Raw genomic sequence first — 70,796 nt, 5'->3', positions numbered from 1 at the left:
CCAAACTCTCCCGGAAGGTCAATCTTGTAAGCATTGTCGCCAATTCGCTGAATAACTTTAAAGGGACCGTCAGCTCTAGGCATGAGCTTGTTCTTTCGACGAAATGGAAATCTCTCCTTCCTCAAGTGAAGCCATACAAGATCACCCGGTTGAAATTGAGTCTTCTTGCGATGTTGATTAGCTTTCTTCTTGTAAGATTCGTTGGCCTTTTGAATGTTGGATCGAATCTGCTCATGGAGCTTCTTCATTGATTCAGCTCTTTTCTTGCCATCAAGGCTCACTTGAGAGTTAGACGGAATTGGAATCAAATCAATGGGTGTGAGAGGATTAATTCCATACACAACTTCAAATGGCAATCGACCAGTAGTATAACTTGGTGATCGATTGTAAGCAAATTCAGCATGCGCAAGCTTTAAATCCCAATCTTTCAATGAACTCTAATGATCAAGAGCTCGGACAATGGCATAGAACTCTTTGTCATAAGTCGAATAATTCCTTTTGGAATCGGATAGCTTCTCGCTAAAATATGCCAATGGTTTTTGTGCTTGCACCAGAACAGCACCAATACCAACTCCACTTGCATCACACTCAACTTCAAATACTTTATCAAAATCAGGAAATGCAAGAATAGGGGACTCACAAAGTTTCTGCTTGATTATGTCAAAAGCGTTTTGAGCAGCCTTTGTCCATTCAAAAGCACCATTCTTCATGCATTCAGTTATAGGAGCTATGACGGTACTAAAGTTTTTGACAAAACGTCAATAGAAAGACACAAGTCCATGAAAACTTCTTACATCAGAAATGGACTTCGGAACCGGCCAAGTCTTCATAGCTTCCACCTTGGTTTGATCAACAGAGATTCCATCTTTGGAAACCACATAACCAAGAAAAACAATGCTTGGAGAGAAAAACTCACATTGCTCCATTTTAGCATATAGTTTTCGTTCTCTCAAGACATTAAAGACCTGTTTTAAATGAGAGATATGCTCCTCCTCGTTCCTGCTATAAACAAGAATATCGTCGAAATAAACAACGACAAATCGACCAATAAAAGAACGAAGAACCTCGTTCATAAGTCTCATGAAGGTACTCGGAGCATTAGATAATCCAAATGGCATAACCAACCACTCATAAAGGCCTCCCTTGGTTTTGAAAGCCGTCTTCCATTCATCTCCTTCTCGCATTCTGATTTGATGATAACCACTCCGCAAATCTATCTTTGAAAACACAGAAGAACCATATAATTCGTCAAGCATATCATCAAGTCTAGGTATAGGGTACCTATACTTAATGGTGATGTTGTTGATGGCCCGACTGTCAACACACATGCGATATGTACCATCCTTCTTAGGCACAAGTAGAGCCGAAATAGAACAAGGACTCATGCTTTCTCGAACGTATCCTTTGAGGATAAGTTCATCGACTTGTCTTTGCAACTCCTTTGTATCCTCCGGATTGCATCGATAAGCTGGCTTGTTTGGTAGCGGAGCACCAAGGATCAAATCAATTTGATGCTCAATACCTCTTATGGGAGGTAATCCAAGTGGCAAATCCTCCGGAAACACATATGCAAATTCTTTCAACAAGCAATGCATTTTTGGATTTATGGGTCGCTCTATCTCACTCTTTTTCTCGACCACAAGCAAAGCAAATACATTCTTTTGTTTGCTAATGGCTCTCTCAACCCGTGTCTCACTCAAGAACAGATTTTCCTTACAAGTGTTTCCCTCCCCAGGTTGATTATTATGTATCGAATAAGGACTCAATGGTAAAAGAGTAATGCCTTTTTGTTCCTTATGAAAAGAGTATGTGTTTTTCCGACCATCATGCATAGTATTTATATCAAATTGCCACGGTCTACCCAATAACAAGTGGCATGCCTCCATAGGAATCACATCACATACAACCTCATCTCGATAGTTCTTCCCAATCGAAAATGATATAAGAACACGTTTGGTTACCTTGAGTTCATTCCCTTGATTGAGCCATTGGAGCTTGTATGGTTGAGAATGTTTCGTTGTTGAAAGCTTCAACTTGTCGACAAGAGTTGTCGAAGCAACATTGGTGTAGCTCCCACCATCGATGATCACCGAACACACTTTTCCGTTAATAGTGCAACGTGTGTGAAATATATTCTCCCTTTGCTCTTTATTAGGAGAAACTTCAACATGCAATGCTCTTCGAATGATCAATAGCTCACCATCATCGGCTTTCTCCACAATTTCTTCTTCCCGATCAGATTCGGAAATATTTTGGTCTTCATTGTCAGCCTCTTGAAGTGCCAAATTGATCTCCTCAATTTCTTGAAGAGTCATAACTCTCCGATTTGGACAATTTGCTTGTAAATGCCCAAAACCATGGCACTTAAAGCATTTCCTTGCATCACCTTCAAACTTCTTTTGGACTTCTTTGGAAGGCTCTGCATTCTTTCCCTTGCCTTTGTCTTTTGTCGACGTACTCTCGCCCTTGCTTGACGAAGCACCCTTAAAATAAGATGTCGCCTTTGTTGAGGTTCTGGAGGAAAACCTCTTGCTCTTCAATTGTTTTTCGACTTTTATGGCTAACTTGCATACATCCTCAAAGGACCAATACAGTTGAAGTTCAACCATATCAGCAATTTCTCGATTCATGCCGCCAAGGAAACGAGCGATGGTTTGCTCGGGAACTTCTGGAACTTCACTCCTCATTTTGAGTTGTTCAAACTCACGAATGTATTCTTCAACGCTCATCCCATGTTGTCTTAGGGAGTTCAGTTTGAGGAAGAGATCTTGCTTATAGTTGTCGGGCAAGAACCTCTTCTTCATCAACTTCTTGAGTTTTTCCCAAGACTTGATTCGGCCTTTTCCTTCCCTTGCTCGTTGATGCTTTAGGTTCTCCCACCATAGAGAAGCATATTTGGTCAGCTTTAGGACAGCAACCTTACATTTCTTCTCATCCGAATAGGATTTGAAGTCAAAAATTCGTTCGGTTTTGTGTAGCCAATCCACAAAGTCGTTGGGATTAAGATTATCGTCAAACTCAGGGACCTCCATTTTAATGTCTCTTTCATCCTCCTTATGCCTCCCTCTCCGTCTTCATCTTCGAATTGGAGATTCAGAATCACTAGAGTGCAGAATCGTTCGGTTGTCTCCAGTGGACTCGGAATCGCCATCAGAATTTTGACGAGATTCAGAATCGTCATGCCAGTTTCGTTCATTGGGACGCCTTGCTGGTTGTCCTTGTCTCGCCGGATTCTTTAGAAGATTGAGGACTCGCTCCATTTGTTGTTGAAGATTTTGGATTGCACAATCTCGCCTTTCGTTGTGCGCTTGCTCCAGAGTCAAACCTCTAGGAACTTGTTCATCCATAAGGAATTTGTAACAAAAGAAAGAAAGGAATCACTCAAATGAGTTGAACCTTGAGCTCTGATACCAATATTTTGATGCATGATGGGGTGAGTGATTCAATAACGGAAATTTTTATGAGGGGATTTTTGTGGTTAAGTGTATGGAGTAGTGTATATGATAAACAAACAAAAATCAATAAGAAAAGATAGAACGATTTCCTCCCAAGGTATAAAGGCCACGCCACCAACCGAGGATGAGGATCGAGATCTACGAAGCTCACCACCAAGGCCTAAAGCTTCCACCAGCCAAGGATAAAGCACTTCGGGATAGGAGGAGCTCACCACCAAGGCCTAAAGATTCCATCAGCCAAGGATAAAGGGCTTCTTGGCTCACCACCAAGGAGTGATCTACGCTCCAAGGATAAAGAAACCGAAAGGAGTTATCCACTCTCCGAAGGAGTTTACTCAAGCAGAGGAAATCTCACCATTTTCATTCATGAAATTCGTATGTCCCTTACATTGGATACTTTCCCCTACTTATAGGAGGATTTTAGCCTTTGGAAATATTAAAAACAAACTTTAATGGCCTAGGAATTAAACGTTCAACTCTTGAACTACATAAAAATAAAAACAGCTAGGAACTTAATAAAAACCATTATTAACACGGGAACTAAATGCCTTTAATCGTCGGCCTTCCACATTCTCGAACCGTTAGCTTTCCGTGTTCTTGAACTTTGGCTTTCCATATTCTTGAACCGCATTCGTGAACCTTTAGCCTTCCCATAATTCGAGCTCCTCCCTTGACCAGAAAATAATCCTCCTGAAACTTCATCAATTGGTCATACAAGACATCTAAAATGGCATTCCATTGATACCTATCGATATACCACAAAGTACAGATAAGTAATTAACATTATTTATTCAAAATGATCCATCGAAGAACATAATGCCCAACTTCTTTATTGGCTTGGATAAGCATCGATGGTTCTGAGTTGGTCGATGGAGCTACATTGGATGCACTCGCATCATCGGTGACTCCGGTGATGCCCAACAAAGGAATAGGTCCAATAAACCCACACACAAACCGTGCTTCTTGAACTCGGAGCCATTTGGCATGCATTGGAAATCCTCAAGTTCGGGATTAGTCATGAAAACTAACCACTCAGAATAACGATAATCATGGGCAAATATTTTCCTATCTCTAAACTTCAGGATAGGGTGGCTAGAGTTAGAAATGCCGCTTACAGTCATCAAGGTACCGAACCCTTAATGTGAGAGATGAACCAAATTTGCAAGAGTTGAGGAGGAGCATTGAAAGCTTTGTTTTTGTTCTCTTTAAGACGAGTAAGGGAAAGAAAAGTTTCTTTTAAGACGGCATTAACAAAGCCCTTTCCCATACATACCTCACGAACTACCCATGCCATAGAAGGGTTAATAGCGTTCCTACAGTATGGGAATAACACGAACCCAAAAAAAGCTAACGGGAAGATCCTATTCTTTTGAAAAGATGGGGCATTTTGCAAAAGGGTAGGTCTTGCGATTAGCTTTCAAAACTTTCCTCACGTCCTCTCCCTTAACTCTAAGAAGATCACATAAGGTCGATGCATGCTCAGTCCCTACAAGTGGGCTAACTAACTCCGACACCAAGGGCTTTCCAATGGCAACACTATATTCTTCCAGGGTTGGAGTGAGTTTGTGATCACCGAGTATGAACATGCAAGTTTCGGGGCACCAAACATGCGCTAACTCTTGCACAACACTAGAATGAGTTTTTATCTCCAATAAGGGAAGTAAACTTCCAACATATGATCGCACCCAATCACCGCCAGTTGGATCTAATCTATCCCACCATGCACGAAACTCGGCTTTCGAGACGGAGATGATGTGAAGGTTGGGTACCCCCATCATATGATCAACCTAATTTGTCATGGACCGACTAAAAGGAGAGCAAATAAGTAAATTGCAAAGGAAAGAATTCAAAGAAAAAAAGACAACTTACCCTACTCATTGAGCAGCGATGTCAAAGCCATAGACATATGCATAAACAATGGTTCGATTTCTACTATAAACGACCAAAATGGAGCCATGGGATCACAGGACTGAACCAACAAGCTCGTGGTTAGGTTGTGTTACCCATGACTTCGGCTTCGTCAAAGAACCGACCCGTGTCGCATGTTCGCAAACCAGGGTGGGAACCTCTAACATTAAGAAAGAAATTTCGGGGTTGAGATGGGCGACTCATACTACATACTTGTAGTCGGAGTGGTATTCACCCAAACACCATCCTAAGTGATCCTATACGGCCTAGGTCCCACGGCAGGTAGTGTGTGCTATGGTGTAGTGCAATGCAAGGGACGCGGGCATGACAATTTACAAGCAATCAACACTTCATACAAAAAAATAAACCATACATTCATACACCTTCCTACAAAATAAAGGTGAGCAAACACTTCCCATTATATACTCCCATTCTGCAAAAATATTTAACACCTTTAATGTTAAGGGCGTACCTGGAATCCTCGCTACCAAACAAAAATATTTTTGAACAAGATTAATTTTGGCCTAAGTTCTCTAAGGTTTAAAACCAAGTCCCTAGTGGAGTCGCCAAGCTATCGCGATCTAACCTCGGGGGGAGGGAACATGTTTAGGGGTATTGCCTAAAGGACGGGCCTAAGGCCCATGATTAGGAGTGGGCTCTCCCAAGCCCATACCCCGGGTGACATTAGGATATTTTTAGGAATTTTACACAAAATGAGTCGCCACTAGCCTATTAGGGGCCGACTAAAAATCAAGTGAGACATGTAAATGTACCTCACTTCATACGCAACCAGAGAATTTAGAATTGGGACTTAATTACACTAACTAATCAATTAGTGCCCTTTCGGTACCTAATCTTGTTCATTTTAACCAAATGATTTTTTGTAGGCACTTTTGATTGATTTTATACCTATCCACTAACATGTGAGATGATCAAGAGGATGCTCAATCATTAAAGTAATAATCATAGCTACCAATATCCTAATTGTAGTAAAATTAAACACGTACGATTAAACAAAATTAAATACGCAAATTAAATATACGATATAACCAAAATACGAGCAAATAACGGCCTAATTACACTAAGGAGGCAAGATATGACAATTCCCAACCAAATCCTACATTTTTTTAATTTTTGAAATTTTTAATTTTTTAAAAACTATTTTTTAAAAACTATTCTTTATTTTTTTAAAATATTTTTTTTTTTTTTGGGCTGAACCGGGTCGGGTTCGATCTAACCCGGCTTGGTTCAACCGGATCGAGCTCGGCCCTGTTGGGCTAGGCCCACACAAAATTAAAAAAAAAAAAAAAAGAATGGGGATTATCAACCCAAAGCTCATTTTCAATTTTTTTTTTACTTCAGCCCATTTGAGGGTCAATTTTTTTACTGCTATTTTCAGCCCAACCTAAACAGCCCAAGAAATAAAAACCAGCCCAAAACGAAGCCCATTTCTCTTTTTCTTTTTTTTCAACCTTTTTGTGCTTTTTTTTTTTTTTTTTTTTTTTTTCTTTTTATTTTCTTCCTTTTCGATCGTCTTCTTTGGGCCTTCTTCTCCCGCAGTCGCGACACGCCAAGGCTCCTGCTGCTCCCTCGCCGGACTAACACCAATTATTCCATGAGTACCAACTGCCCTAAGGAAAGTTGTCGGACCACTGCCGCCCACCGATCGTCCCCCTTGACCGATGCCAACCCTCGCTGGCTGCCTATTCTGGCAACCACCAACCTATTTCTAACAGAACGAGTCATCGATTCAAATACATGCCAATATCTCGCGCAAACCATTCGAAAACACAATGAATACAGGCAAAGCAACAAGGATTCAGCAAGCACGGGGGCAAGAATGAGTGGGTCCGACGTTAAAACGCAAGCTACTCTTCGGTTTTCTTTTAGGAATTTCATCGAACACATAGTTTGCACTACCAAACTCGAAGGATTCCGGCTCAACCGAGCGCCGAACACGCTTCAAGGGTCTTGGGATACAACGTATAAGGAACACAGGAGCAAAGCACAAAGGTGACGTGGACCAGACCTCACACGAACCAATCGACCGCAAGCTCCAGCACGGCGTTTTCCAAAAACGAGACCACGGGTTCAGGGGACCTACCTTATTTGGTGATGGGCTACAGCTGACAACGACGAGCGGACGGACCTCTAGCGACTAGTTGACTAGCCGTTGTCTCTCCCCCTCCCCAAACTTCCTGCCGATGAGCTGGTTCAATCTCTCCCCCTTCGTTCGGTCTCTCTCTCTCTCTCTCTCTCTCTCTCCGATTCTCTTCCCTCTCTCCCCTCTTCCCTTTCCTTTATTCTTTTGCTTTTCTTTGCTCGGCCCGTGCGCATGGCTTCGTTCAACCAACCCCAACCTCTGCCATCTTGCCCGCCTGCGGATTACGCTGCCCCCTACGCGATCTTGCCCCCTGCTTCCCTTTCCTTTATTCTTTTGCTTTTCTTTGCTCGGCTCGTGCGCATGGCTTCGTTCAACCAACCCCAGCCTTTGCCATCTTGCCCACCTGCGGATTACGCTGCCCCCCTACGCGATCTTGCCCCCCTGCAGCCGCCCTAGCAACCTTGCTTTCAGCTTCATAGGTTCCCCGTGCAGACAACGGCCAAGGGAGATGACAAAGACTCAGGCTGGGCCGCGTGAGGGAAAAAGAAAAAGGAAAAGAGAAAGGCTGGGCCGAAGGCCCACGCGAGGGGAAGAGAAGAGGAAGAGGGGCAGGCTAGGCCAAGGCCGGATCTGGTTCGACCCGACCCCTACGGCCTTTTTTTTTTTTTAAATCGATTTTTAATTAGAATTTTTATGTGCTTGAAAATAAAATTAGGTGTCAACAATCACACTATCTCACTAAGTCACTCTTTTAGTATTTCTCTCACAATCACAGACTTTGGAATTATAAATTCTACGCTCCGTCTCTTTCTTGCTCATCGGTCCTTGATCTTCTTAAATACTCCTCAACTTCTAAACTAGCCGTTGGATAGTATCTAAAGGATCATCTTCTAATCTACCCATTGGACAGATTTGTATATAGAAGATTTAGTAGCTATTGAGTGATAGAAGTAGAATCCCAAATTGATTCTTATCACCCATACAAATAGAATCTTGATTTTCATAAGTAGAATTTCTTCGTTTAGAAAGTTCTTGTCTTCAAGATCCAATTGTCAATCAATTAGATTGAGTTAATCAAATCTATCTTGATGTAGAATCCAAACCAGATCACTAGTTGTTATATGTTTGGGGCTTGTGTTATGTTCTGTCAAGTTGTCTTGTTTTGAACATGCTTCGTTTTGAATCTGTTACGTTCTGAATTGGTGTCTCGTTCTGTATGTAGAGTTTGAGTGTGTTCTGTCGGAAGTAAAGTCTGAATGTCTTCTATCTAAAGTAGAGTCTGAGTATCTTCCGTTTGAAATAGACTTTACAATCTAGATGTAATTCTGAACATATTATGTTTCTAAACATATGTAGCAATAAGGTTTGGATATAGTTTGAATAAGTTCAGCTTCAGCATCAGCATCAAGTCTATCTTCTAGTTCTTTCAAGTATAGACTTTAATAATATCCTTTACATGTTCTATCATCTGCATAATCTGTTACTCAACTATTAAATACGTTAGTAGCCTTTGATTTATTTTGTCATCTTCAAAACATCATAAGGGATTTCCCTAACATGTTACAAATCTCCTTTGCCGAAAGCAAATGGATGGTGTTAAACTGGTTCACACACCCATGGCTACAAATACCAGTTTAATCAATCAGGGTTAGCCACTTGAAGATGCCAGTTTGTATAGGAGCACCGTAGGAAATTGAAAAAACTAATAGACGACCATTGGAGTGCGATAAAATGAATTCTACACTTCTTAAAAGAAATTGTTTCACTTGAATTATTCATTAGTTCCCAATCCACCATAGAACTCCACGCATATAGTGATGTGGATTAAGCCGATTGCCCCATTGATAGACATTCAACAGGAGGTTATGCAATTTATATGGGTCAAAATCTGATTTCTTGGTTAGCCAAAAAGTAGCATACCATTGCACGTCCCTCAATCGAATCTAAGTATTGAGCATTGGCAAATGCCACAGCAGAAGTGGTATGGTTACCATCATTGTTACAGGAATTGGGTATCTCTTAATTAAAACCCCCTATCCTTTGGTGCGACAATTTAGGGGCAACATATATTACAGTGAATCCACTTTTTCATGTGAGAACAAAGCATATCGAGGTATACTTTCATTACGTCTACCATTTAGTGTCACAACGCAAACTCGAGGTTCACTTCATATCCACACATGACCAAATCATGGATATCTTCACCAAGCTTCTTAAATGGTGTTGCCATGATATGCTCAAATCGAAGTTGAAGATCATCCAGAAGACCACCTTCAACTTGCAGGGGCTTGTTAAGGATAGGAACGCATGAATTGTTCAAATAGTTAATCATTTTATTATTCAGTTATTATTGTAGTTATTACTATAATAGACTAATTCAAAATATTTGAATTAGTTCATTCATATATCGTGTAATTAGTATTGTAGTTATTACTGTAACGAACTAATTTAAAATTGAAAATATTTTGAATTGATACATGTAATTATTGTAATAACTAGTACATAAACTCTATAAATACAATCGCTCTCCTAGAGTTAAAGGATAAGCAAAGCTCATGCTCAAACTTAGAGGCTGTGCTCAAACTTAGAGTCTATTTTTACGAGTGCTGAATGGCTTACTCCACTTGTCTAAACCTTGTGCCTAATATGAGATGAGTGGATTTGAACAAGGATCTTGGTAAAAATTCTTGACCTAATTATCCTTTGCTGGAACCGACCTTTTTTCGTAATGGATTGGTTTCATTGAAAAAATCGGCGATGCAATCGCCAGTAACTTTGCTTGGGCCAACTCTAGTTAGTATGCAATTGCTACTTAATCGGAATAGTTTGGTGATGCAATTGAATAAGCATTCAGCACCAGGGACGTTGCTTCAATAATTTCTCTATGAGGGCGTGAAGGAAAGATACAAATGACCACAAGCATCGAAATCGCAATACGCATACGAAAGTTGGCGTAAAAGTTCAAAAAATAACCAAGAAAAAAAATAGCTTTATGATTATTGAAAAAAAGGCATAACTGTACCTTTGTGTAAATTGTCCTCGACGTGGGCTTTCTTGTCTTTAAAATTCCCGCATGGTTGTTTCGTTGTTTATGGGGTTAAAAACATCATTTTCAATATAAGTACTGCACAATCATTAGGGAGAATTAACATAACAGTCCTAAACTATTATAATTATATAATTCGGTCTGTTTTATTATTTGTATTTATACCAATTTAGTCTATTCAATCAAATTTGATCAGCTGGTGCTGATGATGATAACGCCGTCCTATGTAATGTGACCGACGCTAACGTGAAATATTTTTAATTTTATTTTAATATTTTTCTGAATTATTTATTTATTCATTTTTTTTCCTCTTTTTTTTCATCTTCATCGTCTAATCCTTGGTGGAACTCAGCAACCAGCTAAAGGTGAGGATTGGTGAGGCCGACGGTGAGAGCGAGGTTTGACCTCACCAAATCTGGCAAGGCTTGCCCTTGCCCAACCACTGTCGTCAGCCACTGACTGAAAAATTAACATAGCGATTGGAAACCCGGAGGCAATCCAGTGACCAAGGAAAGAAAATCACACACTGAGTTGGGGAATTCGGGAGCTCTGAGAGAGCGAGAGCGTGAGTATTTGTACAGATCTAGGACAAATGCTTGAGAATTGAAGTGAGAACGATGGCAATATGATGAGAAGAGAGGGAATCACAGTGTGCGGAAACTGCGGCTTGAGGGCCGACACTAGCGCCAGCTCGTGGTCGTAGCCTCGTTCGTGGGTGTTTCTACCATTGAATAAGGGGAGGACATGGTCTTGCAGATGGGGAGGCGTTTCAGTTGATTGTAGCAGAGAGGACCCGTCTCGGATTTGGTGTAGATGGAGAAGCAATCTGAAGGAGATGACCGAATTTGGGTCTGAGTAAAATGGTCATGATTTTTCTGTGTCGGCGAGGGCATCCCTGTTCTTATCAGTGGCCAGCAGGCTGACCTCGCCGGCGCCTCTGACCGGACCCTCAGTTTGGGCCACTAGGTAGAGGATGTAGATGAAGGGAAGGGAACCAAAAAAAAAAAAAACAGAGAGAGAAAAAAGGGAAAAAAAAAACAAATGAATAGATGATTTGAAAAAAGTTAAAATCTTATAAAATATTATCCATATCAACGCTAATTACGCCATATAAAAAGTCGGCATTCATTGTCAATGCCTACCAACTAAAATTAACCAGATGGATTAAATTAACACATATAAAAAAGTTTAAAGCTCAATTGGCCCAAAAAAAAAAAAAAAAAAAAAGTTTGTAAGTGAATTTATGCAATTGCAATAGGTTTAGAATTGTTTTGTAATTTTCACCGATTGTTTGATTAATGTTTCAAAGCTCATAGTCTTCCTTTAGCCTAAGTCGACGGACGCCATATGTGACCTTCTCAGGTGGCCGCAGCAGCCATGTTCGAGGCAAACTCACCATCTCCACTTTGCAGAACATTGCCACCCACCTTGCGTCTCTCTCATCGACTTCATCGTCATCCATAGATAAGATCTGCAGATCTCAGATTTGAATAACGAGTACAAGCTCCTCATCGTCTGTGGAGACGATACGAGATTTCAGCGAGATAGAGATATGCGGCCTTGGTTTTCATTGCCATCTTCTCGGACACATCAAATTGAAGATCCTCCATGTTTAGTTTTGACTTCCTTTCCTTCCTCATGGCCACAGTGAGCTCGCCCTCCCTTGGGGCTCGACTTTACCCCAGCCCTCTAGTCCGCAACCGCAGCTTCGGTGTTGCCACATTGCTTCTCGGCGCCGTGTCGTCGAAGCGTCTGAGGCTAACGAGAGTGGTGCAGAGATTGCCTTCTTTCTCCTCACTCGCGCCGCATTCATTGAATTGCTCAACGGTTAGCAACCAATCTTCGCCGTTGATCAGAGAAGAAAAACAAGGGGGGTTGACAACAAGATATCAACGAAACGGCTTTAACCTTGCATGGTATGCTTGGTCAGCGTGTGGATCTCTGAGGCGGCTGATCATGCCTCTTTTGATATCGTTCGTCATCGAAACGATGACTAGCGGATGTGGAGTACTTGTATTTTACTCTTTTGCTTTGTTTTTTTTCTTTTTTTCTTTTTACTAACCAGTTTGGTGGATACCAAGAAAAGAAGGTGTGCTTACTTCTTGGGGAGCCTGGCTGACCGGTTAACCTGGCGAGAAGACATTTCCCATGAAAAATTGGCAAGGGCCACGAAAGCCTTATAGGATCCAAATTTTTCCGGTTTGAGTCAGTATTGAGTACATCACACGAATGTCAGGGAAGTTCATCGTCATCATCCTAAGACCATGTGCTTGTTAGATGAAATCCATCAAGATCGAAGATCGTGGCTCGCTGCCATTGGACACGTTATTAGGGTGAGCAATGGTCCAGGTTCTAATCCACGAACTTGGTTTTGAGTGGGCAGATTTGCTGGTTCAAAACTTGGGAACTAACTAGGTTAGCTTTGGTGCTTATATTGTGTCTCGAATACGTTGGTTCTATCCAAGTGTATGACTAACTAGGGGGATTCACACGCAGAACCAATCAAAACTAGTATTGAATTTATGAGCATACGTATATTTTCTAATACAAAATTGCTTTATTAAAAAATCAGCAACTCAAGAAAAAATAAACTCACAAAGACAACGTGATAACTCAAAATAAAAAAAAAAAAAAAAAAGTTGACTACTTAATATGTTTATACATTGTTTAAATAAATAAATAAATAAAAGAGCGGGCTTTTGATTCTATCTGGGAATCAATCTCAAAAAGGCTAGTTTGATTTAATGTAAATTCTAGGGTAGATCAGTTTGGCTCTTGATTTCAATTCTAGAACTTGCATCCGGACCATACTCTCGCCTACTCGTTTGTATTTGCTATAGTTAGGATTTACTCTTGAAATTGCTCATTAATAGGGCATGTAAATTTGAGGCCATTTGATTTTAGTGAAGATCTTCAACCTTCGTTTCCATGAAAAATAATAGAGCAAAGATAAATTTCAATTTAGCATTTTATTTTCTTCTTAACAATATTGTGGCGGTAAAAGATTTATATCCAAAAGTAACTTGTAAGCAGCATAAACCTAAATGAACATTTGGCTTAATAATTATGTCATGTCCAAGTCTCCAAAAAATCTAAAGCATCATTCCGTAAGTTGATATTATATGCTAATTTTAGTGTTGGAGCATTATTCTTTTAAAGCATATTTGATTGACAAATATTTAGACCGCTTGGTTTGTGTTTGAATTGAAAACAATGAAAATACCAAGAAATGTTTTAATCTATTTCTTAACTTAGGTTCCGTTTATTTTGCAAAGAATGAACGATAGAAAATATTATTCTAAAAATAATAGCTTGTATCTCAAAAAAATTAATCAAATTTGAAAAATTTTCTTTTATTAACAACAATTTATGCTTAAATAATTTAATGACAATTTTTTATTATTATTCATTTTTGTCAGATATACAAGTAATCATTTGTAGGAAAAATATTTTTAAAATTATTTATTTTTCATGAAAGGAATGGAATCCTCAGTTTGAAAATTACTTTTAATAAGTATGTTCTTGTAAGATTTTCATTTTTCCAACTCCATCTTAATCTAGTGGGTTATTAGTTGGGATTTCGGCGAAAACGTGAGGCGAGAAAATGAAAAGAGATTGATCGAGAGGAGTAAGCGACTTTAGCGGTCGCTCTCTCCGTTTCGTGCCGGCGGATCTTATGGTCTTCGCGGGAGATGCCGCTTGGAATTGCCGCTGGGGCACGTGCGCATCGGAGCGTGGCCCCCACGCTCGTTACAGTTAGATGCAGATCTCCAGGAAAGAAGTTAGTTGGAAGACGAAAGCCGCCGCTGCCCATCAGCTGCCGAGCCGAGCTCCTTGGCCACCCACCTGAAATTTCCCGGTCCCTCTGTCCGTGCGCGGTGAGCCGAGCCGAGCCGCTTCAGCTCATTTGAAAATGGCTACTATATAAGCCCCGCTTTTTCCAACGATCTCTGTCTCTCTCTCTCTCTCTCTCTTTCTCTCTGCGCACATTAACGGCAACAAACGCAACGCAAATGAATACACTCGCTCATTCACCCACTCCAATCCACCACAATGCGAATCTCAAGCGACTTTCTCGACCATCTCCAGTTCGACTTCGGCCGCCGTCTCTCCTCCCTGCCACGCTCAAGCCTCCATCTAGCCTCACACTCGCCCCTTCCAATCCGCGCATCGCACTGCCGACGCATCCTCGGCGCCCCTTCGTGACTCCGTGCCTCAGCAGCTCGAGCCAAGAGCTCCTCCACGATGAGCCTGATGTCGATGCCGGGAGCGACGGCAACGGTGCGCTGGTCACACCGAGTGAAGAAGATAAGCTCCAAGCGGCAGGGGTTGGCACTGAGGAGGAGGATCTCGCGACGAAGAGCCTGTGGAGACAAATCAAGGAGATCATTATGTTCTCGGGGCCTGCAACGGGGCTGTGGATCTGCGCTCCGTTGATGAGTCTCATCTCGACGGCCGTGATTGGCCAGGGAAGCTCGACGGAGCTCGCTGCTTTAGGTTAGTTTGATTGACTGTTGAAGTTCCTCTGAATTGAGCTCGATTCAACTAGAGCTCCATCGGTTTCAGGGAAAAAGGCAAGAAGCTTGCTTATGAGTCTAATCATCAGTGCAATTTTCGAATTAACAGGTCCGGGGACGGTGTTCTGCGACAACATGAATCTTCTGTTCATGTTCCTGTCGATTGCTACTTCGAATATGGTTGCCACGTCGCTTGCGAATGGGGTAAGCATTCCGAGCTTTTTCGATGAATAATTTCTTGTTACGCTGTAGTTTAAGCGCAGTCGGTGACATTTTAGAATTGAGAGTAGAATGATATGGTAGACTTTAGGATGACCAACATGCCTGCTTAACAACATTATTTCTCGTAAAAGTTCAATGCCAAATTTACATCCTGCTGCTGCGATGTACGATTGCTTCCAAGTACCTTTGGCGCATCTCTTTGCAATAAATGTAATCATATGTTTGAGGTGTCCATCTGGTACTGAATTTGCTCCTCCGAGTTAACTAAATAAATTTGTCGCAGAACAAAAAAGATGTTCAGCACCAAATCTCCGTCTTGTTGTTCATTGGATTGACATGTGGGACGCTGATGCTTTTGTTCACCCAATTCCTCGGATCACAAGCACTCACTGGTAATAAGCTGGTGCAGCATTTTTCTCTTCTTCCTTGTTAAAAATGTATAGCAAACTTTGGCATATCATGCATAAGAACTAAGGAACAATTAGCCACTTTCTTTACGTGTAAATTTGTTGCTAAGACAAGAAATTCAGTCTTCGGGAAACTGGGTAAGGCAGTGAACTGACGAGCCCAAACTTGTATACTTTCAGCTTTTGCAGGGGCAAAGAATGCGAACATTGTACCTGCAGCAACCAAATATGTTCAGGTTCATTCAATTTCACTCGTCTTTCCTTTTTGTTAACCAATTGTGATCACTTGCTAGCTCTCTTCTTGTTTGCTTCCATATTACAATATTTTTCAACAATAGTTCAATCTATCCACTCGTGTCTGTATGATCTCCATTGAGGAGAAATGGACAGATTGAGACCATGACAGATGATCCTTCTGAGGACACAAACTAGGTTCATATGTTTCTCTAAATCTATACAAGCTAGATTGATCTGGATGTTGAGTTTTTTGGCTTATTGGTGCATAGTTTAGATCTCATGCTTCCTGTATCTAATCATCTCAAGTTTGTAAATTTTTTCATGAATTCATAAATTACCGCAATGATGATCTTTTGATAGATCCGAGGACTATGAGAGATTGAGCCCATGACAGATGATCCTTCTGAGGACACAAACTAGGTTCATATGTTTCACTAAATCTATACAAGATAGATTGATCTAGATTTTGAAGTTTTGGCTTATTGGTGCACAGTTTAGATCTCATGCTCCCTGTATCTAATCATCTCAAGTTTGTAAACTTTTTCATGAATTCATAAATAACGGCAATGATGATCTTTTGATAGATCCGAGGACTAGCATGGCCTGCTGTCCTATATGGATTGGTCGCTCAAAGCTCGAGGTGGGTACTTCTTATATATGTCCTTGTTTAGTACTATGCAGTGTGCTACATAAGGCACATCGATAAAGCACTTTGTGCTGATTGCTGAGCATATTCACGTATCCATGTTCAAATGTGCTATTCATTGCTAGCAACTGTTGGAAGACTCCTGCATTAGTTGTTCTCCAAGGATCTTTAACATTGTACAATATGTAGCAAGGGTCTGCAACTCTAGCCTCATTTCATATGGAAAGTTTTCGAACATCATAAGGTTACATCTGGGTGATTGTGATATCATACAGAATGAGATACTTTAGCACAATGATTACCGCCCTTAGAACTCTCAGGTTTCTTTAGTTAAAATAAAGCTATTCCTTAGCATCTAGATCTGTGTTTTTTCTTTTGATTCTGTCATCTTCAGGCCGAAGTTGCATGTCTTTAACTGTTCTGAGCTATGTGATAACCATCTAATTTTGAGTTCTGAGACTGGCTGAAACCTCTTGAGTTAAGAATACAGTTCAGATGCTTGTAATTTTGGCTGGCGTATGCAGACAGGAATATTTTGTAGTTGTTGGATATCATTTGTGTCCACGCTTGTAAATGTAGTGTTACCTGATTCTTGTGATGACCGACAAGGATGTGCCGTGCTAGTGATGGTTTGTGATCAAATTGACAAAATCACTCAAAATATTTTTCTCATTGTTATACTTCTAATGGCTTCCTAAATTTTCATTTCAGCCTTGGCATGAAGGATTCCGTGGGCCCCTTGAAGGCTCTGTTAGTGGCCAGTACAATAAATGGAATAGGTCACTTAGTCCTGTGCAAATTGTTGGGTTATGGTATTGTAGGTGCTGCTTGGGCAACAATGGCTTCACAGGTATCCCCAAAGAGCATTTTCTTTTTTCTTTTTGGTGCAAGTCAGGGAATATCACCCAGAAATTTGTGAATGCACAAACAGAACTTCCCCTTTTAGCTTGAATATCATTCAATCCATGGTGATCTTAGTTCTTGATTTTCACTGACTAGTAAATACATGACCATCCAGATTGTCGCAGCATATATGATGATCGAAGCTCTGAACAATAAAGGTTTTAATAGCTTTGCTGTCTCCGTTCCATCACCCAGTGAATTTCTACACATATTTGGGATTGCCGCTCCAGTTTTTGTAACCATGTTTTCAAAGGTCAGCTCCCTTTTACCCGACACATTGTCGTCTATCCCACTCAATTATGAGAGGCTGACACATTGGAGGTGTCTTGACGTTTCAGGTGGCTTTCTACTCACTCATTACGTACTTTGCCACAGCCATGGGCACACACACGGTTGCGGCTCACCAGGTTAATTTTTTTTAGTGCGTTGAATAAACTGCATTGATCGGCTTGCATTCCAATTTTCATGTGGCATTGATGAACTCCGTGTGTATACTGTCAGGTCATGATACAAATGTACAGCATGTGTGTAGTGTGGGGCGAGCCTCTCTCTCAAACTGCACAGTCGTTTATGCCTGAGTTGTTGTATGGAAGAACCCGAAGCTTAGAGAAGGTATTTTCACTTCTGCCTTTATAGATTCTGACATGTCCACATACTGCCTTTCCTCGCACTTCTTGCTTAAGTTGATTTGGGCTGCCCTGAAAAAGATATCTGTGCTAAAGTGACTTAAAAAAAATTCTCAGGCCCGAATGCTGCTGAAGTCTCTTATGATTATCGGAGCAATTCTAGGACTAGTAATATCTGGTATTGGAGCTTCTGTTCCTGGTTTGCTCCCCAATATTTTCACTGCGGATCCTAATGTTATACAGCAGGTTAGTGCTTTTTTGTTCCCTTTTTTTATCATATGAATGGCATAAACTCCTTTTTCTTTCTCATTTGACGGGAAACTATGGTCAATGACTCAATATGCTGATTTTGCTTCTTTAATGCACTCGTTCTACCAAATTTTGGCATCAATCATTTGCCTTGTCTACTTGGCATTTGTTTTCAGCACCGCAGGCACTGTGATAATGTGCTCAAGGTGAAATTTAAGCATCTCAGTAATTCCTTGTGCTTGCTCTTGCAGATGCACAAAGTCTTGCTTCCATTCTTCATTGCCTTATCTGCGACACCTTGCACTCATAGCCTCGAAGGAACCTTGTTGGTAAGTCATGTTACTTTCCAACCTTCTCCACTTCCTCAGTACATTTTAATTAGGTGACAAACGATCTCAAGCGCTCTGGCATGCTATATATGCACATGATTGGCATTAATACCGGAGTACCAGATGCTAATCGCCTGCTTCGCTCTTCAGTGTCATTTAATTCACATTACATGAGAACAAGAAGATAGAGAGATCTAACATCAGAACCCCTCTATTTTACAGGCTGGGCGAGATTTCAAATTTATTAGCCTGTCGATGAGCGGTTGCTTCTCTCTTGGCACCCTTCTGCTTCTGGTAGGGATCTGTTCCTCGAGTTTCTATAGCTTTGCTTTAGGAGTTACAGATTTTTTCTCCAAGATCTTTATGAACTAAAGAATTTCCTTCATTCTCTTCAATATCAGCTTGTAAGCAGCAGAGGATACGGTTTGCCGGGCTGCTGGGGTGCACTCGTCGCGTTTCAATGGGTAATTTTTAGCAATTGCAGATCTTTAAGAACGTCCCACCATTCTCTTCTTACGCACCATTGCTCAAGACTTGTTTTTGATTTTCAATATTCAGGCTCGATTCTTCCTCGCTCTCCAGCGTCTCCTCTCCCCTACAGGGATACTTTATTCTGAGAGCTCAACTCACTTTCAAATAGGGAAGTTGAAAGCTGCTTAATTTCCAACTGTCCACGTGAATCTAGCTACAAATTAGTGAAACTCGAAGGGAGAGCTGTGACGAAGGGTTCTTGCGTTTGCTTCAAGACCCCGAATTAACAGCTTCCTGGGAGGAATTTGTACTCTCCAGACTCCAAATGGATAAGGAGGCTCTCATTCTTTAATGCCGGATGGCCAATAGAAGACTATAAGTGAGCACCGCTTTTGGACCTGTGCTTTTCTCCTGCTAGGGTAGTACAGTATGTTTGATCCATTGGTTTTGTACGTCAATTTATTATGCCCAAGTGTATTCTCGTCTGCAGGGTACTCATAGGGAACAAAAAAATATACTAATTGTTCTTCAAGAGTTCTGGCAGTTTGCTCTGGAAAGAAAACCTTGAACCCAATATGCAGTCCGAAGAAACTTCCGATGTAGTGTCAAGCGTAGGATATGGACATCAACCGAAAGAACCTTGAAGTATATTTATCGATAGGGTTAATAGTTAAAACCCAAACCGGAACACTTATGAATTGCCATGTATCATCCAACTCAGTCATTCAAAGGTAAAATTTGATGAAAATTAACATAGGGTAAATTTGTCATAAATGTATCGGTTTAAGATTTTTTGTAGTTAAAAATTAATTTGAAATACATTTGTCACAAGAAATCCAATTTGGGGTTTTTCTTGATATTAGCCCTTACGGATATTAGTTAGTCATTAGTAGATATAGTAGAGTAAAAATGTGGCTTTTGAGTATTTTCTCTCTTCCCCTCTCCCGAAAATTCTAGATTATTTATATGAAGTCAAAGTCACCAAGAAGAGGGAGCCAAATCAAAATCCTAAATTTATCTTTCTTATTGCCGTCGGTATTAAATACAAAATGAGTAATGACCTTTAGAGTCCTTGAACTTTCCTCATCATTCATTATCTCTAAAACTTTACTATTTGGTTGAATGTCATTCATGAATTTTCTATTTTTTTCTAATGTGATGCGTGTTGATGGTTTAACTTTAATGAATTATGTTGATGTGGTCGTTAATATTACTGAGTGGTCAATTATCTTATTCAATTTAGCCCTTGCCTATATTGTATTTGTTCATTTCATCCTTAAACTATTATAATTTTGTTCTCTCTCTAAAAGCCTCTACTCAGGCATGGTGAGGATTATTAGATTTTCCACATCATAAATTTCAATAACCTTTATCTAGAACTAGTAATTTTCTTCATAGCGCAAAGATAAGGTATGCATTAAATGTGTTAATGTGTTTGTAATAAGCATAACCGTAATGAATGATAAACAATGATAAACATATCAAGTATGAATTGACCCTTTTACCTATTTATGACAAACTTATACACATTTATTCAAGCAATTTAAAATTTTCCTTGTGTTACAATGACATGTCTATTTTTATTTAGATAATTTGAGAATATTCTAAATAAGAGCATAAGTCATTTTATCCAAATATGACTCAGATTGGATATTATTTCGAATAAGAATGTAAAGTACCAAAATCAATTTTAAAAAAGTGTCTTGAGTTCGTCGGCCAACAAGCATGTGACTTTTTCAATGGCAAAAGTAGGGCCTTTTTGTTAAAAAAATTAAATAAATAAACAAAATTTATAAAATTGAAAACTTCAATGTTGATTCGTTCCCTTCTCTCAACCCATTTTCGCTCGTTTCTGTGCTATTTCACAATCTCCGTCGTTGCCCTCTTGAATTGTCTCTGCGTCTCTCTGTCTCCGTCTGCTTAACTTGCCATTCACAAGATCTCAGTGTATCCGCAAAAATTTCTACCTGAAATGTCCTGCATCTAGGGTTTTGGATTAGTCCTTGCCTGCCGCTTTCAAGTTTCAGTTTTCGCCGGTTTCCCATTTCCGTTGGCCTCCGAGAGGAGCTCCGATTTCATCTTTTGCATAGAGTGACCCTCAAAATCGGTTGAGTTTTGCTGGATTGTGTGTTTTGAGTGCTCCGATTTGGAAGTAACAAGGCTACGCGCTCGAGCTATTCTTCAATCTCCAAACCCTCAAGGCCTATCGCCGCCAAATTAGCACTCAACTTTACGCCCGCACATCACCTTGCCCTTTTTTAAAACTTATTTGGATTTTTATACGAAACAATGTCCATTCCGATCCTTTTTAAGAAAATGAGCTTCCTTTAAATTTTTATTTGAATTTCTCTTGCATAAATTTAAAACTGTACGAACAGGTAAATATCTTTATATATGAAAATTCGTATCTTAAATATTTCGTATCGTGAAATCCAATTAATTAACGTGTTATGTTTGGATTTTAGTCTTGTGAGATAATTAAGAAACATTTTATGTTGGGATTATATCTAGACTTGAGACGGTACAATAGAGAGAGAATAAAAGAACAGTGCAAGGACTAAATCAAAAGTATGGGGACGAAACGGGCGACTCCTCACCTCGATGCCATCTGTATCCATTTCCAAATGTGAATGGTTGAGTAATTCGTCCGAAAAACAAGTATAAGAGTAACCAGATGTAATTGCAGAACCAGCGAATTCTGGCCAAAATCATTGCATAGCTTCACATTGATAATAATTTCGTACTAGTACTCTCCATCTGGGAGAAAAGAAGACGCAAAATAGGAAATGATTGAAGGCAATGGCGCTATGTGCACATTGGCATCTCAGATTAGCAGCAGTTTCATAACTCGAAGCTGATCAGAATACTACAACGGCAAACAGCATGATATAATCTCGTTTACTTCCCCGTAATCCCAATTAATGACCGCACTGTTGAATGTTTGGTCTTGCATCAAAACAGGCGCTCCCACAATCCAGATGGCACTCCAAGATGCATGTTGTGTGAAACTTCATTTCCCTATCAGAGAACCTGCCATCACAGAATTAAGTGATGGAGCAAAGGACGATGCGATTGCTTAGATGTTCAAGAGGGATAATTAGACCTAACGATGAGCTGGATATTAAACCCGGCTGCTGCTGCGACGACCACGTCCCACAAGTCTTGACGGTTGGCCTTTCTTCTGCATTTGACCATGAAATGTTCAGGAAGGTCCTCAAATTGCTCCCACTAATTGCAATAGGGATAATGTTTTCAAGTGAACTGAGAGAATCCTAAGATTTTCATTTTTACCGAGAGCAACGGATTGGGGTAAGCTCCTTTTCTAACAAACACCCTGCGAGCCTGCTTCTTCTTCTCCTCCGCCTTCATTTTGGTAATGCTGGGCCTGTATATGATTATGGTCCGACCAATCTGACCAACAACAACTGATCCGGTGACCAACTCCAGCTGCTTCACAACTTCATCTAGCTCACCAGGACAAGTCCTGTGTATTTTGATCTAGCAAGAAGATATGAAACAAATTACCCCCGCTCATCTGAAAACTATCAAATTTTATACCTGAGCTAAAACACTGACAAGTTCAACTTCTACTTATCCATTTACAGATGAAATGCACACAACAACATGGAACTACGGAAAGATTCTTTTACAAAGCGAAATCTAACCATTGGCCGTCACAGACATAGGGATTGTTATAATATAAAGATCCTATTGACCAATCAAACCCAAAAAAAAAAAAAGTATTGAGAAGTAGCCAGTAACTAAACATCAGGGACATGTCCAAAGTGCACATCCAGAACTGAAGAAAATTGGAGGGGGGGGGAGAGAAAGGGGGTGGGGGTGGGTGGGGGCGGCCATCTCAAAGAAATTAGTCAAAGCGAAAGAAGAGTTCCAATCCCCTTAAAAATAGAATCCAACTATGAAGAGAATATTGTCAAATCTTTTGATCCCACTAAGAAGGATCCCCTTACACTAAAAACCAAACCAAACTAATAGCTACAAACATGAAAGGTTTCACCAAGAACTCTCGCAGTAAAGAGCACGGTTTTCCTATACAAACAAAAGATAGAGAATGAGCACTCAATGAAATGAAATTTCACAAAGGTAGACTTGTACAAGAATCCTCAATCAGAAAAACAGTATTTCAAGATAAAAAAGTAGGTGTATCATGAGTGATGATGTCCAACCAGAGTCGAGAATAGAAACATGTAACTCGTCTCATCAGTAACAATTCTTCACCAAAACCCCCAGTCCAAGAACCCAACCACTCCAAGTTTAAGACCAAGAAACCACGGAGATGTATAAAATGACACTCCAAGAATGCTATCATTCTCAGGTATATAAATAAAACCCACTTGATAACAAAGATTAAACTAAACTAGCTAAAACAACTGTCTAGTTTTTGCAGATGAAACCCTTCCCTAGAACTAAAGACACCGAAACCCATCAACCATTGAAGATCTTACCCAACAATTACCCCCTTGAAAACCCGCGAAATGAGAGTGTCATGGTTATTGACCCCAATTTAGTGACAAGAAGAAGAAGAAGATTGCACATTTCCATGTTCATCATACCATATGCTCTTCCAGACCACTCTGAAGTCTACATACAACAAATCTCCAAGCAAAACAAGTAAATTAAAGCACAAAACACTCCTCATCTTCATCCAACACCAAACTAATCCCATCTCAAAAATTCACATCCTCACTCCACACTCCACACTCCACATTCAATCGCTCACAAATAAAAAAGAATTGAACCGTCCCAATAACAAGGGAAGAAAGGAAAAACCGGTACCTTGAGAAGCTCGTTGGCTTCAAGCGTCTCGATAAACGACGCCGCCACATTATCGGTAACCCCCGACTTGCCCACCAACTGACACTTGAGCTTCTTCCCCAGGCTGTGCGCGTACGACGCAAGCTCTTTCTTCTCCTTCACACTCAGATCAGGCACTTTCCCGGCCGTCCTTGGCTGTCGATTGGCCGGTTCTGGCACTTCTTCTTTCTCTTCTTCTTCTAGGATCTCGATGCCCTCGCCTCCGTCGTGGGCGTCGTCTTCGCCGAGGATCTGCCCCTGAGGAACAGCATCGATCGAGGCCTCCGAATGCAGAGAAGGTGTTTGGGTGGATGCCGCAATGGACGCTGACGAGGAGAGAAGACGAGAGGAGGCGAGGCCAGAAGGAACGGAAGAGAAGGAGGGTGGGTTGGAAAGTAGGGCTCGGAATCGGACAGCGGATTTCGAGGGCGACGGAGGTAGCGAAAGTGCGTTCAGCTTGGCTGTGGAGGCTGGGGCAAACTGTGGATTAAGAAATAGACACAGGAGAGGAGAAGGAATCGGCGGTGACGGCGGTTGCGACCAGCGAAGTTGGTGGAGGAGATGACTCGACAGAGAAGAAGATGAAGATAGAGTTGTTGCCGCCATTTTTGCACCGTCTTTCCCGAGCGAGCTATTTGCTTCGCTAGAGATGGTTAAGGTTTAAGGTTACACCTTGGATTGGGGAAAGCTGTAAAGAATTAATTTAACTACATGAAAGCGCAGTTCAAACCGGGTGTTTGGTCTAGTGGTATGATTCTCGCTTCGGGTGCGAGAGGTCGCGAGTTCGATTCTCGCAACACCCCGATATAATTTTCGTTCCCTTTCCTTATACCTTTTTCTACCTAAGAAAAAGTTAACTCGGCGACTGCCTCAACTGAAAGATCAACAAAAAATCAAAAAAAGAAATCAAAAAGACAGAGAGACTTCCAATGTAACCCCCAAAAAAAGGAGAGAAGAAAGTGACTTAAATGTTCTGAAAAAATCTTTAAGATCATATTAATTGTCGTCATCTAGAATCTTTACGATTCTCAATAGTAATGCCGTTGAATTAGATCAATAATAAATGAGAAACTATAAAACCATTTAAGTGTGTTCTGTATATATGAGTAATTGATGATTTCATGATTCGACTTTTTATTGTTTAATACTTCTTTTAAAAACTTGGGTTTATTTTCACTTTAACTAATCCTCATAAATACATACGAGTTGCCTTGTTTGCATCTGTCAAATAATATCTTACTCGCGAAATGATAGTATGATCATAAAGGTGATTCTAAATGATGACAATTTTTTTTTCTTCTCGGCCATTGTCGAAACCATTCAACATAGTTAAAATGCGAAATGGAAAGATCAACTAAAAATAAAAAGAAGAAATCAAAAAGATAGAGAGACTTCCGCTTGAACGAAAAAAAGAGAGAAGAAAGTGGCGTAAATGTTCTAAAGAAATTTTTAAACACCAAACATATTGTCGTAATAAAACAATAATTGCATTAATTCTCTTCACATTGTAATTAAGTGTTCAGCTTATTCGATTCAACATTCTTACCTATGCGTATAATTTAGCAAACTTTACTTTTGCACTTAAAATTGTTTATTGTCTTTCCATTTCAATATCACGTCAACTTCAAATAAAAAGTTATTCCAGAATTTGGTGGATATTTTATAAAAAAATTCTGGTGCAAGACTGTCGCGCATGTTTTTTACATTATCATAATTAATGTTCATAAGCATTTGTTTGGGAATCATTATTAAAATATTTACATGTTAATTTATGCATTTATCCAATAATTTAAAAATTTTAAATAGTTGATAGTACTCTCACAAAATCTCAAATGAGCATAAACTCCTAAGTTTGCAATAGCCCCATGAGAATCCCTATATCCCTTATAAAAACACCTGATATCCTAAAAAATCTCCAGCTTTAACTCTAGTCCCAATCTATCCTTAACTTTCTATTTTTCTTTTTTTGTCTTGTAAAGACTATCATCTTTTACTTGAGTCCCGTATTTGCCCCTGTAAACCTTTCTTCTAAAATCGCCCTTAGTGATCCTATATGGGCAAATTTGAGACTCGAGTGAAATGTTTATGATTATTTACAAGACAAAGAAAGGTTCAAGGCAAAATTGAGATTTGACACAATATGGATTTTTTTAGGGTATTAGACCCCCTTGACCCCTTAAGGGAAAAGCACTAACCTTAAAATTTATGTTGTGGCTTCTATGCATATTTTAACAAAATCTGTTTCATAAAATTCTGGTTGGAAATTATTTTCTCTCTTTTAGCATTTCAATTTAAAATTCTAAAACCTTTCGAAATTTAAAAGTAAGAACATGAAGTTCGTCTTTAATTTATGGTTCATTTATTATTTTAATTTTTTTTAGGAAAATGACCACATTTTTCAGCATTTCTCGAATAGATACTTCTTTCTTCACACAATGAAATTGTAAGTTCTATCAAATTTTCTTTAGTGCACACACCATGCAATATTCATTGCTTTTCCGGAAAGTACACTACTACCCCGTACCTCTTTCTACATAAATCCTTTTTGGGCCTGCACCATTCCTTGCATTTCGCGAATAAACACCTCTTTTTACACATGGTTCTCTTCATGGATGTTAAAAACCAGATTTTCCAAAATAATAAAAATCTCAAATAATTTCATATAAAACATTTTAAAAACCATGAAAAAGTGTATTTCACAACAATTTCACGTAGAAACTTTGCAATTTATATCGCTTTTTTTTAATTATAAAATCGCAATTTATGTTGCATAAAATATTATTACTAACATAAAATTGCAATTTTGCATCATCCCATTAATCTTGCCTTCAATTTGGCCAAAAAAAAAAGATGGACACATGCCCTGAAGGGAACACAAGGGCACAATGTCCGTGCTAATTCAGCATTCGTAGTTGATTTGTTTCTATGTGCCTGCTATAAATCCACAAACTGTGTAGTGTATCATAGAAATAGTTTTTCCTATTCTAGGTAATGATCTGTCTATTTGTTAATTAATATCCCATTCGTTTTCAGAAAATATAGCATTTTTAGAAAATATTTTCTAGGAAGCCATTCTATAAGAAAAAAATACTATTTTCTAATGTTCGATTAAAACCTAAAAATGAAGTGAAAAATATTTTCAGCCATTTAGTATCTAATTTAATTTTGTTTTGTGCACTCATTTTGATCATTTTAAAATATATTTTTATGTTATTTTTATTTTATTTTTAAAAATGCAATTTTCTATTTTCTTTTTAAAAATTAGAATTTTTCTATTATTTTTATTTTTCTTTTATTTTTCGTCTTTCTTTTTCTTTCTTCTTGCCGGCCGCTAGCCATGGCGACGGCCGGCAAGCTTGGCAAGAGGGGGTCTAGGGGTCAAGCCTCGTCATCCTCTAACGATGCTCGAGCGTTGTGATTTGGGAGGCCTCATCGCCTTTTGGCAATGCTCAACAATCTATGAGGCCAAAGCTTAGCCATCCTTTGGTGATGGTCTAGCTCGTCGATGGCCGATCACCGGTCTTCGCCTTGGCTGGTGATCACCAAAGAAGAAGAAAAAAGAAAAGGAAATAAAATTAGAATTTAAAAAAGAATAAAAATAAAAATAATTAAAATGAGTGGTGAAAGAAAGAGTAGTGGGAAAATGTTTTCCCCTTTCGGAAAAGTGAAAAATATTTTCCTTATTTTTGAAGGAGTTTTCTTAATTGGCAGAAAATATTTTTCTCAACTAATTTATTTTCTGTGAAGCAAACACTGAAAAATATGGAAAATATTTTTGGGAAAGTTATTTTTCGTGAAACAATGAAGTTTATACAGTTGGTTTGCTAATATTATTTTTAATATTTCAAGTGAATGATGCGCCAAAAGTAAGTATCTCCATTTTCAAAGGTTTTAAAAGAGTTTAGTACCGCAGTCAAATGTCAATACAGTATCTCTATGTCAATACAAAAAGTTTAATCGCAACAAATAACATTTACATACGAGGTCTTATAAATTTCTACGGAAAAAGCAAGAGAGCGTACTATGGATTATTATCATCATGTTGCTAGTGCGTAAAAAGGAAAATAGGAAAGTAAAAAAGATAGTTATGTTTCATATTATTTGAATAAAATTTACTTTTCCCTATTTATATGTGCATTATCAAAATTATCAAAATAATATATGAGGAAGAAAATCATGTACATACGGAGCTCTCTTCTTATAGCAAAATTATGTACATATTGCCTTGGATCCTAGAGTCTGGTTATAGGATAACCTCACCAAGATAGGGGTTGTAGCCAACTAACATGGGATCATTTGCACCTGTCCACTAATGTGGTGAGTTGCTAAACTACATTCCTTATTTTAACGTGCCGGTGCCCACACATCCGGTCTCCCTCATTAGTACAGTTTATTTATCAAGCCCTATTACAAGCTATACACTCTACTTGTTTAACATCGGAGGGAAGCAGAAATCCACAAGAGTCCTTTGACAAAGCAGTTTAGGTCCAAGAGCTCTCCTTTTATTGCACCAACAGAAAAAAATTTCATTACAGAAAACAAATTAGCTTTTCCTAATATTAGATATAATTAATACGTGGAAGATGGCGAAAGAAAAAAGTGCTGCGTTCAAAATTTTACTAATGCGATTAATTTGATTTGAAAACTATAATTGCATTTTCTGGTGCTTCCAAAATATGATATCTTGTGTAACAAATAAAAAACTTCATAAAGTATTTCATCACTTCGAAAACAAAATGTCAAATTAAAAATTTGGTAAGCTATGGATAGCTGTTTGTGCACTGATTTTTTTTTCCATTATTGGAATATAAAAGGAATATGTTATTTGAAATACATATTCTGTATTACAAAAAATTATTTTGAAAATCTGATGTCCTTAGATAAAAGAAAATTAACGTAGAAACAGAAAAAAGAAACAAAAAGTTAGAACTAGAATTAGATTTTTTAGTATGCCACTATTTCCACTCCTTATAAGACTAAATCACCTCATTTTTATCAAAAAGACAACATCGCCCTCAATCCTTCAATTTCAATTTAAAGTAGTTGCTTAGTTTATATAATTTCCTTCTCTTTTTAGTTTTTCTATTTCTAGTTAGCATCAAGTTACCATAATTAAGAATATCACACACACACACACACACACACACACACATGCTAATTGCGGGTATCTATGTATGTTAAAAAGGCTCCATGTTGTCTTTTCTATTACTGGATTGTACTTCTATAAAATTTATCTTTGTCGAAAATAGAAATATTCAAGAAAACCTAGTTCTTTCTTCCATTGGCGAGCAACAAATTTATAAATTAATAATTATTTCGCCGAAATTGTTTTCGTAATGAAATATCTTTCCTCGAAAGTCATTCTTTGATTTTATTAAAGGGGACAAGAGTTCTATACAACTTCGGACATAGGATATCTCATTAATGAGGAATTAAACTTCTTTGATCCATATAACGCCGTACAATCTTAAGTTGAGTCAAATTTAATCAATGACATGACCCAAAAGTTACAAGACCAGTCTCAAATTATGCTAAAATTTAATCAGTGACACAGGTAGAGGACAGCAAGATATAACGCCAAAATTTAATCGACGATAATATACCGGGATAATAAGATATAATGTCGGAATTTAATCAACGACAATGCACCAAGATAAAGAAATACATTGAAATTTAATCGACGACGGATCTTTTCTAGCAGCTACCAATGTTTTTGTCATTCCTTTATCCCCGAAGACCACTTTGCCTATACTTCATATGATCATCCTGGTCATGCTTTGAGGATTGTGCAGTTATCGATGGCCGTTCCACGATTGGGTCTTCAAATAGTAATTACTCTTTTTCTAGAGTGTGTGTATTTAATGCGAACTATCTTGATGCTTTGAGTAATATTTAAAATGTTTCTAATGGAAAGCTATCGTCAAGGTCCATGCAAGCGACTCACAAACCGTTCGTCATTGTATTTCAACGACTGAACAAGTAGCATTCCTTTATGTCTTCATCAATCATTGGACTTTTGCTTCTACATCCATGGATGGTCAACATCCAGTAGATATCACCCACGCGTTTTGCACGTAACTGTATCTTACTTCTACCTAAATAATATATATTTCTCATCCTTGTGGCAAGTACGTGCCAATCGAATCAATTATGAAGTAGAATCTAATGATGACACGGTTAACATGTCTATGAACTTTTACTTTTGTTGTGCATGTCACCATTGAACCATTTCTTATCATTAGTCTTTTGGATGAAACAAAAAACCAAGTCTCTTTAAAGATTTATCAAAATAAAATCACAATTATATTCCTAACATGAAAATTTAAATATAATGAATCAAAGCTTTGCATAAAATCCAAAAAGTCATTTGTTCTTTAATATTGAAAAATGAGTTGACTTTTTTTTATCAAACTTTGATGGAAAAAGACCCAAAAGTCAACCATTGGTTTTTTTTTTTTTTTTGCATAAAAAGCTTAGAATAGTGTTAATTCACTTTTGCACTTTCAATTTCTTTTGATAAAAATTGAATTCAAAATTGATTAACTTCTAGGGCTTTGTCATAGGGATATTTTAATGTTCTTTTTTTATAGAGAGGGAGAAAAACACTCCAAGTGCCAAAACTTGACATGGGTAGATACATAAGTGTCAAAACTTCCAAAATGTATATTTAAGTGCCACTTTTTTCTTGAAAATTGGACAGTTAAGTACTAACTCTAACAAGCCTTGTTGGAAATTAGATGTGGCGTTATTTTATTAATAAGACTGGTTTACATGGCTTGTCAAAATGTCCACTTAGCAATTCTTGTCCCAAAATGACGTCAATTTGCACCAAGACTTAATTTTTTAATATAAATATTAATTAAATTAAGTTTTAAAAAAAGGCAGCAAATTAGTAAGGGCTTTGTTGTCGCCCCACCATTGTCAAAAGGCAACGGTGGGGCGAGGGTCGACTAAGCCCCAGCCAATGGCCACCTTGGTTGATCATAAACGAGGGCCTGCATGCCTTTGCCAAATTTAGGGCAAGTGGTCATGGTCATCCCCTAGATCGGGCTAAGGGCCATTGTTGGCTGGGGTGAGGTCACCGCCCAAACTCCTCCTCCCCCCCACTGTTAGTGGTGACCCTTGGTCCATCTAGGCAAGGGCTACAACCCCTTGCTCGATCTAGGGAGGTTAGTGACCCCTCGACCCAAATCTGGGCAAGGGCTTATAGGCTCTCGCCTATGGTTGGCTAAGGTCACTAGCTACTAGCTAGGACTCATCAACCTCGGCCAACCCTTGCCCCATTGTTGCCAATCCTTTGTAGTGATGGTGGCAATGGCGAAGGTGAGGATCATGGAGCCCTTGCTAATTTGCTTTTTTTTTTTTTTTATAATAAATTAATATTTATTTTAAAAATAAAATTTAGATCAAAACGACATCGTTTTGGGCTTATCTAGTTGTAGCACCATGTGGATAATTATTTTTTAAATAAATTCCACAAAATATCTTTCAAAATTTTCGCCGAAAAAAGCCATAGCATCTATTTGACTGGAAATTAATGTCGTTAACACATAACTATTCTTTTTTCTCCAATTTTGGCACTAAAATATACATTTTGGAAGTTTTGGCACTTATGTGCCCACCTGTGCTAAGTTTGGACATTTGGGGTTTTCTTCACCCTTTGTAGAGACAATACTAGGTCGCTCTTGGCACTTGGGGTTTTCTTCACCATTTGTAGAGACAATACTAGGTCACTATTAGTGTACTTTTCAATTCAATTTTACTTGACTATGCTCTTTTAATACATTGCTTCTTCTTTTTTCCCCTTTTGAAATGGTTAGGATGAATTTTAGGATCATTGCTCGGCAAAAGACTACCCTAGCATTGTGGCTAGCAAATAGTAAAGTTTAGGTATCTAAAGGGTGTTAGTTAGATGACTAGTGTGATCAAGTCCCCAATATTTAATCTCTAGTTGCTAGAAAGTGAGGTATTCTCGAACACCTCACATGATTTCTAATTGACCTTATTAGACTAGTAGTGACTCACTATATAGAATTTTTATGATCGATTCAAATATAAATTGCAAATCCGTGTTACACGAGGTATGGTTTGGGAGAGATTTTATGATCAAGGGTCCTCTTGTAGTGTTATCAAGTGAGGGTTCATATGAGACCTTAACTTGTATGTACCATTCGGATTGTCTAATGAACATATACTTCTAAATTTATCCCCATGGGTGGCCCATTTGAGGGTAGGTTTCAACACATACCTCCAAGTCATTATGAACACCTCGTCCTCTTTGACTTGTTGTCCTCCGGTCAAGATCCTCATCATTATATGTAGTCTTTGCTGAACTCACATCAACACAGTCTTCCATCTCATATGTATAAGGTAGTTGTTCTTTCCCAATAATCTGCTCTTCAATAACAATCTCCTACACCTGATAATGATTATGCCGATCTCTTTTTCTGTTTCTTTAAAGTATATATGGCAATTTCAACTCTACTAAGCCGTCATTTTGTTCCAGGCTTGTTCACCATTATCAGGTCCATCTAATTGTTCACCTGATCTTTCCAACTCCAAGCCATCATGAACTTCTATGTTCTACTCAAGGTCCTTCCAAATGTTCATTTTATTTGAAGATCCTTCCAACTTGTACACATCTTTAACCCCTAATATTTTGTTTACCTTAGACATCAGTAGCAATTGTTCGATACAATAGGGCACTCCTCATATCATAATACCCTAGTGTTATTTATGAGATCATCTACATTTCATCTTTCGTATATTTCACCTAGCCCTAATCAACGAATACACATATTATTAGCATAATCAACCAATACAAATATTATAAGCCTTTTATTGTTTGTCATTATCAAAACAACATAAGGGATTTTCCAACAATCACCACATTGGTGATTTTTCCAACACCTCAAACTAATTTTTGTGTCATAAAAAAATCCCAAATTGTATACCTGTACTACATTTACCCCCAACCTAATATACTTATGCCACATTTAGCCTAAATTATGGTAAATTCGGGGGGTATTTTTTTTTTTTTGGTAAATATGGCACAAATGCACCAATTTAGAGTAAATATAACACATATATATTAGTTTGGGATTTTTTGTGACACAAAAATTAGTTTGGGATAAATGTGATGTAAATATACTAGTTTGGAGTAAATGTGGCATGAGGTATTAGTTCGACAATTTTTATGATATAAAAATTAGTTTAAGATAAATGTGGCATATATTACTACTTTAGAGTTTTTGATGGCATTAATGTAAAAAAAAAAAAGCAAAAGGCTATTGGCCAATGATTATACTAAGGCCATGTTTGGTAATACTCCAATTTGTCTATTTTTCTATTCTTTTGTTCTTCGAAATATAAATAGAATAGAAATTCATTTGATAACATTAGTTAATTTTTCTATTTTTCATAATAGAAAAGTGGTTAAGGAATGAATTTGGAATAGAATAATAAGTAAAAGAAATCTACCTTTTTGTTCTCGGGAATAATTTTTGAAACAAGACCAACTAAAGGAGGAAAAAAAGAAAAGAAAAAAAAGAATAAATTCAAAAAAAAAATAGAAAAATCTCATGAAATTATTAAAAACTAAAAATTCCACTTCCCATAAAATTTGAGGGTTTATACCAAATGCTCGAAAAAAAGAAATTTTAAGATCATACCAAATATGTTCTTTTACTCAAAACTCGTCTAAGAAATAAAAATAAAAAGAATTACTTTTTGAGAACATAAATATTATCAAACGAGCCTAAAAAGATCTTAGGCCCTAGGAAAACCCAATACAACAATGGTCGGGACTTCATTCACTGAGGGTGTAAAATGTTGTAAAATATTGTGTTGTAAATATATAATAGAGAGAATAGAGAGAATAGAGAGAGATTAAGTAGAGAAAGTAGATAAACACCAAAGATAGTAGAAAAAGTCAGACATCAAAGATTGTTAGAAAAAAGTCAAAGGAGAAAATTTTATTTTTACTATCTATTTTCCTTTTCTTCACTATATCACTACTATGACAAAAACTAAGCTCACATTTATAAGAAAACAATGATACACTTATTATTAATGTCAATGTATTTCATTTAATAGGGAAATTTACTTAGAACGTATGATATAGATATACCATAATAGGTACATTAGATAAGATGAATATAATGAATATTCATTCATGTATTTCATAACACTCCCCCTTGACTGTTTATTATATTCATTATATTACGAATGTACATTGAATGATACTGCCTCATTAAACCTTAAGCCGGAAAAAAAAAAAAACCCAATGAGACAATCTAAACAAAAGGTAAACAAAATATAAAGCATAAATTTTATTATCTCTCTATTTTATGGATGCATTAATTGTCTCGTTAAAAACTTTAAGCCGAAAAAAGCCTATGGAAAAATATAGGACATAAAGAAAAAAGAGGGTAATGCATAGTTCATAATATCTCCCAATCAAATGAGTCATATAATCATTGTTGGGGCTAGTCAATCTTGCATCTTGTGAACTCGTTGCATACCAATGCCATATACTAATTTCTCAAAAGTTGACGTTGACAATGATTTAGTAAAAAGATCTGCAAGATTCTTTATGGATTGAATTTATTTAAAATCAATTTGTCAACTTTCTTGGAGTCAGTGCAAGCTGGTTCTCCTGTCACAAAAAAAAAAAACTTTCTTGGAGTTCATGAATATAGAAAAATTTCGACAAGATATGCTTAGTCCTATCACCTTTGATATATCATCTCCTAACTTGTGCAACACAAGCAACATTATCTTCATAAATTATATTGGGAGAATTTGTAGCCAGTATTAAACAATAGGAATTGTGAATATGTGTTATAACAGATTTTAACCAAACACACTCTCTTCCAGCTTTATATAAATTAATAATGACATAGTGATTAAAAGATATAGCTATTAGCGTTTGCTTCGTAGAACGCTAAGAAATAGTGGTGCCGTTATAACAAAATAAATAACTTATTTGAGAGCGAGCCTTATGTGGATCAGATCTATATCCAGCATCAGCATATCCAACTAAACCAGAGGTAGTAGAATCATTGGAATAATATAATCTCAAATCTATGGTTCCTTAGAGATAACGAAAAATATGTTTAATTCCATTCCAGTGTCTTCAAGTTGACTTAAAACTAAAACGTGTCAATAAATCTACTACAAAAGCGATATCTAGTCTCGTACATTATGCCAAATATATCAAAACCCTAATTGCATTAAGATATGGTACTTCAGGACCAAGTATCTCTTCATCAGATTCTCTTGGACGAAACTAATCCTTTTGGGGATCTAGAAACTTTATAACCATATGGATGCTCAATGGGTGAGTTTTGTCTATATTGAAGCGTATAAGTAATCTTTCAATGTATGCTGATTGATGGACAATTATTCCATTTGCTTTATGCTCAAGCTCTAGACCAAGAGAAAGTTTGGTTTTACCCAAAATTTTAACTTCAAACTCTCTTTTTAAATACTTAGCAATTTTAGCTAACTTTTCTAGAGTTCCAATTAAATTTATATCGTTGACATAAACTGCTATAATAGTAAATTCTATTTCTGATTTCTTAATAAACACGCATGGATAGATATGATCATTCTTGTACATTTTCTTAATTAGATATTCACTTAGACATTGATATCATATGCGATCGGATTGCTTTAACCCATACAAAGATCTTTCTAGTTTTATTGAGAATAAGTTGCAGGGAGTGCATGCATTAGGCATTTTGAATCCCTCAGGAATTTTCATATAAATATGAGAGTCTAATGAGCCATATAAATATGCCGTCACAACGTCCAAAAGACATATTTCCAATCTTTTTAGAGAGTACTAGGCTAATGAGAAAAAGAAATGTAATCATATTTATCACAAGGGAATATGTCTCATTATAATCAATCTTAGGTCTCTAGGAGAATTCTTGGGTAACGAGTTAAGCTTTATACCTAACAACCTCATTTTTCTCATTTTGTTTTCGGACAAATATCCATTTATATCCAACAAGCTTTACATTATCGGAGATTTGAGTTACAAGTCTAAAAACCTCTCGTTTGAGCTAGGGAAGGTAATCTATCATTAATTGCTTCTTCCCACTTAAACCAATCTTGCCTTTGGCGGCATTCAATAATAGATTGCGGCTCACAATCATCATCCATAATTTTATGATCAACTGAGAATGCAAAAGTATCATTAATGATGATTTCATTTCGATCCCAAATCTCATTGCAATATGTAATAACTTAATATTCCCAGGGTTGGTATTCTTTTCATGGGTTTGCGCCTCTTCAAGGGCAATAAGCTCTTTGAGAGCAAACACAACACTAGGCTCTTATGGAGCGGATTCCTAGTTCTTTCCCCTTCGTTTTTGAGAAACAATATCTTTTGATATTATTGGTCTACCACGCTTCAAGTGTGGGGGATTTTGATCCATTTTAGCTTGTCTTTCAAGAACAACTATCCTAACTGGAACATTTGCAGCTGGAATATGAGATTTCGTTATCTTAGTAACATAATTAAATGCGTTAGGAAGTTTATTGGCCATAGCCTATAAATGGATTATGCACTACATCTCGTTTTCGTGCTCAGGAGTTCTTGAGTTTAATTGAGATAAATCTTTTTCATTCTAGGAGAAAACCTTAACTAGTTTTTGCTTTGTAATCATGGAAGTTATCGGTGTCCTAATTGATGGAAACATAGTCTTATCGAAATGACAATCTGTGAATCTAGTAGTAAAAAGATTACTAGTAGTTGATTCCAAGAATCTAATGATTGATGGTGAATTAAACCTAACATAAATGCTCAAACAACATTGGGGATCAATTTTTGTTCTTTTTGGCGATGCTACAAGCACTTATACTACACAACCAAATGTGCATAAATATGAAATATTTGGTTCATAATCAAGAACCATTTGAAGGAGAGATTGTGAAGACTAGCAGTGGGGCACAATCTTATTATGACTGCTACATGCAAAATTGCATGACCCCATATGTATCATTGAGATTTGTTCTCAATAATAGAGTGTGAACAATGATTTGGATATATTTAATCAAGAACTCTGTCAATCCATTTTGAGTATGAACATATGTGACCAAGTGCTCAACCTCGATTCCGAATGAAGCACAATAAGTATCAAAACTCTTTGATGTAAATTCAATAATATTATCCATCATTATGTTTTTAATAGGATAATCAGGGAATTGTGCCCAAAGCTTTATAATATGCACAAGTAAACGTGAAAATGTGACATTGCGCATAGATAATAGGCCAACACGAGACCATCTATAGGATGCATTCATTAGTATCGTAAAATATTAAAATGGTCCACTTGGTGGTTATTTTGGTTTACAAATATCACTCTGAATTCTTGGCAGAAATAAATGAAATTCAAGATTAATCTTTGTTATAGAAGGTTTGGTAATGAGTTTTCTTTGTGAACAAACTTCACAATTATAAGCTTTGGACAACAATACTTTTGTATCCTTTAAAGGGTGTCTTTTTATATTCTGAATTATTCTACGCATCATTGAAGCGCTAGGGTGACCAAAGTGATCATACTACAGTCCAAACTGATTAGATTTACCAATCTCCAAGATATGGTGGCCTAGGTTTCAACTGCAGGACACAATACAAACCCATGGAATAAGTTTCTAGCTTTTCATGGATGGTCTTTAGGCTCATCTTATAAGAAGTAATGCCAATATATTCTTTATCTTGCTCATAAATAACCTCAATGTGGTACCCGTTACGACGTACATATTTGAAGTTGAACAGATTCCTTTTTAATCTACTGCTTAAAAACACATCCTCAATATGCAGGATGGTGCCATTTGACAAAACAATTGTGATATTTCCAAAACCATCAATAATCGGAATAGGACCTCATATTGTATGGATATGTGCCTTACACAATGTTATACTCGAGAAAAAAATGTCTACTACGAAATATGATATGTGTACTATCAAGCAAACAATCATCTTATTTTTTCTCGGTATTTTCCATTTGAATTTGTATTAATAACTTCAAGTGTCAAGTATCATAAAATTTGCATATTAGTTATAGGGTCAAATAGAATTTTGAAATAATAAATATTATATAAGGTTCATAAGCATTTCATTACATAACCATATTAGAGAACAATAACATGTAATATATTTAAAGGAAAGCAACTAGAAAAGAAATTATTAGAATCATAAAATTTGAAATCCAAGTTGTTATCCACCAGTTTGGTGTCTCATCAAAGTAATCAAAGGTCTTCAAAGAAATCAGAGACATTCATGGATGCATTTGCTACTTCAGGAACAAAAGAGGTCCCACCAACAGAGATATTGTAGTTATGGCAATAAAATTAATTTCAATGGCATGAGATTCACCACCACGCTTGCTCATGTTTTTTAAAAATACTCAGTATAGATCAACAAAGTGTTTTAGAGTATGACAAGTACGTGACTAGTGCCTAATCATGTTACACTGATGACAAATACTTTCATTAGTCACATTCTTTGACTTATTTTCTTTGTCATAATTAGGGCCAAAGTTAGATTTCTTAGGATGGTCAAATTTCCTGACATCACTTCTAGAATTATATTCTTGCTTGTGTCTATATCCCTTAAAATGAGCAGTATTTTTTTAAGAGTTAGCATGTGCTTCGGGCAATGCTTTTGAACTAGCAGGTTTAAGATCATGATTTTTTAGTAGCAATTTATTAATTTGCTCAACAATGAGGAGCACATATTGTGTGCCAAATTGGCGCTGTCGATATTATTGTTGCAATACAATATTCGAAGCATGGAAGATGAAGAAAGTTTTCTCTAATAGTTTCGCATAAGTGAGCTTGATACCGCATAACTCAAGCCGAGAAATAATATCAAATGAAGCGAAGTTATAGTTAGACACTTATTTAAAATTTTGCAGTCTAAAATTTTGCTAGTCATATTGTGCTTAGGGGAGGATAATAGTCTTGGTATGATTATATTTATTATTCATCCTCTTCCATAGGGTTGAGGGTTTCAAACGAATAAATATTGAGTCTGTAAGCTCTTATGCAAATGACCATGAATAAAAGTTAGTGCATTTGCTTTATCCTTTGCATTTGAGGTTCCGTCTTTTGTAATTGCATTAGCAATACCTTGTCCTTGGAGGTGCATTTCCATGTCAAGGTATTATGATAGATAATTATTTCCACTCACTTTTAGGATGTAGAATTTGAGCTTTTTAATATTTGCCATAATTCTTGCAAAAATAAATCCTTAAATTAATTAGAATGATTTCCAAATATCCACTGCTGCTTTAGAAGTAGAATGATACTTTTAGAACTGAAATTGATTTCAAGCCAAGAAAAAGAAAAATAAAGAATTGATAGGAGAAGATGAAATATAAGTTGGTTAATGAAATAAGAGAGAACACTTACCTTGCAAAAATTATTTATTCGGTTAGTAGATTTTTGTGCTGATAACATGTTGTAAAATGTTGTGTTGCAAACATATAATAGATAGAATAGAGAGAGATTAAGTAGATTAAGTAGATAAACACTAAAGATAGTAGAGAAAACCAGACACCAAGGAATGTAAAAAAAGTTAGAGGAGAAAATTTAATTTTCACTATTTATTTTCCTTTTCTTCACTATATCACTATTATGACAAAAACTAAATTCTTATTTATAAAAAAACAAGGATGTATTTATCATTAATGTCAATGTATTTTTTTTTTTTTGGTCGATCTCCTACTCTATTCCTACTTTACACTCACTGCGGACTTACGCCCCGCTCTACTTACGGGCGTGGGAGTCGCAACCCACTCTCAAACTTACGCGTCCCTACTCCCTATCCTCCCGAAGGTGGGGATTTCAACCCTCACCTCCCCTTCCAGTGTTGGAAGAGTGGCCAGGCGAACCCCCACAATGGTTATGTCAATGTATTGAATGATACATATATTGGGTAGGAAGAAGATGCACTTAGAATATGATATAAATGTACCATAATAGATATATTAAATAAGATGAATAAAATGAATATTCATTCATTTATTTCATTAATTTATGTAGTTCGTAACATAATAATGAATGTTTATTATTTTTTAGCGATGTAGGGACTTCTCAAACGGATCGATGCTGAAAATGCGACCAACACTACGAATTCTCCATTTTACCCTCCATAAGTTGGAAAATTCCCTCCTTATCCTCTCTTCTCTCTCTGCGCTCTCTGTGATACTGACGCACAAGACCAGATCTAAAGCGAGGACAGCTCTCTCTCTTTCTCGCCCTCGCTCGCAGGGGCTCACAGCTTCGCCAGCTATCTCTACCTTCTTTTCATCATCATCTTCTTCTTCGTCTTCTCCTTCTTCTGTATCAATTTGTCTCTCCGAGTGCACGCCCGCCCGCCCGCCCGCGCATACAATTATCTAGTGATTGTGCCGATTTGGATTTTGCTCGATCTTCGTTTGTACGTTTACTGAGACCTGAGGTAAATTTCATCGCGAGCGTGTGAATCTCGTTACCTAATCCAATGCTGCCTTGGGGGCCTAGATCTCTTTGAATTCTGCTCATTAGGCTTCGCGTGATTCTGCATCTACTCATTGTGTCCCCCGTAAAATTTCTTTTTGTCGAGATTGTGTGTTGTTCGTGCGTTCTGTCCGGTTAGCTGAAGAAACGTGAGCGAGGTTTGAGCAAGGGCTTGCGTCAATTTAGGTTGCGTTTGATTTGATCTGGTTCGTGCTTAGCGTTTTCTGTTATGTTGTGACTGGGCAGTGGTTTTTTTGGCGTGACTGGCGGTGCTGTAGCGGTGGAGGTTTCAGTGATTGGCGAGGATGTTGACGAAGTTTGAGACAAAGAGTAATCGGGTTAAGGGACTCAGTTTCCATAGTAAGAGACCATGGATACTTGCGTCCCTCCACAGTGGCGTGATCCAGCTATGGGATTACCGCATGGGGACTCTGATTGATCGTTTCGATGAGCATGACGGCCCTGTTCGTGGCGTGCATTTCCACAAGTCACAACCTCTTTTCGTGTCCGGAGGTATTGATTTATACCTTTATATGATAATGGACCCTACTTTCATGAAATTTAATGCATCTTCCGTATTAGCTGCCTTTTTGCAGTTACATGTTCATCTGAAAGATAATCACCCCGCCAAGCAAGTTAAATGCTGTTTCATTTCTCTTTTTGTCTCATAGTAGGTTTGATCTCCAGTTCCTTGTAATCGTTGTGTGGGGATATGAGATATATGCATGGACAGATGGGAGAGAGAATTTTCACTTAATGGTATCTGGTACCCAGGGATCATGTCTGTTACTTCTATCTCTTTGGAGGATGGGAGACTCTTTCTCTCTAATTTCGAATCATGTAATTGCCGATTATGGATTTAACTTGTCATTGCTGCTTTCTCATCAGATTGACTTTAAAAGATGCAATGAAATCATCAATTTTCCATCTGGATTTGATATTCCCTTCCTGGATCCTTCGGAATTTAAATCTGACACTTCCATACAATTTGTGATAATCATGTCATGTCCCAATCAAGTGCCATGAAATACTACATGTTGGGCAAATGTGTTCTTGTGTTTGTGTTTTTCCCATTTTTCAAGAGTGATCAATCCTCTTGGAAGTCTTGGTCCAAAGTTGAATTGTCAATGCTTTGAGATTGTTATAATCTAATATAATGGATCTCTCCAAATTTTGCATTACTTTCTCACCGTGGTGTCTGCAATATAGTATGTTTGTGTATCTTAGATTGGAGATTGGCTATAGAATGTGACTTTTTCCTCTATTAACATGTTGCCGAGTAGATTCTTCATTTAATGAAGACTTGATCAGTGTAGTCCAAGATGCTATATTATTGTGGCCCAGGTGTTCTGAGGGGCAAGGGGATGACTTGCCTAGCTTCTTGCCAGCCAGGGCAAACTTCATTTAGCAAGGCACACACTTTTTGCACTGAAGCGATTGAGGCAAAAGATAAAGCCCTCCCTTGGTCCCTTCAGCATTTCAGGAATCCAAAAATGTTTTATATCTCAAAAATACCCTATCGTCCATTCATTTTTTCAGCCATAATGGAGGGTTGAAATTTGAAATTTTGGGCCAAAGCATGTTTTGTTCTTTTAGAGCAAGCCGCTTCTGTAGTTTCTCACTATTCTGGTCCTTAACACTAGTGCTCTTACTCCCTGGCGATTTACTCTTTTGTTTGGTATAGTGTTAGTTTGAGGTGAGGTTTTGTATTGCCCCCGACGCCTACCCACCTTTCTTTTTGTGCTTCTGTGATATTCTAGGGTCTCAGGCCCTTAGATGCATTTTTCATCCTTAACTACGTTGGAATGGACTCTTTTGAAAATGTGATAATTACTGTGTTGTATATCACTTTTTCTTTGGATAACTACGATGTGTGTACTGTAATGACTGTAATATAAATTTCTTGCCATTGCAGGAGATGACTACAAGATTAAAGTTTGGAACTATAAGACGTGTAGGTGTCTTTTTACCCTTTTAGGACATCTTGATTACATCCGTACTGTGCAGTTCCATCATGAGCATCCATGGATAGTGAGTGCCAGTGATGATCAGACTATTCGCATATGGAACTGGCAGTCTCGCACTTGCATATCTGTCTTGACAGGTCACAATCATTATGTCATGTGTGCTTCATTCCACCCAAAAGAAGACCTTGTCGTCTCAGCTTCCCTTGATCAGACTATTCGTGTATGGGATATCACTGCCTTAAAAAAGAAGACAGCTTCCCCTGGTGATGACTTACTGCGGTTGAGTCAGATGAATACAGACTTATTTGGTGGTGTGGATGCTGTTGTCAAGTATGTCTTGGAAGGCCATGACCGAGGAGTCAATTGGGCAGCATTTCATCCTACCCTTCCCCTGATTGTCTCTGGAGCAGATGATCGCCAATTAAAGTTATGGCGCATGAATGGTATTTGGTCCTAAGACATTGGTTTCTTTTTGAAGTTCCTTGTAAAGTAGTATGAATGAGGTGCTTGGTTTGGTTCCTTTTCTGCCTCCCCAATAAAAAATGGAAAATTTATGTAAAACTTTGATTAGATGTAAAGCTTGAATGTTAATAGTAGATGTTTAAAAATTGAGGTTCACAAACATATAATGAACTTTGGCTTCACACTTTAGGAGTTAAAATAAAAGCCATAAGCTAATAATCCACAGTGCACCTAATTGTGACTGTGCCATTACTTTCGTTGCTTACAATTTGTTAGAAGCATCTTGATCTTCCATAATTTATAAGTCAAAAAAGTGTCGATGTTTTCACTGAAGTGGTAGACATGTTTGACTGCAGATACCAAGGCTTGGGAAGTGGACACTCTTAGAGGGCACATGAATAATGTGTCTTGTGTTATTTTCCATGCAAAGCAAGACATAATTGTATCCAATTCAGAAGACAAAAGTATCCGCGTTTGGGATGCAACAAAGCGAACTGGAATACAAACTTTTCGACGTGAGCATGACCGTTTCTGGATACTTGCTTCTCATCCCGAAATGAATCTTTTGGCAGCTGGTCATGACAGTGGCATGATAGTGTTCAAGTTGGAGAGAGAGCGACCTGCCTTTGCTGTGAGCAGTGATATTATCTTTTACACCAGAGAACGTTTCTTACGCTGTTATGAGTTTTCTAGTCAACGGGACACACAGGTTATTCCTATTCGACGCCCTGGATCTACTGGCCTCAATCAATGTCCAAAGACGCTCTCTTATAGTCCTACAGAAAATGCTGTTCTTATTTGCTCTGATGTTGATGGAGGATCTTATGAACTCTATGTCATTGCAAAAGACACTACCAGTAGGGGTGATGGTGTTCAAGAGGCAAAGAGAGGTGCTGGAGGATCTGCTGTTTTTGTGGCTCGGAATAGGTTTGCAGTGCTTGACAAAAGTAGTAATCAAGTATTGGTCAAGAATCTAAAAAATGAGACTGTTAAGAAGAGCGGGCTTCCTTTTCTTGCAGATGCAATCTTTTATGCTGGAACTGGTAACTTACTGTGTAGATCAGAAGACAGAGTTTTTATATTTGATCTCCAGCAGAGGTTGGTACTTGGTGATCTGCAGACCCCTTTTATCAAATATGTGGTCTGGTCAAATGACATGGAAAGTGTTGCCTTGCTCAGCAAACATGCAATTGTTATTGCTGGCAAGAAGCTTCTCCACCAATGTACTCTCCATGAGACCATTCGTGTAAAGAGTGGAGCCTGGGACGACAATGGAGTATTTATCTACACTACGCTGAACCACATTAAGTACTGCCTCCCTAATGGTGATAGTGGAATAATTAGAACTCTTGATGTCCCTATCTACATAACGAAGGTTGCAGGGAATACCATCTTTTGTTTGGATCGTGATGGAAAGAATAGAGCTATAGTTATTGATTCCACAGAGTATATGTTCAAGTTATCACTCCTGAAGAAGAGATATAATCATGTTATGAGCATGATAAGGAACTCTCAGCTTTGTGGACAGGCTATGATTGCATATCTGCAGCAAAAGGGCTTTCCTGAAGTCGCTCTTCATTTTGTTAAGGATGAGAGAACACGGTTCAATTTGGCTCTAGAGAGTGGCAACATTCAAATTGCAGTTGCATCAGCTAAGGAAATTGATGAGAAGGACCATTGGTATAGATTGGGGGTTGAGGCCCTTCGTCAAGGCAATGTGGGAATTGTTGAGTACGCATATCAGAGAACAAAGAACTTTGAGAGGCTCTCTTTTCTTTATCTCATAACTGGAAATATGGACAAACTGACCAAAATGTTGAAAATTGCTGAAGTGAAGAGTGATGTCATGGGGCAATTTCATAACGCTCTGTATTTAGGTGATGTTCGAGAGCGTATTAAGATATTAGAGAATGCCAGGCACTTGCCTCTTGCCTATATTACTGCTTCTGCTCATGGGCTGCAGGATGTTGCTGAAAGATTGAAAGCTGAATTGGGAGATTCTGTTCCATCTTTGCCAGAGGGGAAGCAACCTTCCCTTCTGATGCCCCCAATACCTGTTATGTGTGGTGCTGATTGGCCTCTTTTGAGAGTCATGAAAGGCATATTTGAAGGTGGGCTGGATAATGTTGGCAGAGGTGCTGCAGACGAAGAAGAAGAGGAGGCTGAAGGTGATTGGGGAGAGGAACTTGATATGGTTGATGCAAATGATTTAGCAAATGGTGATGTGACATCTATTATGGAGGATGGTGAAGTTGGTGAGGTTGGTGAGGAAAACGAGGAGGGAGGTTGGGATCTCGAAGATTTGGAGCTCCCTCCTGAGGCAGAAACTCCAAGGGTTTCTGTCAATGGTCGCTCCCTGGTTTTTGTGGCCCCAACTCCTGGCATGCCTGTAAGTCAAATATGGACACAAAGATCATCTCTTGCTGCTGAACATGTGGCTGCTGGTAATTTTGATACTGCAATGAGGTTGTTGAGTAGGCAACTTGGAATACAGAATTTTACTCCTTTGCGGTCAATGTTCCTTGATCTCCACACTGGTAGCCACACCTATCTAAGTGCATTTCCTTCTGCTCCAGTGGTATCTCTGGCTGTCGAGCGTGGTTGGAATGAGTCTGCTAGCCCAAATGTCCGAAGTCCACCAGCACTTGTGTTTAACTTCTCTCATTTGGAAGAAAAGCTCAAGGCTGGTTATCGTGCCACTACAGCCGGGAAATTTACTGAGGCTCTTCGGCTTTTCCTGTGTATTCTCCACACGATTCCGCTTATTGTGGTTGAATCAAGAAGGGAAGTTGATGAAGTCAAGGAGCTGATCATCATTGTTAAAGAATATGTCTTGGGTATGAAAATAGAGCTTAAGAGGAGAGAAATTAAGGACAATCCAGTTCGCCAGCAGGAACTCGCGGCCTACTTCACTCACTGCAATCTTCAAATGCCTCACTTGCGGCTCGCCTTACAGAATGCGATGAATGTTTGCTACAAGGCAAAAAACCTTGCTACTGCAGGTAACTTTGCTCGGCGGCTTCTGGAGACCAATCCCATCGTTGAAAACCAAGCAAAGATGGCAAGGCAAGTTCTGCAGGCTGCTGAGAGGAATATGGTAGATGCTTCTGAGCTGAATTATGATTTCAGAAACCCATTTGTGGTCTGTGGGGCAACATACGTGCCTATATACCGAGGGCAGAAGGATGTCTCTTGTCCATACTGCAGCTCCCGGTTCGTGCCAAGCCTGGAGGGACAGCTTTGTACTGTGTGTGATCTTGCTGTGGTTGGGGCAGATGCTTCAGGATTACTGTGTTCCCCATCTCAGGTGCGATGATCTCTCCTGCTGAAGCAAGAAGAATTTTCCAACCTTTTTCTCATGCATTAGAGTTGCAGCTGTTAGTTTTGTTTACATGTGCAGCAGTTAAGAGGTGAGAAATGTCAACTGTCAGCTAATAGTGAATTGGTTGTGTTGTCTTCTTTTCTTCATCATCATTGGATTTTGGATTCTCCTTTACTGTTAAGATTTCCAGTGTAATAATTGAATTCAGAATTTTGTAATGGGTAGATGTTGATAGATATGAATGTGTAGAGAGGCCTTTGTCAGATTTTGATGGTGATACTAGGCTGGCCAACTTTCATACAAGTGACTGCAGATGCACTTGGCAGATTTACTAAAAGATTTGATGATGATTGGGAGCAGCGTTTGAAGAGTTTGGTGGATTTACCATTTGTAGGTTATCCTTTGAAGTACTGTTTTGTTGTTCTCTTGTTTAGTTTTTTCAATTCATTCTTCCCTGAGCAAATCACCTCAGATTTGCTTTCTTGATTTGGAGCGTCTGGTTTTAGTGGGATTAATGAATGAAGATGAATATGCATTTTTTGTTGTGTTGGTTTTGGTTAGAGGTGTTCTGTCAATTTTGTGTACAAATTGCTGACTATTACAATGGACCGGTTGGATTTTTCTTTATGATGCACCATATGTTTATCGTCATGTATTTTCCGAGTTCAGAAGGTCGTCTGAACCTCGCAAGTGATTGAATAGAGAACCTTTGTCCTGGCTTTTCGTTTGTCTTACAAAGAGGGATTGGATTTGGTTGATCAATGCGAGGCTTTAGTTCCAAAATGCTGCAACTTTACCATGAGTGAACGCCCAAAAAGATCTGTCTTTGGTGTTGTGCTGCGCTGCACAAATAAGAAAATAATTAGCTGTGCCACATTGATTGTCGCTTGATTTATGAAATAAAATTTTTTAGACACGATTGTAGTCCTTCTGTGGTTAATGATCGAGATTCTAGAGAGAAGCATAGATGTATTCAAACTATGTTGATTTTAAACTTACATCTTTGTGTGCTGGATCATCTTAATTATTTTACAGATACTTAGTTGCTCAACCAACCAATTGAGGTTGCGATGATATAACTTCAAAAAATTCTTGAGGTGCATTTGTTTTTCGGAAAACTCAACGATAAAGAAAATATTATTTGAGAAATTGTTTTCTTGAATTATGGTTAATTTTCTTTTGTTTGTTGATATATGATTGATTGTAATTTTTCGACATTTGGATCTCATTTAAAAATGATTTCAATCTATGATTTTTTAGGCAAAAAAAGAACGGAATTTTTAATAATTTTATTTATATGTTTTTTAAAATTGATTTTAAATTATTTTAAAAAAATTATAATAATTAATTAATTATTTTCTTAAAAATTGAATTTTAATTTTTTTAATTGAATAATTATTTTTTATTATATTTCCCTTCCTTTCCTTTCCTTTTGTTTTGCTTTGTTTTGTATTTTTTTTTTTTTGGTTTCTCTACTATGACTAGTTGACGATGGCCATTCAAGGCTTAATTAATAATGACCACAAGTGAGCTTGAGTCTTGCCAAAATGGTGAGGCTCGAGCTTGCCTGTAACCGATTACTGGCCTTCATCATGACTGTTGAATGGTCGAAGAAGAAGGAAAAAGAAGAAAGAAAAAAAATTATATATGAGCAATTTCAGAAAGTATTTTCACTTCTTTAAATAGAGGAATTGACTTTTTTAAATTTATATATGAATTTTTTGTTGATTGAAAAGTGTTTTTAGTTAACTAGTCATTTTTCGTGAATCAAATGGATGACAGTTTGGAAAATCAACTCTTGAAAAACATTTTCTCCCAAATACACATAGCGAAGGACACGAAAATGCCAAAAGTTGTATACGGCGTACACTTTAGTGTCAAGTTTTCATCAAATTATTTAAGTGTCAAATTAGAGAAAAATGATTACTTCAATGTCAATAACGAGAAATTTCGACCAAATTGATTATATATATTTATAAATAAAAGTTCTAAGTGACATCTTATATTTTCAAAAACATAATCCACGTAGAAGTGTGAAAATACATTGCTTAGTCCAACATGGCTGGGTAATGAACAAAATGACATCGCTTGCCATCCAGGGCAAAAGTGACGTCGTTTGAACTTGAGTAAAAAGGCTGGCCTCATCACATCGATCCTTGTTGCTCGCTCATCGTTACTTGATTGTTGTCGCATGCCTTCCCTCGCTTACCATTCGTTCGTCATCGGTTGCTCGTCACCCATGGTAAAAAGGTGCGATTCTCTCTGTGTTGCTCAATTGGCGGGAAAAATTTGGGTTCGTAAGGGAAAAATTTGGGCTCATAAGAGAAAATTAGTGCTCGCAAGGGGAAAGATTAGGGTTGTGAGTTGCTGTTGAAGTTTCTACTCTCTATTTGTAAGATTGAACTGTTAATTTTGGAGGCAAACTAAAATGGGGAGTGAATTTAGGTTCAAAGGTTAGTTAGGGTTTGAAATTGGGGGTTATCTTTCAATTTGGGGATTTTGGGTTCTTACTTGGTAGAAAGGTACTAGATAGTGTTGTTTTAGGGTTTAGATGCCAACTAGACTCTCGAGTAGGCCACGGCGGCTTAAGAAACTAATAAAAAAAAGGGCAATGTCAAATTTTTGATCAAACATATCGGAGTTAGTATTGAAAATATTGTTTTTAAAAGAGTTTAGCACTTAAGTGATATAAAAGAAATTTTGCTACTTCTAGCACCTCATTTGGGAGGTCAAGACAGCTACTCCATGTGTGTCAGAGGCAACAAACGAGCGAGTCTATATCCACTACAATTGTCGCCTCTCTTGCCAACTTCCTCCTCTCAATCATCAAAATACACATATAAGCAAACTATATCGATATTATATTGTCTACAGTTATCTGAGAGCAGAAGGTCAAAGACCTTAAAAATCCTTCCTTAATTAGTTATGCGGCGACGGAATCTTCGTTGATAAATCTCAGTAGATAATTGATTTGGAAACGGGATCCAACGAAATTTCTGTAAATGAAACAACGGGCTTGGAAGCATTCATGATTTTTTTTTTCCTTTAAATTTTTGCATTCCTGAATTTTGCAAATGTCGACTGTCAAAAGATTCTTGCGAGTTGAGAGGCTTGGTAGTTAATAGAGAGAGCTCTTGATCTCTCTACTTTTTATTTTAGATGTTCCCCCTCCTTTGCATGGGGACCCATATTTATATGGACATGGGAGAGGGGCTCGAAAAACGCTCTAATAGCATGATACCGACGATTTTCAAGAAAGTTTGTGTTAGAACGATGAGACATGCACTTGAGAAGGTTTGCCCTCTTAAACTCAATCCAACGGACAAATAACTATGAAAACGCTGTTGTAGCATGATTTTTATGATTTCTGATGGACTTCTTGTGCTCCATGGCATTCCTATCAGAAATTTATGCAGAATAGAGACAAATTTCACGAAGAAAAGTTATTGCAATGGTGAGATACGCACTTTGAAGATTTTTCCTTCTTAAACTTGAAAATTGTCCAAAAAGTCCAAAACATATTGCACTTTTGCCAATTTAGTCTTAAACCTTTTAATTTTGCCAATTTAGTCTTAAACCTTTTAATTTTGCCAATTTAATCATAAATCTTTTCACTTTTTGCTGATTAAGTCCATTCGGCCAATTTTGGCCAGAAAATGATGCCGACGATGCCACGTAGATCTTTGGTGCCGACGTGGACAATTTTTAATAATATTTTAATATTTTTGAATATTTTATTTTTATTTTTATATTTTCTGTTTTTACCCTTTTTTTTTCTCTCTTTTTGGCTTTTTCCTTAGCCTTTTCTAGTGGCCGGCCCGCTGGCCACAGCGACGGCCGGCCACTAGCCACGGTCACTGGGTTGGCCTCGCCCGCCACAAGTGAGGCTAGAACGAGTGAGGAGGAGCACCGGCGAGGAAGCCCTCGCCTAGGTGTGGCCCGGTGACCCTCCCCTAGGCTAGGGTGGCCTCGCCGGGCGTCGGCCGAGCGGCGCGATGCCGGCGAGGCCACCCCGGCCCCGGCGAGGGTCGGCCTCGCCGGGCTCGCCCTTGCCCCCTGGTCGGGCGGGCGTCGACTTATGGCTAGGGCGAGGCCAACGCTCGCCCGGGCGAGGGCTCCCTCTCCAGATTCGGTGAGGTGGCCCTCGCCGGGGCCGGTGGTGGCCTAGCTCGGCTTTGACGCTTGGTGAGGCCACCCTAGCCTGGGGGAGGGTCGGCCTCGCCCGTGCGACCCTCGCCGGGCCGTGCCTAGGCGAGGGCTTCCCTTGCCGGTGCTCCTTGCCCGGCCGGGCCTCGCCTATGGCGGGCGAGGCCAGCCGACCCCGACCGTGGCGGTGGCCGGCAACCGAAAAGGCCAAGGAAAAAGCCAAAAGAAAAAAAGAAAAGAAAAAGGGGAAAAAACAGAAAATAAAAAATAAAATAAAATTCAAAAAAATTATAAAATTATAAAATATTATTAAAAATTGTCCATATCAGCGCTGGTAGTCCTACGTGGCATCACGGGCGTCCACGCCATTTTCCGGCCAAAATTGGCCGGATGGACTTAATTGGCAAAAACATTTTTCGAGAGAGAGACTTTTAAGTTTGGTTTTCATCTACCAAAAGGAAGCTCGACTTCAATGATGCCGACATCCCAATAGACTAAATCTCGATCATATTAGGGCAACGACGTACATACAATGTCCATAAGCTATATGGTATGGATAAGCACCAAAGGTCGCAGTTGAATAAAGATAAGTGCTGCAATTGTGAAAGTCCCCTGAGTTGAATTTCTTGCAATCCCGAGCAATTAAGCGTCATATCTCCAAGAACTTTCGAGTTAAATAGTGGCATCTTGTGGAGCTGAAATTGTGAGGATTTAAAGAACGTAAGGAAGGCGGTAGCTGCTTGAGGGGTTGCAGGACTAGTCCTCTTCAACGAAGATGTTCTAGTAGAGAAAGGAGACCCAACTCTGGAACCGGTGCAGTGAACTTGAGAAAATACAAGCTCAACTCTTTTAGTTTGGATAGCCATCCAATCCAAGCCCGCGGCCGGGGGGCTGTGGGCTGCAATCCGACGGCGACGATCTACGATCGTGCTCCGGTTGCACGATGGTCGTGTGACATTCGGGCAGCTGTTGTGCAATGGTCGTGCGACGGTCGTGCGGCATTCGTGTGATGGCCGTACGGCGGTTGTGTGGCGACGGGTGGCGGTCCGTGAGTGAGAAGAAAATCCATATAAATGAAAAAATTTATAAATTTTTACTGAACTCATTGCTATTCTTATTCTTTTCCTAGAATAGAAATTTTGTATAATTAGCAAATACCTTATTTTACTCAGAAATTGATCCCGAAGCAGAAATAGAGAAAAACGATTTTTGAAAAGAAATAGTTCCTCGAGATAAAAACCCTTCGCAATGGGCTTTGATGTGTATAATATGTATCTTCTTCTTCTTCTTCTTTTGAAAGTTGAACAAATGCAGCTCGCCAGATTGAACATGTAAACAGACTAAACTCGTTGGAAGCTCAGGCAAGTCTGTAATCTCATCACACCTCGTTAAGTCAAGTGTTAAGAGGCAAGAAAGCATGTTAATTGTTCTCGGAACTCGACAGATTTTGGTAGAACATAAATCCAGGACCCTTAGAGAGGAAAGATGTCCTACCTCATTGGGGATATCGCCTTCCAACTCCTTGCGACGACCAAGATAAAGCTCCTCTAGTTCCTCCAACTTTCCAAGGGCTTTGGGTAACTTCCATTGACTGGAATTTGAGCTAAGCAAACCATTAGCTGACAAATTCAGAGTGCACGATGAATTTAATTCTCCAATGAAGTTTGGAAGTTGTTTAATCTCATCGCTTGCCAGATGAAGATGTCGCAGCTTTACTAAAACTTCAATTGCACCGGGAATTTCAGCGATTCCCGAGAATTGTAGGAAGAGATCTGACAAACACTGTAGCTTTCTGACGGACTCTGGTAAGCTTCCAATTCTAGTAATTGAAAGGTGCAGCTTCTTTAATGATGCCAAGTCGCCGATAGAGGTGGGGAGTATGCTCACACCATAGGAGCCACGCAAAGAGAAGCGCTCAGGCTTCGCTAGCACTCCAATTTCATCACGCACATGCTCAATGAGCTCACAATCACTGATATTCAGTTCACGCAAGTGCGTTGACTTTCCAACGGAGCTGTCTATTTCCTTGGGATAAGTACACTAATGGTGCCATAAGTTGTGTACGGCGCTCACTTTGGTGCCAAAAGTTTTTGTCGGATCACTTAAGTGCCAAAACTTGAAAAACGCTCACTTTGGTGCCAACTCGACGAAATTGGCCGGAAATCCGACGTGGCCTTTTTTATTAATTTTTGATGCCGACGTGGCTCGTCGGAGAGCTGAGTCAGCATCCAAACACCAAAACGACGCCGTTTGGTGTCTCCCCCAATTCAAAACCCTAATCTCCGGCCGTCGCCGTCCTCAACGGTCCCGCGCTCGGCGGCCACGGCTTCGACCCCGACCTCGACCCCAACCGCGACGATGGCCACTCAACGGCAGCGGCTCCGACCTCGACCCCGACCCCGACCCCGACGATGGCCACTCGGCGGCCGTAGCTCCGACCTCGACCTCGACCCCGACCGCGACGATGGCCACTCGATGGCCGCGGCTCAAACCCCGACCCCGACCCCGACGATGGCCACTCGACGGTCGTAGCTTCGACCCCAACCTCGACCCCGACCTCGATGATCGCCACTCGGCGGCCGCAGCCTCAACCCCGACGACGGCCACGGCTTCAACCTCGCCGAAACCCTAATTTCTTCCCCATGTGAGCTAAACGGCATCGTTTCCATGAAGCCATCCACGTAGGACGGCAAAACGACGTCGTTTTCTTAAGGAGGACCGAAAACGACGTCATTTAAAGGCTTATCAATTTTTTTTTTTTTTTTTAAAAAAATCATTTTGGCCGGAATCTTTCGCCGGAGGCCGGAATCTTTCGCCGGTGGCACCAAAGTGAGCGTTTTTCCTCCGATTTGGCACTTAAGTGATTCGACAGAAACTTTGGCACCAAAGTGAGCGCCGTACACAACTTTTGGCACCATTAGTGTACTTATCCCCTATTTCCTTCAACCTCCCACGATTATCAAAAGTCAACCTCTCTAAAGTTGAGTATCCAGACAAGTCTAGCATTCTTGTAATGCAATGACATTTTACGAGAGAGAGAGAGAGAGAGAGAGAGAGAGAGAGAGAGAGAGAGAGAGAGAGAGAGAGAGAGAGAGAGAGAGAGAGAGAGAGAGAGAGAGAGAGAGAGAGAGAGAGTTTTAAGTTCGGTTTTCATCTACGACAAGGAAGCTTGACTTCGTGATGCCGACATCCCTACAGACTGAATCTCAATCATATTAGGGCAACGGCGTACATACAGTGTCCCTAAGCTATATGGTATGGATAAGCACCGAAGTTCGCAGCTGAGCAAAGACAAGTGCTGCAACTGTGAAAGTCCCCCGAGTTGAATTTCTTGCAATCCCGAGCAATTAAGCTTCAAATCTCCCAGAACTTCCGAGTTAAATAGTGGCGATCCTGTGGAGCTGAAACTGTGAGGATTTAGAGAAAATAAGGAAGGTGGTAGCTGCTTGAGGGGTTGTAGGACTAGTCCTCTCCAACGAAGATGTTCTAGAAGAGAAAGGAGACCCAGCTCTGGAACCGGCATAGCGAACTCGAGAAAATACAACCTCAACTCTTTTAGTTTGGATAGCCTTCCAATCCAAGCTTGCGGCCGGTGGGCTGTGGGCGGCAATCCTGCGGCGACGATCTACGATCACGCGACGGTCGTGCGGCCGTCGTGCGACGGCCGTGCGGCATTCGTGTGACGGCCGTGCGGCGGTCGTGCGGCGACCGACGGCGGTCGGTGAGTAAGAAGAAAAAACAGATAAATGAGAAAATTTAGAAATTTTTATCGAACTCATTGCTATTCTTTCTCTGTTCCTAGAGCAGAAATTTTGTATAATTACCAAATACCTTATTTTACTCAGAAATTGATCCCGAAGCAGAAATAGAGAAAAATGATTTTTGAAAAGAAATAGTTCCTCGAGATAAAAACCCTTCGCAATGGGCTTTGATGCGTATAAAATGTATCTTCTCCTTCTTCTTCTTTTGAAAGTTGAACAAATGTAGCTCGCCGGATTGAACATGTAAACAGACTAAACTCGTTGGAAGCTCAGGCAAGTCTGCAATCCCAACACACCCCGTTAAGTCAAGTGTTAAGAGGCAAGAAAGCATGTTAATTGTTCTCGGAACTCGACAGATTTTGGTAGAACATAAATCCAAGACCCTTAGGGAGGAAAGATGTCCTACCTCATCGGGGATATCGCCTTACAACTCCTTGCGACGACCAATATAAAGCTCCTCTAGTTTCTCCAACTGTCCAATGACTAGAATTTGAGCTAAGCAAACCATTAGTTGACAAATTGAGAGTGCACGGTGAATTTATTTCTCCAATGAAGTCTAGAAGTTGTTTAATCTCATCGCTCGCGCAGATGAAGATGTCGCAGCTTTACTAACACTTCAATTGCACCGGGAATTTCAGCGATTCCCGAGAATTGTAGGAAGAGATCTGAAAAACACTGTAGCTTTCCGACGGACTCCGGTAGGCTTCCAATTCAAGTAATTGAAAGGTTCGGCTTCTTTAATGATGCCGAGTCGCCGATAGAGGTGGGGAGTATGCTCACACCATAGGAGCCACGCAAAGAGAAGCGCTCAGGCTTCGCTAGCACTCCAATTTCATCACGCACATGCTCAATGAGCTCACAATCGGTGATATTCAGTTCACGCAAGTGCGTTGACTTTCCAACGGGGCTGTCTATTTCCTTCAACCTCCCACGATTGTCAAACGTCAGCCTCACTAAAGTTGAGTATCCAGACAAGTGTAGGATTCTTGTAATGCAAGGACATTTTACGAGAGAGAGAGAGACTTTTAAGTTTGGTTTTCTTCTACGAAAAGGAAGCTTGACTTCAGTGATGCCGACATCCATACAGACTGAATCTCAATCATATTAGGGCAATGGCGTACATACAGTGTCCCTAAGCTATATGGTATGGATAAGCACCGAAGTTCGCAGCTGAGCAAAGATAAGTGCTCCACCTGTGAAAGTCCCCCGAGTTGAATTTCTTGCAATCCTGAGCAATTAAGCGTCAAATCTCCCAGAACTTTCGAGTTAAATAGTGGCGATCCTGTGGAGCTGAAACTGTGAGGATTTAAAGAAAGTAAGGAAGGCGGTAGCTGCTTGAGGGGTTCCAGGACTAGTCCTCTCCAACGAAGATGTTCTAGCAGAGAAAGGAGACCCAGCTCTGGAACCGGCGCAGCGAACTCGAGAAAATACAACCTCAACTCTTTTAGTTTGGATAGCCTTCCAATCCAAGGCCGCGGCCGGGGGCTGTGGGTGGCAATCCTGCGGCGACGATCTACGATCGTGTGACGGTCGTGCGACGGCCGTGCGGCATTCGTACGATGGCCGTGCGGCGATCGTGCGGTGACCGGCGGCGGTCCGTGAGTAAGAAGAAAAAACAGATAAATGAGAAAATTTAGAAATTTTTACCGAACTCATTGCTATTCTTTATCTGTTCCTAGAGCAGAAATTTTGTATAATTACCAAATACCTTATTTTACTCAGAAATTGATCCCGAAGCAGAAATAGAGAAAAACGATTTTTGAAAAGAAATAGTTCCTCGAGATAAAAACCCTTCGCGATTGGCTTTGATGCGTATAATATGTATCTCTCCTTCTTCTTCTTTTGAAAGTTGAACAAATGCAGCTCGCTGGATTGAACATGTAAACAGACTAAACTCGTTGGAAGCTCAGGCAAGTCTCTAATCTCATGACAACCCGTTAAGTCAAGTGTTAAGAGGCAAGAAAGCATGTTAATTGTTCTCGGAACTTGACAGATTTTGGTAGAACATAAATCCAGGACCCTTAGAGAGGAAAGATGTGCTACCTCATCGGGGATATCGCCTTTCAGCTCGTTGCGACGACCAAGATAAAGCTCCTCTAGTTTGTCCAACTGTCCAATGGCTTTGGGTAACTTCCATTGACTGGAATTTGTGCTAAGAAAACGATTAGTTGACAAATTTAGAGTGCACGGTGAATTTATTTCTCCAATGAATTCTGGAAGTTGTTTAATCTCATCGCTCGCTAGATGAAGATGTCGCTGCTTTACGAACACTTCAATTGCACCGGGAATTTCAGCGATTCCCGAGAATTGTAGGAAGAGATCTGACAAATACTGTAGCTTTCCGACAGACTCCGGTAGGCTTCCAATTCGAGCAATTGAAAGGTCTGGCTTCTTTAATGATGCCGAGTCGCCGATAGAGGTGGGGAGTATGCTCACACTGTAGGAGCCATGCAAAGAGAAGCGCTCAGGCTTCGCTAGCACTCCAATTTCATCACGCACAAGCTCAATGAGCTCACAATCGGTGATATTCAGTTCACGCAATTGCATTGACTTTCCAACGGAGCTGTGTATTTCCTTCAACCTCCCACGATTGTCAAACGTCAGCCTCACTAAAGTTGAGTATCCAGACAAGTGTAGGATTCTTGTAATGCAAGGACATTTTACGAGAGAGAGAGAGAGAGAGAGAGAGAGAGAGAGAGACTTTTAAGTTTGGTTTTCATCTACGAAAAGGAAGCTTGACTTCAGTGATGCCGACATCCCTACAGACTGAATCTCAATCATATTGGGGCAATGGCGTACATACAGTGTCCCTAAGCTATATGGTATGGATAAGCACCGAAGTTCGCAGCTGAGCAAAGATAAGTGCTGCAACTGTGAAAGGGTGCTGCAACTGTGAAAGTCCCTCGAGTTGAATTTCTTGCAATCCCGAGCAATTAAGCGTCAAATCTCCCAGAACTTTCGAGTTAAATAGTGGCGATCCTGTGGAGCTGAAACTGTGAGGATTTAAAGAAACTAAGGAAGGCGGTAGCTGCTTGAGGGGTTGTAGGACTAGTCCTCTCCAACGAAGATGTTCTAGAAGAGAAAGGAGACCCAGCTCTGGAACCGGCGTAGCGAACTCGAGAAAATACAACATCAACTCTTTTAGTTTGGATAGCCTTCCAATCCAAGCCCGCGGCCGATGGGCTGTGGGCGGCAATCTTGCGGCGACGATCTACGATCGTGCGACGGTCGTGCGGCCGTCGTGCGACGGCCGTGCGGCATTCGTGTGACGGCCGTGCGGCGACCGGCGGCGGTCCATGAGTAAGAAGAAAAACAGATAAATGAGAAAATTTAGAAATTTTTACCGAACTCATTGCTATTCTTTCTTTGTTCCTAGAGCAGAAATTTTGTATAATTACCAAATACCTTATTTTACTCAGAAATTGATCACGAAGCAGAAATAGATAAAAACGATTTTTGAAAAGAAATAGTTCCTCGAGATAAAAACCTTCGCGATGGGCTTTGATGCGTATAATATGCATCTTCTCCTTCTTCTTCTTTTGAAAGTTGAACAAATGCAGTTCGCCGGATTGAACATGTAAACAGACAAAACTCGTTGGAAGCTCAGGCAAGTTTGTAATCTCATCACACCCTGTTAAGTCAAGTGTTAAGAGGCAAGAAAGCATGTTAATTGTTCTTGGAACTGGACAGATTTTGGTAGAACATAAATCCAGGACCCTTAGAAAGGAAAGATGTCGTACCTCATCGGGGATATCGCCTTCCAACTCCTTGCGACGACCAAGATAAAGCTCCTCTAGTTTCTCCAACCGTCCATTGGCTTTGGGTAACTTCCATTGACTGGAATTTGAGCTAAGCAAACTATTAGTTGACAAATTCAGAGTGCATGGTGAATTTATTTCTCCAATGAAGTCTGGACGTTGTTTAATCTCATCGCTCGCCAGATGAAGATGTCGCAGCTTTACCAACACTTCAATTGCACCGGGAATTTCAGCGATTCTCGAGAATTGTAGGAGGAGATCTGACAACTGTAGCTTTCCGACGGACTCCGGTAGGCTTCCAATTCGAGTAATTGAAAGGTCCGGCTTCTTTAATGATGCCGAGTCGCCGATAGAGGTGGGGGGTATGCCCACACCGTAGGAGCCACGCAAAGAGAAGCGCTCAGGCTTCGCTAGCACTCCAATTTCATCACGCACATGCTCAATGAGCTCACAATCGGTGATATTCAGTGCACGCAACTGCGTTGACTTTCCAACGGAGCTGTCTATTTCCTTCAACCTCCCCCGATTGTCAAACGTCAGCCTCAATAAAGTTGAGTGTCCAGACAAGTCTAGCATTCTTGTAATGCAAGGACATTTTACGAGAGAGAGAGAGAGAGAGAGAGAGAGAGAGAGAGAGAGAGAGAGAGAGAGAGAGAGAGAGAGAGAGAGAGAGAGAGAGAGAGAGAGAGAGAGAGAGAGAGAGAGAGAGAGAGAGAGAGAGAGAGAGAGAGAGAGAGAGAGAGAGAGAGAGACTTTTAAGTTTGGTTTTCATCTACGAAAAGGAAGCTTGACTCCAGTGATCCCGAGATCCCTACAGACTGAATCTCAATCATATTGGGCCAACGGCGTACATACAGTGTCCCTGAGCTATATGATGTGGATAAGCACCTAAGTTCGCAGCTGAGCAAAGATAAGTGCTGCAACTGTGAAAGTCCCCTGAGTTGAATTTCTTGCAATCCCGAGCAAGTAAGCGTCAAATCTCCTAGAACTTTCGAGTTAAATAGTGGCGATCCTCTGGAGTTGAAACTCGAGGATTTAAAGAAAGTAAGGAAGGCGGTAGTAGCTTGAGGGGTTGAAGGACTAGTCCTCTCCAACGAAGATGTTCTAGCAGAGAAAGGAGACCGAGCTCTGGAACCGGCGTAGCGAACTCGAGAAAATACAACCTCAACTCTTTTAGTTTGATAGCTTTCCAATCGAAGCCCGCGGCCGGTGTGCTGTGGGCGGCAATATTGCGGCGACGATCTACGGTCGTGCGGCCGTCGTGTGACGGCCGTGCGGCATTCGTGCGACGGCCGTGCGGCGGTCGTGCGGCGACCGGCGGCGGTCGGTGAGTAAGAAGAAAAAACAGATAAATGAGAAAATTTAGAAATTTTTACCGAACTCATTGCTATTCTTTCTCTGTTCCTAGAGCAAAAATTTCGTATAATTACCAAATACCTTATTTTACTCAGAAATTGATCCCGAACCAGAAATAGAGAAAAACGATTTTTGAAAAGAAATAGCTCCTCGAGATAAAAACCCTTCGGGATGGGCTTTGATGCGTATAATATGTATCTTCTCCTTCTTCTTTCTTTTGAAAGTTGAACAAATGCAGCTCGCCGGATTGAACATGTAAACAGACTAAACTCGTTGGAAGCTCAGGCAAGTTTGTAATCTCATCACACCCCCTTAAGTCAAGTGTTAAGAGGCAAGAAAACTTGTTAATTGTTCTCGGAACTCGACAGATTTTGGTAGAAGATAAATCCAGGACCCTTAGAGAGGAAAGATGTCCTACCTCATCGGGGATATCGCCTTCCAACTCCTTGCGACGACCACGATAAAGCTCCTCTAGTTTCTCCAACTGTCCAACGGCTTTGGGTAACTTCCATTGATTGGAATTTGAGCTAAGCCAACTATTAGTTGACAAATTCAGAGTGCACGGTGAATTTATTTGTCCAATGAAGTCTAGAAGTTGTTTAATCTCATTGCTCGCTAGATGAAGATGTCACAACTTTACCAACAGTTCAATTGCACCGGGAATTTCAGCGATTCCCGAGAATTGTAGGAAGAGATCTGACAAACACTGTAGCTTTCCGACGGACTCCGGTAGGCTTCCAATTCGAGTAATTGAAAGGTCCGGCTTCTTTAATGATGCCGAGTCGTCGATAGAGGTGGGGGGTATGCTCACACCGTAGGAGCCACGCAAAGAGAAGCGCTCAGGCTTCGCTAGCACTCCAATTTCATCATGCACATGCTCAATGAGCTCACAATCGGTGATATTTAGTGCACGCAAGTGCGTTGACTTTCCAACGGAGCTGTCTATTTCCTTCAACCTCCCCCGATTGTCAAACGTCAGCCTCACTAAAGTTGAGTGTCCAGACAAGTCTAGCATTCTTGTAATGCAAGGACATTTTACGAGAGAGAGAGAGAGAGAGAGAGAGAGAGAGAGACTTTTAAGTTTGGATTTCATCTACGAAAAGGAAGCTTGACTTCAGTGATGCCGACATCCCTACAGACTGAATCTCAATCATATTGGGGCAACAGCGTACATATAGTGTCCCTCAGTTATATGGTGTGGATAAGCACCGAAGTTCGCAGCTGAGCAAAGATAAGTACTGCAACTGTGAAAGTCCCCCGAGTTGAATTTCTTGCAATCCCGAGCAATTAAGCGTCAAATCTCCCAGAACTTTCGAGTTAAATAGTGGCGATCCTGTGGAGCTGAAACTGTGGGGATTTAAAGAAAGTAAGGAAGGCGGTAGCTGCTTGAGGGGTTCCAGGACTAGTCCTCTCCAAGGAAGATGTTCTAGCAGAGAAAGGAGACCCAGCTCTTGAACCGGCGTAGCGAACTCGAGAAAATACAACCTCAACTCTTTTAGTTTGGATAGCCTTCCAATCCAAGCCCGCGGCCGGTGGGCTGTGGGCGGCAATCCTGCGGCGAAGATCTAGGATCGTGCGATGGTCGCGCGGCCGTCCGGCATTCGTGCGACAGCCGTGCGTCGGTCGTGCGGCGACCGGCGGCGGTCCGTGAGTAAGAAGAAAAAACACATAAATGAGAAAATTTAGAAATTTTTACCGAACTCATTGCTATTCTTTCTCAATTCCTAGAGCAGAAATTTTGTATAATTACCAAATACCTTATTTTACTCAGAAATTGATCTCGAAGGAGAAATAGAGAAAAACTATTTTTGAAAAGAAATAGCTCCTCGAGATAAAAACCCTTCGCGATGGGCTCTGATGCGTATAATATATATCTTCTCCTTCTTCTTCTTTTGAAAGTTGAACAAATGCAGCTCGCCGGATTGAATCTGTAAACAGACTAAACTCGTTGCAAGCTCAGGCAAGTCTGTAATCTCATCACACCTCGTTAAGTGAAGTGTTAAGAGGCAAGAAAGCATGTTAATTGTTCTCGGAACTCGATAGGTTTTGGTAGAACATAAATCCAGGACCCTTAGACAGGAAAGATGTCCTACGTCATCGGGGATATCTCCTTCCAACTCCTTGCGGCGACTAAGATAAAGCTCCTCTAGTTTCTCCAATTGTGCAATGGCTTTGGGTAACTTCCATTGATTGGAATTTGAGCTAAGCAAACCATTAGTTGACAAATTCAGACTGCACGGTGAATTTATTTATGCAATGAAGTCTGGAGGTTGTTTAATCTCATCGCTCGCCAGATGAAGATGTCGCAGCTTTACTAACACTTCAATTGCACCGGGAATTTCAGTGATTCCCGAGAATTGTAGGAAGAGATTTGACAAACACTGTAGCTTTCCGACGGACTTCGGTAGGCTACCAATTCGAGTAATTGAAAGGTCAGGCTTCTTTAATGATGCCGTGTCGCCGATAGAGGTGGGGAGTATGCTCCCACCGTAGGAGCCACGCAAAGAGAAGCGCTCAGGCTTCGCTAGCACTCCAATTTCATCATGCACATGCTGAATGAGCTCACAATCGGGGATATTTAGTTCACGCAAGTGCGTCGACTTTCCAACGGAGCTATCTATTTCCTTCATCCTCCCACGATTGTCAAACGTCAGCCTCAATAAATTTGAGTATCCAGACAAGTCTAGCATTCTTATAATGCAAGGACAATTTACGAGAGAGAGAGAGAGAGAGAGAGAGAGAGAGAGAGAGAGAGAGAGAGAGAGAGAGAGAGAGAGAGAGAGAGACTTTTAAGTTTGGCTTTCATCTACGAAAAGGAAGCTTGACTTCAGTGATGCCGACATCCCTACAGACTGAATCTCAATCATATTAGGGCAACGGCGTACATACAGTGTCCCTAAGCTATATGGTATGGATAAGCACCGATGTTCGCAGCTGAGCAAAGATAAGTGCTGCAACTGTGAAAGTTCCCCTTGTTGAATTTCTTGCAATCCCGAGTAATTAAGCGTCAAATCTCCCAGAACTTTCGAGTTAAGTAGTAGCGATCCCGTGGAGCTGAAACTGTGAGGATTTAAAGAAAGTAAGGAAGGCGGTAGCTACTTGAGGGGTTGCAGGACTAGTCCTCTCCAACGAAGATGTTCTAGCAGAGAAAGGGGACCAAGCTCTGGAACCCGCGTTGCAAACTCGAGAAAATACAACCTCAACTCTTTTAGTTTGGATAGCCTTCCAATCCAAGCCTGCGGCCGGTGGGCTGTGGGCGGCAATCTTGCGGCGACGATCTACGATCGTGCGACGGTCGTGCGGCCGTCGTGCGACGGCCGTGCCGCATTCGTGCGGCGGCCATGCCGCATTCGTGCGGCGGCCATGCGCTGGTCGTGCGGCGACTGGCGGCGGTCCGTGAGTAAGAAGAAAAACAGATAAATGAGAAAATTTAGAAATTTTTACCGAACTCATTGCTATTCTTTCTCTGCTCCTATAGGAGAAATTTTGTATAATTACGAAATACCTTATTTTACTCAGAAATTGATCCCGAAGCAGAAATAGAGAAAAACGATTTTTGAAAAGAAATAGTTCCTCGAGATAAAAACCCTTCGCGATGGGCTTTGATGCGTATAATATATATCTTCTCCTTCTTCTTCTTTTGAAAGTTAAACAAATGCAGCTCGCCGGATTGAACCTGTAAACAGACTAAACTTGTTGCAAGCTCAGGCAAGTGTGTAATCTCATCACACCCTGTTAAGTGAAGTGTTAAGAGGCAAGAGAGCATGTTAATTGTTCTCGGAACTCGACAGATTCTGGTAGAACATAAATCCAGGACCCTTAGAGAGGAAAGATGTCCTCCCTCATCGGTGATATCGCCTTCCAACTCCTTGCGACGACCAAGATAAAGCTCCTCTAGTTTCCCCAACTGTCCAATGGCTTTGGGTAACTTCCATTGACTGGAATTTGAGCTAAGCAAACCATTCGTTGACAAATTAGAGTGCACAGTGAATTTATTTCACCAATGAAGTCTGGAAGTTGTTTAATATCATTGCTTGCCAGATGAAGATGTCGTAGCTTTACTAACACTTCAATTGCACCGGGCATTTCAGCGATTCCCGAGAATTGTAGGAAGAGATCTGACAAACACTGTAGCTTTCCGACGGACTCCGGTAGGCTGCCAATTCGAGTAGTTGAAAGGTGCGGCTTCTTTAATGATGCCGAGTCACCGATAGAGGTGGGGAGTATCCTCAAACCGTAGGAGCTACGCAAAGAGAAGCGCTCAGGCTTCGCTAGCACTCCAATTTCATCATGCACATGCTCAATGAGCTCACAATCAGGGATATTCAGTTCACGCAAGTGCGTCGACTTTCCAACGGAGCTATCTATTTCCTTCATCCTCCCATGATTGTCAAACGTCAGCCTGAGTAAACTTGAGTATCCAGACAAGTCTGGCATTCTTGTAATGCACGGACATTTTACGAGAGAGAGAGAGAGAGAGACTTTTAAGTTTGGTTTTCATCTACAAAAAGGAAGCTTGACTTCAGTGATGCCGACATCCCTACAGACTGAATCTTAATCATATTAGGGCAACGGCGTACATACAGTGCCCCTAAGCTATATGGTATGGATAAGCACCGAAGTTCGCAGCTGAGCAAAGATAAGTACTGCAAGTGTGAAAGTCCCCCGAGTTGAATTTCTTGCAATCCCGAGCAATTAAGCGTCAAATCTCCCAGAACTTTCGAGTTAAATAGTGGTGATCCTGTGGAGCTGAAACTGTGAGGATTTAAAGAAAGTAAGGAAGGCAACCCCGTGGCGACGATCTATGATCGTGCGACGGCCGTGCGACGGTGGTGCGATGACCGGCGGCGGTCCGTGAGTAAGAAGAAAAAACAGATAAATGAGAAAATTTAGAAATTTTTACCGAACTCATTGCTATTCTTTCTCTGTTCCTAGAGCAGAAATTTTGTATAATTACCAAATACCTTATTTTACTTAGAAATTGATCCCGAAGCAGAAATAGAGAAAAACGATTTTTGAAAAGAATTTATCCTCGGGATCAAAACCCTTCGCGATGGGCTTTGATGCGTATAATATGTATCTTCTCCTTCTTCTTCTTTTGAAAGTTGAACAAATGCAGCTCGCCGGATTGAACATGTAAACAGACTAAACTCGTTGGAAGCTCAGGCAAGTCTGTAATCTCATCACACCCCATTAAGTGAAGTGTTAAGAGGCGAGAAAGCATGTTAATTGTTCTCGGAACTCGACAGATTTTGGTAGAACATAAATCCAGGACCCTTAGAGAGGAAAGATGTCCCACCTCATCGGGGATATCGCCTTGCAACTCCTTGCGACGACCAAGATAAAGCTCCTCTAGTTTCTCCAACTGTCCAATGGCTTTCGGTAACTTCCATTGACTGGAATTTGATCTAAGCAAACCATTAGTTGACAAATTCAGAGTGCACGGTGAATTTATTTATGCAATGAAGTCTGGAAGTTGTTTAATCTCATCGCTCGCCAGATGAAGATGTCGCAGCTTTACTAACACTTCAATTGCACCGGGAATTTCAGCAATTCGCGAGAATTGTAGGAAGAGATCTGACAAACACTGTAGCTTTCCGACGGACTCCGGTAGGCTTCCAATTCGAGTAATTGAAAGGTCTGGCTTCTTTAATGATGCCGAGCCGCTGATAGAGGTGGGGAGTATGCTCACACCGTAGGAGCCAAGCAAAGAGAAGTGCTCAGGCTTCGCTAGCACTCCAATTTCATCACGCACATGCTCAATGAGCTCACAATCAGTGATATTCAGTTCACGCAAGTGCATTGACTTTCCAACGGAGCTATCTATTTCCTTCAACCTCCCACGATTGTCAAATGTCAGCCTCACTAAAGTTGAGTATCCAGACAAGTCTAGCATTCTTGTAATGCAAGGACATTTTACGAGAGAGAGAGAGAGAGAGAGAGAGAGAGAGAGAGAGAGAGAGTTTTCTGATATGTTTCCTGAAGAATTGAGAACATAGCAATAGTACGAGAGTTTTCTTATATGTATGCTGAAGAATTACTTGGTCTACCACCAGAAAGGGAGATCGACTTCATGTTTGAGTTGGCCCCTGGGATGGAGCCAATCTCTAAAGCTCCTTGTTGTATGGCATTTTGATAATTGATGGAACTAAAGTTGCAAATGTAGGGAATACTAGACAAGGGATTTATTCGTCTTAGTGGATCACCTTGGGGAGCACCAGTTTTGTTTGTGAGGAAACGAGATGGGTCCTTGTGCCTTTGCATCGACTACTGGCAACTGAATTGGGTAACGATCAAGAATTGACGATCTGTATCATTGGTTGCAGGGAGCGTCGATATCCTCAAAGGTTGACCTAAGGACTGGTTATCATCAGCGAGGATTAAGAATGAGTTGAACTGGATATAGTGTTGTTGCATGGAACTTTTCAAAGATTATGATTGCGACATCCTATATCACCCTGGAAAAGCTAATAAAGTTATAGATTCATTGAGTCGAAAGTCATCGATTGTGCCGATAGTGATTCAAGTGTGGATTTTACTCGAAAGAACTAGCGATTCGGATTTCAAATTTGAGGTAGGCCACATTTCAAATCTTATGGCCACACTTAGGATTGGACTGGAAGTATAGCTAAGAATCAAGATGTTCCGGTTGATAGATACAGAGATCTAGAATATTTTGTAGGAAGATATAAAATAGAGAAATGATGAAATCTCAATCAATGGTTGTAATTTGAGGATCTCAATTCTAAGAAGGGGCGTCCTCCCCTTATTTGTGTCCATCTTACCATTTAGAAATCAAAGGCTCATTTCTTTCTTCCTAAGCTTCTCTCTCTAGAAACTTTCTCCCTCTACCATCCGAGTCACTGTATGATCTTGATCCTAAACGATCGACCCATGACAAGTGGTATCAAAGCAAGAAGGGAGATCTATTTCAAGAGATCAAGGAGTACCAACTGTTTGAGAGAATGTCGAGCCAAGAAGATGCCATGGATGGAGAGGCTATCCAAGTCAAACTCGCGGCTAAACCAAGAGAAAAGAAGCCTCGATGTAGTCGCGCTCGATAAGAAGCTCGTGAAGTAAGGTGAGCAATAGCCGAGTTCATGGAGGGACTCGATGATGTGATTGACCACATCATGGAAGTTGAGGTCTCACTCTGTGAAGACTTCACGAACAGCATCAATCAGGCAACAACCCCATTGTATGACAGGCACAAAGGCCTTGAAGCATCGATCGATGTGTTGAGGGAACGCATCCAAGTGATTGAGGAAGAAAGCCCTCGTAGGGACGAGGTCGAAGCCATGAAGGCGAAGATGCGAGAGCTTAAGTCCAAGCTTGCCTTATGTAGGTTGAGCATCATCAATGGGACAATGCCTACACAAGTGGTGCCTATGCTAGAGGAATTCAAAGGCGATCGATCTGCCAAGGAGGTGGCTAACTCATATGGAGCATGGGGCTGTACTTTGGAACGTTAAACATCCAAGTAAGTCGATCAAGGTAACAACCGCATCCATGTTACTCATGGATATTATAATGCTTTGGTGGCGTGATAGATGCAACGAGACCAAGCGTGGCACCGACCCTATGGACACATGGGATGATTTCGTGAGGGAGTTCTAAGTTTACTTCTTCTCGAGTTTGCCGAATAGAAGCCCATAGCAAGCTCCATCGCATCAAAGAAAGAGGAACAATCCAAGAGTATGTGAAGGAATTCACAGAGCTCAAACTCTAGATTCGCAATCAAGGAGAAGAGGATGGTCTTGGAGTGTTGACAAATGGATTGAAGCCATGGATGCACTAAGTGTGACCGAGTCCCTAGTCGACCTCACCAAAGCATATTCATCAAGGAACCGTACAAGGGATTGGAGGTGGGATCAACACTCTAAGGATGAAGGTGGAGACATTTCCTCCTGCATCGAAATATCAAGGGGGCCAAGTCAAGTCATAGGGATATGGAACATCCAGGTCGTCCTCCTTCCAAAAGGGACGACCCCAAGTAGACTACACCATGAGTAAGTTCAATCAACCGCCACCATCTCCTTGCTTTATTTGCAACAGTTCGCCTTAGTCCGAAAAGTGCAAAATCAACTCCCTCGCCATAGAAGAAGTCGAGGAGCAGCCCAAAGTAGAGAATCGGCAAATTCAACTTAAAATGGTGAAGTATGTCAATACCGTTCAAGCCTAATCGTCATCTAAAAACAATAAAGCTACCTAGAACATGGACATGTTCTTCATGGAGATCAAGGTTTGTGGGCGAGCCCTGTACGCCTTGGTTGACACAGGTGCTTCGAATATGTTCATGTCAACTAAGGTAGCCAAAACCTTAAGAATTTGCGTGGAGCTAAACGAGGAGTCCTTCAAGGCCATCAACTTGGATGGACTCGTAGGCGTTGGGACGACTCTTGATGTGGACGTTCGGCTCGAAGGATGGAAGGGCCAACTCTTCTTAGAGGTAATCCCTCTCGATGATTATGATCTCATTCAGGACATGCAGTTCTTCCATAGTGTAAGGTCTATGATCGTAAGGCCGTCAAAATTCGACCCTATTTAGGATATGATAAAGGGTTTACTTCTATCAATACACAATTAGTGGCAAAAAGTACCAAAAAGTTATAAACCTATTGCATTGCTACCAATTCAATTTTAAACTTTTCCATTTGACCAATTTAGTCCTAAACTTTTCAATTGGACGAATTCAATCCTAAACCTTTTTACATCGGTACCAACTCAAAAGCATCGTGCTAATAAAGGCTTTTTATTAAGTTCCTAGGTGTTTTTATTGTATGTAGCTCAAGGGTCAAACGTTTAAGTTCTTAGGTCATTAAAGTTTGTTTTTAATATTTACTAAAGCTGAAATCCTCCTATAAATAGAGGAAACTATCCAATGTAGGGGAGATACGAATTTTATGAATGAAAATGGTGAGATGTCCTCTACTTGAGTGAATTCCATCGGAGAGTGGATCACTCCTGTCGGTTTCTTTAACCTTGGGGAGTAGATCACTCCTTGGTGGTGAGCCAAGAAGCCCGGTATCCTTGGCTGGTGGAATCTTTAAGCCTTGGTTGTGAGCTTCTCCAATCCCGAAGCCCTTTATCCTTGGCTGGTGGAAGCTTTAGGTCAATTTTCATCCTTGGTTGTTGGCGCTGCCTTTATACCTTGGAAGGAGATTGTTTTTATCTATTCTTATTCATTTTCATTTCTTCCCCATATACACTACTCCATACACTTAACATCCCCTTATAAAAAAAATCATTATGGAATCACTTACTCCATCATGCATCAAAATATTGGTATTAGAGCTGAAGGTTCAACTCATTTGATTGATTCCTTCCTTCCATTACAAATTCCTTATGGATGATCTAGTTCCAAGAGGCTTGACTCTGGAGCAAGCGCACAATGAAAGGCGAAATAGTGCAATCCAAAATCTACAGCAACAAATGGAGTGAGTTCTCAATCTTCTAGAGAATCCTGCGAGACAAGGACAACCAGCAAGGCGTCCCAACGAATGGCATCAGCGTGACGATGTCGAATCTTGTCAACCTTTAGCCTTCCCAAAATTTAACCTCCTCCCTTGACCAGAAAATAATCCTCCTGAAACTTCATCAATTGGTCATAGAAAACATCTAAAATGACCTCCCTTTGATAGTTATTGATATACCACAAAGTTATCAAAGTTAGTCCCCAAAGAGGTGAGTACAACCACTCAGCAATTAAAAGATCCATTAAACTACTCAATGCATCAAATAGAACAATCATGACATCATAGACAAAGCACATATGATTCATGCCTCCAAGCATAACTTACCTTGTAGACATGCATATGTCATCACACCACATGTGCATATACAACCATGCACTCATCATCAAGCATTCATGCATATCCATGCCTCATGTGCACATACTCCATGCACTCATACATATCATATCATACAGCCATACATACATATCACCATACCATAGATAATTCAATTTCAACTTTTTATCTTTCAATTGGTTCACAACATTTTTCTTTCCCGGGACTAGTGATTACATCCCCCATTTTATCGCTCACACCCCACTTGGCATCGCTAGGAACGTTCAGCACACACCACCAAGCATCTGGCACCCCCGCATTTCGGGCATCTCGCATCCCAACTAGCATCACGAGGTATGCTCTCGGCACACACCTCTGAGGCTTCCGGCACCCCGCCGTCCCGGGCATCTCGAAACACTCGAGGACATTCGGCACCCCCACATCCCAGGCATCCGGCACTTTCCTTTCCGAGCATCTCGACACTCCCGGGGCATCATCGGCTCACCCCTCCGACGGTATTCTCATTTATAATAACTCATATTCACAATTTATGTCTCAATATCAACATGGCACATGATGTGATGGAAACAAGGTCAATTTCAACTTTTGATTTGATATGTAATGCCAAATATCATCACATGTGCAGCAAGATTTAATCACCTAATACAATTTATAGGGCTTATACAAAACGGAATGGTCCAAAATGACCTTTAAAAATTATGAAATTTTCATTAAATACCCAAATGACCTTTTAAAAATTATGAAATTCGAACATGTAATAGTCAAGACATCAAGGTAGATATTTCATGCAGAACACTACACCAAAAGACCCTCATACAATTCGGTATAGACCAAGCATCACAACACTACTATTATAACAATTCAACTTGCACAGTTTATGAAACATTTTTGGTTAAATAGGTAAATGAACTTTCAAAATTACGAACTTTAAACATGTTGTAGGGAAGACATAAAGAAAGATATTTGATGAAGAACACATTGCCGAAAGAACCTCATACAAAACAATATAGTCCACGCATTGAAACTGACCAAGTCTAAACACATGAGATTACCCAGTTTTAGAAACATTTCCGATTAAATACCCGGATGACCTTAAAAAATTATGAAATTCGACAATGTGATAATGAAGACCCTAAGGTAGATTTTTTATGAAGGAATAAAAGTCAGATTCGTCCTAGGTAATTAAATATAGGCGGTTAAAACTTCTGTTTCTAGTGCCGAAATTTCCCGATCTAACTACCAATTCTTGTTGAATTTCTCTAAATTTTTGATATGTTAAACCTCAGGATGTCCTTTACGTCTTTGTTAAGAAATCACAGTGAAATTTCAACCAAAAGTTAGCCTTACAGTCCATGCATTCGTCAAAGGTAGTTACCGAAATCTCCAGAATCAGTCTTTCCAAAGAATAAAGATTTCACCCCCTTATACTTATTTGTTTTGTACCAGATTTCACTCCGAGAAGTCCTTAAGAAATTTTATTGAGAAGTCAAGGCCAAAATCTAACTCGAACATCACATACAAACCACTAGACATTGAAGGTCGAGCTGTTTTCTCAAGAACAGTTTACTAGCCTAAAACGCCACTCTTAAAACTTCTGCTTTTCACACCCTAGACATCTGAAATTTATCACCATTCAATCACACATATTAGGCACAACATGCAAGAGTAGATCAAGGATCCCACTTGCGTCTAAACCGAGCAAGCAACGAGCACAACGGCGACAGGACACAGCGGTGACAAATGATGAACGCACGGCGGACGGTCG

At 40.0% G+C, this 70,796-nt stretch overlaps 5 protein-coding genes and 1 non-coding gene across 8 annotated transcripts; 3 read left to right on the top strand and 3 right to left on the bottom strand.

Annotated features, from left to right (window-relative positions):
- The first annotated feature begins 14,454 nt into the window (after window positions 1-14,454).
- Window positions 14,455-19,694, top strand: LOC104453371 (protein DETOXIFICATION 46, chloroplastic). Its single transcript, XM_010067906.3, has 14 exons — window positions 14,455-15,010; window positions 15,140-15,234; window positions 15,536-15,644; window positions 15,840-15,895; window positions 16,481-16,536; window positions 17,254-17,392; window positions 17,561-17,698; window positions 17,784-17,852; window positions 17,947-18,057; window positions 18,189-18,317; window positions 18,572-18,649; window positions 18,872-18,943; window positions 19,051-19,113; window positions 19,208-19,694. Exons 1-14 carry the CDS (start codon window positions 14,527-14,529, stop codon window positions 19,307-19,309), a joined length of 1,701 nt encoding a protein of 566 aa, XP_010066208.1. The 5' UTR covers window positions 14,455-14,526; the 3' UTR covers window positions 19,310-19,694.
- Window positions 19,695-21,797: 2,103 nt separating this feature from the next.
- Window positions 21,798-24,587, bottom strand: LOC104453370. 3 transcript variants are annotated; one of them, XM_010067903.3, is made up of 4 exons: window positions 23,918-24,587; window positions 22,412-22,618; window positions 22,224-22,301; window positions 21,798-22,150 (listed from the first exon to the last, which is right to left on the bottom strand). In XM_010067903.3, the coding sequence occupies exons 1-3, from the start codon at window positions 24,539-24,541 to the stop codon at window positions 22,242-22,244; spliced, it is 891 nt and encodes a 296-aa protein (XP_010066205.1). In that variant the 5' UTR covers window positions 24,542-24,587; the 3' UTR covers window positions 21,798-22,150; window positions 22,224-22,241. The 3 variants fall into 3 exon arrangements, with proteins under 3 accessions (XP_010066205.1, XP_010066207.1, XP_010066204.1); XM_010067905.3 differs by having other exon boundaries at window positions 22,229-22,301; XM_010067902.3 differs by having other exon boundaries at window positions 21,798-22,301.
- Window positions 24,588-24,666: 79 nt separating this feature from the next.
- Window positions 24,667-24,738, top strand: TRNAP-CGG. The gene has a single exon. It is a non-coding gene; the product is annotated as a tRNA-Pro (tRNA).
- A 15,412-nt stretch (window positions 24,739-40,150) lies between these two features.
- Window positions 40,151-46,823, top strand: LOC104453369 (coatomer subunit alpha-1-like). Its single transcript, XM_039316458.1, has 4 exons — window positions 40,151-40,412; window positions 40,697-40,963; window positions 42,366-42,860; window positions 43,236-46,823. Exons 2-4 carry the CDS (start codon window positions 40,756-40,758, stop codon window positions 46,193-46,195), a joined length of 3,663 nt encoding a protein of 1,220 aa, XP_039172392.1. The 5' UTR covers window positions 40,151-40,412; window positions 40,697-40,755; the 3' UTR covers window positions 46,196-46,823.
- Window positions 46,824-54,819: 7,996 nt separating this feature from the next.
- LOC120296114 (receptor-like protein kinase 2) lies at window positions 54,820-60,237 on the bottom strand. The gene is made up of 5 exons (XM_039317769.1): window positions 59,863-60,237; window positions 59,641-59,727; window positions 57,849-58,376; window positions 56,152-56,682; window positions 54,820-55,026 (listed from the first exon to the last, which is right to left on the bottom strand). Exons 1-5 carry the CDS (start codon window positions 60,235-60,237, stop codon window positions 54,820-54,822), a joined length of 1,728 nt encoding a protein of 575 aa, XP_039173703.1.
- Window positions 60,238-61,471: 1,234 nt separating this feature from the next.
- Window positions 61,472-65,118, bottom strand: LOC120296113 (plant intracellular Ras-group-related LRR protein 4-like). The gene is made up of 5 exons (XM_039317768.1): window positions 64,748-65,118; window positions 64,522-64,630; window positions 63,289-63,593; window positions 63,040-63,172; window positions 61,472-61,846 (listed from the first exon to the last, which is right to left on the bottom strand). Exons 1-5 carry the CDS (start codon window positions 65,116-65,118, stop codon window positions 61,472-61,474), a joined length of 1,293 nt encoding a protein of 430 aa, XP_039173702.1.
- Window positions 65,119-70,796: the final 5,678 nt, after the last annotated feature.

Source organism: Eucalyptus grandis, chromosome 7, assembly GCF_016545825.1.
Source record: "Eucalyptus grandis isolate ANBG69807.140 chromosome 7, ASM1654582v1, whole genome shotgun sequence".
NCBI lineage: Eukaryota > Viridiplantae > Streptophyta > Magnoliopsida > Myrtales > Myrtaceae > Eucalyptus > Eucalyptus grandis.
This window is presented reverse-complemented; position numbering and strand designations above follow the sequence as displayed.

Bases quoted from the DNA above. Each gene is read 5' to 3' on its own strand.
- LOC104453371 (XM_010067906.3), top strand. From the start codon at position 14,527: ATGAATACACTCGCTCATTCACCCACTCCAATCCACCACAATGCGAAT. The intron at 15,645-15,839 runs GTAATAAGCTGG...GTATACTTTCAG, and splicing joins CGGATCACAAGCACTCACTG to CTTTTGCAGGGGCAAAGAAT. The intron at 17,393-17,560 runs GTATCCCCAAAG...ATGACCATCCAG, and splicing joins GGGCAACAATGGCTTCACAG to ATTGTCGCAGCATATATGAT.
- LOC120296114 (XM_039317769.1), bottom strand. From the start codon at position 60,237: ATGCTAGACTTGTCTGGACACTCAACTTTAGTGAGGCTGACGTTTGAC. The intron at 58,377-59,640 runs GTAGGACATCTT...GGGAGGTTGAAG, and splicing joins AAGGCGATATCCCCGATGAG to GAAATAGACAGCTCCGTTGG. The intron at 55,027-56,151 runs GTAGCACATCTT...GGGAGGTTGAAG, and splicing joins AAGGCGATATCCCCGATGAG to GAAATAGACAGCCCCGTTGG.
- LOC120296113 (XM_039317768.1), bottom strand. From the start codon at position 65,118: ATGCTAGACTTGTCTGGATACTCAACTTTAGTGAGGCTGACATTTGAC. The intron at 63,594-64,521 runs GTGGGACATCTT...GGGAGGATGAAG, and splicing joins AAGGCGATATCCCCGATGAG to GAAATAGATAGCTCCGTTGG. The intron at 63,173-63,288 runs GTTAGTAAAGCT...TGGTTTGCTTAG, and splicing joins ATGCCCGGTGCAATTGAAGT to CTCAAATTCCAGTCAATGGA.
- LOC104453370 (XM_010067902.3), bottom strand. From the start codon at position 24,541: ATGGCGGCAACAACTCTATCTTCATCTTCTTCTCTGTCGAGTCATCTC. The intron at 22,619-23,917 runs GTACCGGTTTTT...TCTTCTTGCTAG, and splicing joins AAGCCAACGAGCTTCTCAAG to ATCAAAATACACAGGACTTG. The intron at 22,302-22,411 runs GTAAAAATGAAA...GGTCAAATGCAG, and splicing joins ACCCCAATCCGTTGCTCTCG to AAGAAAGGCCAACCGTCAAG.
- LOC104453369 (XM_039316458.1), top strand. From the start codon at position 40,756: ATGTTGACGAAGTTTGAGACAAAGAGTAATCGGGTTAAGGGACTCAGT. The intron at 40,964-42,365 runs GTATTGATTTAT...TTGCCATTGCAG, and splicing joins ACCTCTTTTCGTGTCCGGAG to GAGATGACTACAAGATTAAA. The intron at 42,861-43,235 runs GTATTTGGTCCT...GTTTGACTGCAG, and splicing joins AAAGTTATGGCGCATGAATG to ATACCAAGGCTTGGGAAGTG.